The sequence below is a fragment of the Sparus aurata genome, chromosome 17 (assembly GCF_900880675.1).
Source record: "Sparus aurata chromosome 17, fSpaAur1.1, whole genome shotgun sequence".
Taxonomy (NCBI): Eukaryota; Metazoa; Chordata; class Actinopteri; order Spariformes; family Sparidae; genus Sparus; species Sparus aurata.
This window is the reverse complement of record NC_044203.1, coordinates 4848078-4905350: the sequence shown is the minus strand read 5'-3', so window position 1 is coordinate 4905350 and position 57273 is coordinate 4848078. Positions and strand designations below refer to the sequence as shown.

The 57273-nt window shown below is 42.8% G+C and overlaps 2 protein-coding genes and 1 long non-coding RNA gene across 8 annotated transcripts; 2 read left to right on the top strand and 1 right to left on the bottom strand.

Moving 5' to 3' along the window:
• Positions 1-19262: 19262 nt before the first annotated feature.
• Positions 19263-42173, top strand: LOC115567473 (uncharacterized). Of its 3 annotated transcripts, none has more exons than XM_030394121.1 (9): positions 19263-19318; positions 38342-38458; positions 38566-38706; positions 39309-39366; positions 39761-39889; positions 40152-40247; positions 40650-40735; positions 41343-41397; positions 41795-42173. In XM_030394121.1, the coding sequence occupies exons 2-9, from the start codon at positions 38445-38447 to the stop codon at positions 42074-42076; spliced, it is 861 nt and encodes a 286-aa protein (XP_030249981.1). In that variant the 5' UTR covers positions 19263-19318; positions 38342-38444; the 3' UTR covers positions 42077-42173. The 3 variants fall into 3 exon arrangements, with proteins under 3 accessions (XP_030249981.1, XP_030249980.1, XP_030249979.1); XM_030394120.1 differs by lacking the exon at positions 19263-19318 and adding an exon at positions 34718-34745; XM_030394119.1 differs by lacking the exon at positions 19263-19318 and having other exon boundaries at positions 38255-38458.
• Positions 22965-32755, bottom strand: LOC115567488 (uncharacterized). Its single transcript, XR_003981204.1, has 4 exons — positions 32674-32755; positions 32201-32243; positions 30751-30847; positions 22965-25601 (listed from the first exon to the last, which is right to left on the bottom strand). It is a non-coding gene; the product is annotated as an uncharacterized LOC115567488 (long non-coding RNA).
• Positions 42174-43068: 895 nt separating the features above from the next.
• LOC115567467 (formin-like protein 20) lies at positions 43069-50277 on the top strand. 4 transcript variants are annotated; one of them, XM_030394104.1, is made up of 6 exons: positions 43069-43361; positions 47872-47986; positions 48395-48487; positions 48551-48990; positions 49236-49395; positions 49765-50277. In XM_030394104.1, exons 1-6 carry the CDS (start codon positions 43319-43321, stop codon positions 49892-49894), a joined length of 981 nt encoding a protein of 326 aa, XP_030249964.1. In that variant the 5' UTR covers positions 43069-43318; the 3' UTR covers positions 49895-50277. The 4 variants fall into 4 exon arrangements, with proteins under 4 accessions (XP_030249964.1, XP_030249965.1, XP_030249962.1 ...); XM_030394105.1 differs by having other exon boundaries at positions 48395-48550; positions 48668-48990; XM_030394102.1 differs by having other exon boundaries at positions 48395-48990.
• Positions 50278-57273: the final 6996 nt, after the last annotated feature.

Here is a 57273-nt window from a genome sequence, read left to right as displayed (position 1 = left end):
CAGTTTACTATGTGCGATGACATGAATATTGATAAATCTATAATAAATTTTGTGAACATTTACATTTTGGTGTTATTTCGTTTATTTAAAAAATATCATGACGCGATGAATGCATTCATCACTCAATTTGGGTATGTACATGAGAGAATATAAAATTAGTATTATCTAGCGGTCCAAACGACCGCTTATGGCTGTTCTAGTAGTGTTTGGGTTCCGGCCCTTCTTAAGTCCAACTGACACTTTGGTCCAATCAGAAACATATAGCCTAATTTGACCGGATCCAACTCTAGGGTTGTGGAAAGTGCACTGTTAAGCTTTAACTATAGATCATTAAGATTAATTGGATCAGATCTGAACGAACCCACCACAGTGGCTGGTAAACTGATTCAGTTCACCCGCCAGCACACAAATTCACCCGTATTTGGCGGGTGGCGGGTGCTAATTTCCATCCCTCACACAGCACACAAGTAGAGGTACTGTGCTGGGTACTCTTTTCGTGGTTCTTGGTGCTTTAGAAATATTGTTGTTGTGGCATTCATGCCAATAAAGCAAATTTGAATTGAATTGAATTAATAAACCTTTCGATTCTTGCATATAGACTGATAGGTGTTGTGTTTACAAATGAGCAATAAATCCAGATTTCTTCAGATTGTTATTGCCAATGGTAATTTACATCTAAATGTCAGGCGATGTTTTCCTCACTGAAATTATTTTTTTCAAGGTGTCTCCCTCTGTCAACCACAACATGTCTCCTCTGTCAATAAACTCTATTCAGTCTGTCAATTAACAGGTGTTTGAGGGAAACGCCAACGTTACTAAACTAATTTCTAAACTACAGCTTATCATTTGAATGTTGACTTGGGTCTATATATTAAAGCTGAGATTTTATTAATTCTGAAACGCATAAAAACCCAAAACAGGCCAAAATTAATTTTCTTCGTGTAAGACCATGTCTAGGAACGGGCTGCTGCTGCTTCCGACTCATTTTGATGAGAACACATTAACGCAGTGATGCGCAGCACTGCGGACGGCGGTGAGCGAGAGAGATGATCCTCATTAACAAGAAGCATTTTGCTCATGCAAAGAACTAAATTTGTTTAAACTAGATATTTATATGCCACAAAACCACCACAACAACCATTAGTCATTGTATTATTATATTTGTGGGAAGTTATTACAAGAAAGATTTTCATGTCCCCAAACATAATAAATCCCTGCAAACAAAATAATTATTACATTTGTGGGAAATCGCCCGTTACGTTTGGCAGCGGCTATTACGTTTGTGGAAAATGTATTACATTTGTGGGTTTATTACATTAAATGCTGCAGATTTTTGTTACGATTGTGGTTTTATTACGTTTGCAGGCATTATTACATTGGCGGGCGTTACACGCGCGTGTCGTTCCTCTGAACAAGATGAAACTCTCTATGATTGATCCTCAGTATGGTTTTGAAGGCTAAAGTTAAACTTCCAAGTGCAACACACGAAGAAAGACAATAACTTCCGGTTCACACAAATCAGACAAATTAAATATCAAAATCAAAATCTTTCCGTGGCCCTATTTTTGATCCGAGCAATAAATCGAAAGTACAAAAATGAACCGTTATTTCTTTTTTGGTATCAGATTCATAAACGAATAAGGAAATAACAAACCATTTTTTCATTTTTCGATTTTGGAATCTCAATTGAATATTAAAAGAACGAATGATACACGGATTTTTATTCATATTCTGAGACTGGATGTTGTCATTTACAGGATGGTGCTGTGTAAGAAACAGCCGGTTAGTTGGCTACTGCAGGGTAATCCGCGACAAATGGACATGGAGTAGTATGTCGTTTCCCGAAACAATATGTGTCTCAGGGAAGAAGACATGACTGCAGAAAAACTTAGTCGCATATTTCAGGTAACAAAAAAAAAAAGTCCTGCTCCATGGCGTCAGTCTGTCATACTAGCCTGTCAGCCTGTTAGCCTAGCGTTAACCCTTAAGTGGAGCTGTGTTTGTAACGTTAAGTGAACACTTTGTTGACAGGTATTCCTCCAGATCAGTGTACCTTGCTGAGGTGGTTGGTGGGAGGTTGAGTCCCAGCAGAATGGTGGTGGTCCGGTTTTTAGAATGTGAGGCTACCCTTCAGGGGATCATTGGAAAAGTGCAAGATGCCATTGGAAGTCATGACCCCATGGTATTGACTGATGCACAGTGTAATGCAATTTTGGAGTCCGAAGGAACAACAGGTGGGTGACATTAATTTTGTTTTACTTTCAAGTCTTTACTTTGATTGAAAATTAGATGGCACATGATTACTCATGACTGAACCAACCACTTAAGTTGTAATGGTTTTTCCTGGTTTCCACCTCCACTCCAAAGTCCAAAGTCACACTACTGGAAACAAAATGCGTGAAAGATTCTTGCTGTACAAGAACGGGACTTCCTGGAGTTGCAGGGCAAAAGAAGGAGGAGACTGAGGTAATCTTCAGCAATCATATTACTGTTATTTGTCCGAACGTAGAAATGCATTGTGTTTTTTTTCACTTAGATGTATCCTTTCCTTTACTGTTCAGACTATTAAAAAAAAAGTTTTTTTTTCAAATCAACACCTGTTTGCCTACCCTTTGGACATTACTGCTTCTGTATATACAGTGGCTTCTATAATGTTTGGGACAAAGATTTATTTGGCTCTCAGATACCCTGAGAGCCTGTCAACTTTAAAAAAAAAGCATATTCCCATATTCAGGGATATAAATTGAGCTTGCCCCCATCCCTCTTGCTGTTTTGTTGTGTGTGAGACAAGTGTCTTGTTTTAAATGAATGAATTTCACAAGAAGCTTGTAGCACCCTATAATGTAATAATTTCCTGAAAATGTAATAACGCCTGAAAATGTAATAAAATTTGCACTGAACTCAATCGAAAATGTAATAAAACCCAATAATGTAATAACTTCACCAATAATGTAATAAAATATCCTGACTGATATTGTAATATTTTTACCGATAATGTAATACCTTATTACATTATTGGGAATTTATTACATTTTCAGGTGGGTCTTTTTTTTCAAAACTGATAATGTAATATATATGTTAATTTTCAGTCCAGAGTTCTACATTTTGTGTTATGAGAATCTAAGAATGTTATATACACTGGATTTGAAACATCAGAATGACTATTGAGTTAAATTGTAGACCTTGAGAACCATACAACCATATGCACATGTGCAAATAATCAGGGATATGCAACTACATCCTGGTCCTACTGAGTGGGTGATGGACTTACCTCCTTGGGAGACCAGAATTCCTGCTCAGATATAAGCACCCGAGCAGCACTGGAGACCCCAGGTAACTCTTCCCTAAACGTACCTCTTCACTTCACAGATTTCCAACAAATCACTACCTTATGAAAACAACCACAAACAACAAAACAACTTTCAGTAACACTTCATTCATAATACCACAAGAGTGATACATTTGCATCACAAAACCGTTGTCCACGAAAAAGTCAGACCTCATAATCGCTTGGCGCTATTTTCTCCCGATTCGTATCACCGCGTGCTGCCGCCAGCTGGCACGAATCCAACACTTTTTTCAGTTGTTTGGCAGTATTTTACGTGCTCGGACCAATGACCACAGCGACGCGAGAGAGCTAACGTGAGAGCTAGCTAGCGATAAGTTTATAAGGCTGGCAGCAGCGCGCAGTGATCGAATCGAGGGAAAATAGCACCAAGCGATTATGAGGTCTGACTTTTTCGTGGACAACGGTTTTGTGATGCAAATGAATCACTCCTTTGAACACATTTGTTTCAAGGCTTTATTTTCATGACCCAAGACAACTTGCCGGACTACTTTCGTCAGCACCAAACCCGGGCAAGCCGCACAGGACACTGTCGGGGGTAAGTCAGTGTTGATGCACGACACTGCTGACGGGGATACCATACAGATTCATATCAAAAAACCCGAACTATCCCTTTAATTAATCTTGGACGCCGGCATCCTGGCCACTAGAGGGCCTGCAAGGGAGAACATGATCAGGGTCTCTTTCAGTCAGTGCGTTTACATGACACTCAAGAAAACCGAAATACTGTGTTAGTCTGACTATGATCGGATTTTTAAGATGCATGTATACACCTTAGTCTGACTAAAATCGGACCGGATTGGATTTCTCATAGTCGAATTAAAGCACCCAGATTATTTGATTGATAGTTGCATTACTCCTGCATGTATACGTTTTATCAGATCGGATCGGCTTTTGCGTTCTGCGCATGCGCAAGATTTTTTCCCCGGGGCCGTGAGCCGGAAGTAGACGGACGGCGGCGGCGGCGTCTTTCCTCCGAAATCACCGCAAGAAAGAGCGCCATTGTGCATCTAGTTTGTGTAATTATCATGTACACCACTGAGAAATGTACAAAGATGTAGCTTCGTCTCGCTCTTCGTCCGCCATCTTTCTTTAATGCTGAGGCAGCTGGTGACGTAATGAGGTCAGCCGGAGGTGGCTCTGTTACCACTAGTTGAAATGGGTACAGCGCCACCTACCGTACCGGGGTATGACATGCTCCGGCCCAATAATCCGATTTTCTCACCGGCATCTATACCCGGATAATTGCAGTTGTCTGGTTGAGTAGCATAGTCGAACTATAGCTGTAATCTGACTAAGCTGTGCATGTAAACGCACTAAGTGGTGGCTAGCTGAAAATATGTCCAGCAGCATTGAAGCTTTGTCCCTTTATATGATCACTTAAGTAAGTAAGTAAGTGAGTATGCAATGTCTCTGCATCAATACCTTCAGATTTCTGTAGGATACCAGAAAAAGTTTGATAACGGTAGGCTTTAGACTAGTTTTTATTGACCATGTGGCTACATGCTAGTTTTTACTGATGCTAACTTTTTGAGACTTTAGCCAAGGCTTAGCTACTTCTTTAAATAGCTTAAGATGATATAATAGCCATTTATGAGTGGATAAGTAGGCCTATAATATTATGTCAGGTGTCATGTAATGTGTATGTAGGTGTTATGAATGCTTATGTATACTCTCTTCAAATGAGGATGTAGTCACATGTCCCTGAGCATCTGCACATGTGCATATGGTTGTATGCAGTAGGCGATATGAGGGGGGATGCCGTCCCCCTTGTTAGCAAAATTACCAAAAGCATCCCCCTTGTCAACCTGCCATCACTCTCCATCTGCAAGCAGCAGATAGTGTGTGACAAATCACAAGCGGTCGTGATCAGCTCCGGTGCACCGTGGAGTCAAGCTGGGCACGGCTGCTTTGCGATCCGGCTGCCTGGTCTATTTTTGACGAAAGCTGCAACAAGCTGCACAGTTATGGTTAGGCGTCCTGCAACAATGTCCCTTGGGAGGTGTACATAGATGTGTCGGGGCAGGGTGGTGCTCCCATTGGACCATCCCCCCTGTTAAAAATTAACAAATCACCTACTGGTTGTATGGTACTCAAGGTCTGCAATTTAACCCAATAGTCATTCTGATGTTTCAAATCCAGTGTATATAACGTTCTTAGATTCTCATAACACAAAATGTAGAACTCTGGACTGAAAATTAACATATATATTACATTATCTGTCAAGTATTACATCATCAGTTTTGAAAAAAAAAAAACACCTGAAAATGTAATAAATTCCCAATAATGTAATAAGGTATTACATTATCAGTAAAAATTTTATTACAATATCAGTCAGGATATTTTATTACATTTTCGATCGAGTTAAGTGCAAATTTTATTACATTTTCAGACGTTATTACATTTTCAGGAAAATATTACATTATAGGGTGCTACATAGCTTCCCTGACTTGGCCAAGCTACATTCATAAAGAAAAACCCTTGCTTTTGTTATTTTGTTATTTTTTCCCCACTCGAATTTTTCAAACAAAAGGTTAGGCTTTCTCCTCACCACCGCTACCAAAACTGCTAAAGAACAACCAGTACATATATATTATGTTTTTTCCTTGTAACAGCCGAAAAGATGAAGAAGCTGCAGGCATTGGAGAGGTCACTGAGAAAGTAGAAGAGCTTGTGCTGGCATCACAGAGCCTACCAGATGTCACTGCAGCAATCAGAGAGCTCACCAATGTGGCTGCTACTCAAAGAGTCATACTGATCTTTCCCAGCTACAGACCATCAAGCAAGGGTTCTGCTGTGTTGTTTGTATGAGTAAGTATGCAATAGATAGTAATTGTCCCACATGTAAAATAATGTTGGATCCATTTTATTTGGTATGTGCCAGAATTTGAGATTTCCAAATAAACATACATTTTTACATTCTGTAACCAAGGTCAGCTGAGTCTCATCCACAACAATTAATGACATATACTTATGCAAACCTTTGTGTAACAGCCAATGGTGTAATGATACAATAAAAAAGAAATGTTTAAAAGCATTGAAGTTGTAAACTTGTTTAGTAAAAAGAACACCATCACCCAATACATCAAGAACACTTTATGGACAGATGGGGATACACGTACACAGAATGACAAGTTTTTCTCATTTTGTTTTTTAGAATTCATCAAGGAGCCAGTCTTCACACAGTGTTGCCAAAGCATTATTGGCTGCAAAACATGTGTGGAACAGTGGCATCAGTGCACTGTGCAAAATGTAGAGAGAACACAGCAGGCAACGACATATTTGAAGTTAATGGTCTGTCAGAGGCATTTTCTGTTCTGAGATCCCTTTTTGAAGAGGAGTAAGAGTTTGCACTTTTATACTCACAAATAGGCATATTGTGTTTGCATTTGTTTATCAGAAATTTATCACAAAGTTAATCAAAAATGTGGGTTCTTGTTCTTGTTCTTGTACTATTGATGTGAATTTCTTAAAATGTTTGGGCTAGATGATGTCATATTGGTGTGAAGAAGGGAGTTGAAAATGTGACCACTGTTCTTATTGACATCTCTGTTTAGTTATATTAACATTCGTCTTTATAGTCGGGGAGCCAAAGTCTCAAAAGCTCAATAAAATGGGTTGAACCTGACATGGTCTGCCATACTTTTTATATGTGTTTTTTCTGTTAACTTTGACCCTAAGAACCAATAATTGGAGGGTCTGCTCTGCTGGAAATATCACAAAAAAAATGTGGCCATTTTAGTGTATATATACTATATTTTTTATCAGAAAAATGTGAAAAATGATTTCTGATTCATTTCTGACATTTTCAAATTCGAAATGGCAGTTTAAACCAAAAGTGGCCATATTTCAACTCCCAGTGGGCCGATTTTTATGAATTTTGAGTCAATTTAGAAGTTTTAGCTGAATCTATAAAAATAGATTGTAGAATATTTATGAACACAATTATCCAAATAATGCAGAATATGTACATTTTAATTCACATAACATTACACTCAGAGGTGACATTGGAGATAACAAAGGCAAGTACGATTTCAAAATTCAAAGTTGCAGCTTAAACCTAAAATGGCCATATTTTAACCTCCAATGGACCGATTTTGATGCATTTCAGAATCAAGAGAGCACAATGTCATTGGTGTTAAAGCGAAACTCTCACCAAAAAGCAACCAAGGCTTTATTTGGGATTGAATATGAGTCAAACCTTCGTGTGAAAGCATAATTACGACGAAAGAGGCACTTTTAAGATTTACCGTAGTTTCGGTTTTGGCACGTTAATTTTGAACGGGAGTGCATGGGGCAGGATATGCTAGCATCAGCATCAAAATCTCTATTTTTAGAACACTAAGAAGGCTCGACACAACATGAAACTTTGCTCGTAGCATCACTAGGGTCTCTACTCATGAACAAGAGCATTGAGAACATTGTTTGTGTACACAGAGTTTATGAAAAAGACGGTTTTTTAACTACTCACGTTGGTTGCTGAATCTCCTGCGCGTAGCCGTCAAGGCAGCCAAAAAGTGTCGATCCCTGAGTGCGACCTGACAGGCACGCTTGAGGAGCGGTTCACCATTACTCTCCTGCCTGTCAGGTCGCACTCGGGGATCGACACCCTAGTGATGCTACGAGCAAAGTGTCATGTTGTGTCGAGCCTTCTTAGTGTTCTAAAAATAGAGATTTTGATGCTAGCATATCCTGCCCCATGCACTCCCGTTCAAAATTAATGTGCCCAAAACCGAAACTACAGTAAATCTTAAAAGTGCCTCTTTCGTCGTAATTATGCTTTCACATGAAGGTTTGACTCATATTCAATCCCAAATAAGCCTTGGTTGCTTTTTGGCGAGAGTTTCCCTTTAATGTTGAGACGTAATACTTCTTCAAATTTCTTTAGTTCGGTTGTGTGTTTTGACTGCACAACTTTGTTTCATTTTCGCTGTGGTTACTGCGTTGGGCAGAATACTGGCTGGACGGAAAGACGGACAAAACAGAGCTTTTTATATTTGGATATGTTGGGACCAACAAATGCAGTCATTCATTGTGTCTTTCAAAGTGGAAAATTTTCTCTTTCATTCTTCACACCTAGATGAAAAATTGAGGTTTGAGCTACTGTTGGTCAGGGTGACAGACCCCCTGCTGATCAGGTAGTCAAAACCCCAGTGCCTTCTTTGTTCGCTCTCTCTCACTCAACGCCCTCTACTTCTTCAACTTTGGATCTTCAAGGGCTCCTCTCCACCTCCCCCCACGGGGCTGCCGAACAAGCTGTGGAGAACTGCAAGCTGCCTTGGGAGCGGCCCAAAGAACTTACGCGAAATATGAGTGAGTGACAGCGCGAACGTGATTCACGTCCTGGCGTCCCTCGTTCGCGAATGACCTGTTGAGGACGTGAATCATGTTCGCGCTGTCACTGAATCAGCGTGAATGTGAATCACGTTTGCGAACTGAGTGATGGCGCGAACGTGATTCACTTCTTCAGCACCTGCTGAGAATCACGTTCGCAAATGTGAGTGACTTTTACTGTGCAGTAAAATTACTTAATATAATGCTACACAGATGTTAGCAACACAGCGCTAATTTTAGCAGTACGGTTACTGAGCGTGAATCAACTCCTCTGCCCTGAGTGAGTGAGTGAGTGACACAGTGCCACTTTCAGCACAGTACGTGAACGAGAATCACGTCCTCAGTGACAGTTCTCTGTGTGCAGTAGGTTCGCGAATCATAAACGAATCACAGCGCGAACGTGAATCACGTCCTCACAGTTCTCTGTATGAGTCGCGGCAGTCCCACTCCCGGCCGGCATGCTTGCTGCTGAGCTCAACTGAACTGAGAAAGGAACAAATCAGTTCATGAAGTGATTCCGTTCACTTGATTCACTTTTAAAGATTTGTTCGTTCGAACGACATGAACACAACACTAATTGGAACCCCAACCTTCTCCTGCACCAGCACCTTTTCTTCAAAGACTGGTAACGCTGAACTGGGCTTAGATAGCATAGCATTGCACAGCTAAGCACAGGACTTTAAACCCTGGTTGATGTGATGCACATGTGTTCAATTTATGTGTTTGTTCACTGTTTTTGGTGTTATTGTGACCTCAAGTTATTGGTAGTTTGCTTTCCTAGACGGCTAATTGGACGTTAGTCATACAGACTCAGGGTCTCCGCATGCAACTAACCATCTTCTATAACCTGGCTTCATGTCACACACACACACACACACACACACACACACACACACACACACACATGTTCCTTGTGGCTAGAGCATATCACACCCACATGTGATATCAGTCAGTACGTTTACATGCACAGCTTAGTCGGATTACAGCCATATTTCGACTACGCTACTCAATCAGACAACTGCAATTGTCCGAGTATACATGCCGGTGAGAAAATAGAATTACTGGCTGAAGCATGTAATACCCCGGTCCGATAGGTGGCGCTGTACCCATTTCAACTAGTGGTAATAGAGCCACCTCCGGCTGACCTCTTTACGTCACCAGCAACAACAAACTGCCTCGGCATTCAAGAAAGATGGTGTACGAAGAGCGAGACGAAGCTACATCTTTGTACATTTCATATATGGTGTACATGATAATTACACAAACTAGATGCACAATGGTGCTCTTGCTTGCAGTTATTTCGGAGGTAAGACACTGCCGCTGTCCTTCTACTTCCGGCTCCCGACCCCTGGAAAAAAATCTCGAGCCTGCGCAGAACGCAAAAATCCGATCCGATCTGATAGAACATATATCTAATGCAAATTGGATCATATTATTTATCATAATTAATATTTATCCCAAATAATCATTAATTATTATTGATAGCCAAATTTAACCTAAATCTCCCTTTTATTGTTGCATAAACATTACTTAATTGTGCCTTGCATAATGCAAGGCTGAACAGATCATATCATCTTAAGGCAAGTAAGTTGATCAGATAGAAGCAGATAACCACGAGCACAGTGTATATATAGTCCATATCTCATTTTTAAAATGTTATATATAGACTAATATCTCTATAGCCTACTTCTAAACCATCTCTTGGGGTGGTTTAAATTGTTAAAATATGGTAGGAGTTCTTTTGCATAAAATCCAGAGACTTAATCCACAGTAATTAATACATCAACAGTTAATGTTACCAGTACCACAGAAAAAAGTTAGCCTACTACTGCGGCGAGCAGAAAGAGAGGGTGATTGGCTGTTGCAACAACAACAATGCCATGAAGAGATGCTGCCCTATTTCTTTGCCGCCGGTCATCAGAACTACTCAACATTGATCACATGGCATCTGCGTGACAGTACCTGGTGACTTGCTTCACTTCATCGGAGAGGAGGGAGTTACTGGTTCTGTACAACCACAGGAAGTCTGCGTCTCTGAACGTCACCAGATACGGCATATAATGAAAGTGCAAAACCCCCCCAGCACTGAAGACACTGCCTCCTACAGAGCGCAACTTGCACCTCTATGGATGCTCCTCCTGTCCTTTTGGACATTATCAGCTGTAGCTGCAAAGCTGCAGGCCTGTACCAGCTACTGCTTCTGCAAAGGCGATGATAGTAAATGTTGCAACCCGCTCACACACTCACAACAAGAAGAGCAAGACGACAAGAGTGTAGAGTCTGAAGAAGAAGATGAAGACACAGCAGATGATGATGTTGATGATGAAAATATAGTTATATAGTGCAGGGTAGCAGAAGTGCAAGGTGCTCTTGCTTGATAAAAGTTTTCTAGTTGTAACACGTTGTGTAACTAGTGCACATAGAGTTTTCTGCTTTGATATTTTTGGCTATACTTGTGTTTGAAAACCTGTTCCAGGACTCTTGTGTTCTACCTGTAACTTGTATTATACTCCTTTCTCTATATTATTTAGCCACAGTCATAGTATTCTAGTTTGATATGGTACTTGCCTTTGTTATATCAAATGTCACCTCAGAGTGTTAAAATGTACATATTCTGCATCATTTGGATAATTGTGTTCATAAATATCCTACAATGTATTTTTATAGATTCAGCTAAAACTTCTAAATTGACCCAAAATTCATAAAAATCGGCCCACTGGGAGTTGAAATATGGCCACTTTGGGTTTAAACTGCCATTTCGAATTTTGAAAATATCAGAAATGAATTCCGCATCCTCAATAACCCCCCAAAACAATGCCAATATTGTCCAAATCGGCCAAGCAGTTGCTGAAATATTGCCAATATAGGCGATTAATGCTAATTAATGCTAATTATGCAAATTGCCAAACATATGCAAGTTAGCATCCGGCAGTTTCTTAATGCTGGGGACCCATACTGTACATTTCTAACATAAAACTTTGGTGTACTCAACATTTCTAGGTTCACAATGGGGCTCTGTGGGCTGGCAAATAGACTAATATGTCTAAAATTCTATTGAGGTTCTGAGCCTGTCGATCAACTAGTAGTGAAATCTCCACAGATCCATTGATTTTGGTTGGATTTTAATATTTTTTTCTGTGGAATGAGTGGTGAAAAGAATGGCATATTGACTGATGTCATAACTTGGAGGAATAATTGATTGCCAATGAAGTAAAGATGAAAATATTGGAAAAAAGTGAGAAAACGCCTAATTTTTTTTGCATTATATTGATGCAAAATCATGTAGAAATGTGTTTTAAGAGTTATTTCTTCAGTGGATGTTGTCAGCACATGTGTTCTGTGTATCTGGAATCCATTTATTGACAGCCTTACCAACCCACTGAGGAGTTGAGGGAAAAAATCATTTTTCACATTTTTCTGATAAAAAATATAGTATATATACACTAAAATGGCCACATTTTTTTTCCGCGATATTTCCGGCAGAGCAGACCCTCCAATTATTGGTTCTTAGGGTCAAAGTTAACAGAGAAAACAGAAATAAAAAGTATGGCAGACCATGTCACGTTCAACCCATTTTTGAGACTTTGGCTCCCCGACTATTACCAAACACCCATTGCCACAAACTTATAGTTCTTGTTACTCATTTACATTCTTCAAGTTCAAACAGAGGAAATGGCCTTTCACACATTGCGCTGAGTTGTGGCTATGAGGTAGAGCAATGCCTCTTTGTATGGAACAAAGTCATTGTTCACTGCTCTAGAGAACAAGTCTGAAATGTCTGAATATTTATCTGCAAACTGATTCTCGACCGTAGGTTTGTCCTGTTCAGTTGAAAATGGATCAACTCCAAAAGCAGAATGTGTTGTCAGTGAGGATCCCAGCTGTTGTCTGTAAAGGTCTGCTGCTTCAACTGAATGAGGCAACATCTCCTGTGGGATTTTCTTTGGGACACCCACTGCCAGCCAAGTAATTTGGTATACCTTTACCCAGGCACGTGCACACAGAAGCCCCAAGGGGTGCTTGAGCCCAGCCCCTGCCCCTTTTGCCTTGTATTAAATAGTGCCCCTTTTGTGTGTTCTTTTTTTTTAAATTAATAAATAAATTCCTGTTGCTCCAAGGGATGTCAAAAACGGCGGTAAAAAAACACTACGGTTCAGAGTCCTGCACGGGTCTTATTTTGCAAACCCGCACCCGCCCGTACCCGTCGTACTTAAAACCGCATCCGATCCGTTTCCTGACAGTAGCACAAATTACATTCCGCACCCGGGCCGACCCGCTATAAATTGATACCGATGCCCGACCCGTACCCGAAGCAAAATTAGACTGACGCAATTTTTAAAAATGAAAGTAAGCCAGCGCGGGGAATGGGAGTTCTGGGAGGGCGCAAGCACGCATGAATGAGCTCATATGAAATATACTGGTACATGCTTATCATTTTGAAATGCAGGCATATTTTTGTAGATGTGTCGCTAATGATTTTTTTTTTTTGCACCTGACGCCATGAAAATGACAATCGCAAAACCCGACCCGCACTCTCTAGGCGTCCGACCCGATCCGCACCCGTGTCCGACACAGGACATTATTTTTCACCCGTTTCATCCAAATTGTGCGGGTCACCCGTTGGGTACCCGCGGGTACCCGAACCCGTGCAGGACTCTGCTACGGTTATCTACCGTATGCATTTCGTATGTAATATGGTGTCGTGTGAGTGTGTGTGTTGAGCCTAAAGCCGCTTCTCTGTCCGCTGCGGCTCCGCTCTGTCTCTCTCTACTACGGTGGCCCAGAGGTGTCAGGCCAAATACAGAAGCCACAACACGAATACAAAAGCCACAACACGAATACAAAAGCCACGACACGAACACAAAAGCAACAACACGAATACAAAAGCAACAACACAAATACAAAAGCCACAACACGAATACAAAAGCCACAACACAAATACAAAAGCCACAACACGAATAAAAAAGCCTCAACACGAATACAAATGCCACAACACAAACACAAAAGCAACAACACAAATACACAAGCCACAACACGAATACAAAAGCCACAACACAAATACAAAAGCAACAACACGAATACAAAAGAAACAACACGAATACAAAAGCCACAACACAAATACAAAAGCAACAACACAAATACAAAAGCCACAACGGAAGTGAACAACAACGGAAGTGGCCCACAACGGAAGTGAACAACAACGGAAGTGACCCACAACGGAAGTGACCCCGGAAGTGAACGGCAACGGATGTTGACAATGCGGCGGATTGATGCTGCCATTTAGGACCCGTGTGCCGTCTGTCTCTGGGCAACACAGAGTCCAACTTCGTCGCTGACTTTCCTCCAAGCTCTCTCCTGTTTTGTCCAAGTCTATGTGTATCTGTTTCTGTCCCGGAGCTCCCGAACTCCGGTCTCTGTATGCGTAGTGTGGTAGTATAGTACGGAGCTAACGAGCTTCGGGGCGCCGAGCACGGAGCATTAGCCCCAGTTAGCACAACAATAGAGCAGCTAGCTGTTCTCGCTTGTTGTGTCGCTCCGAGCCGGGGCTGCATCGCCGACAGCAGCGCTCCGGTCTGCTCCCCGAGCGCTGTACCACCATACCGCTGTACACACATACAGAGACCGGACAATAAAGGAGAGTGCTTGGAGAAAATCGGAGAGGAAGTTGGACCACTTGCTAAGTTATGAAAATATGTGTCTGTTACCGCTCATCATGTAACTACAATATGAAGTTTGAATAAACTCCAGTGTGTTTCTGCAGTTGTTTAATGTTGAGCTGTAACCAGATTAAAAAAGGAAAGCTGTTCTTGGCAAAGCTTAATGTTATGTTTATTGTCATATTTTAACATTAACCCTAACATTTAGAATACCTAGCAATAGTAAGAAAATGTATATAATGTATCCAAGAAAACAGTATGTTGCATGCTGCTGAAGCAAGCCTAATAAAAGTAATAATAATAAAAGCAGGCATACAACAAGTACTGTGTTACTGAAGCAACCAGACAAACTGTTGAACTGTACCCTTGTGGAAGAAGTCTCTAAATAAGGCCTTCTCTCCTGATTATGGCGATGAGATGACAGCTGCTCCTGCATGAAGAGTGTCAAATAAAACTCCTTGCCATGATCTACTCGCACCTGGTCCCACATACCATAGGCAAGTACTGCAGGCCTATTGAATGAAAGAGTCAGTTTTTCATTTGTGCAAGACTTTTCAAACTTAACTGTTCCAAATCAGTTATTCTCAGTATAATATGGTTCATAACAATGTAGATGTCCAGCAATTATCATTTAGTCACATTCTATTGGGAAGGCAGTAGCCATGTGTATGCAATATGTACAACTATTTAAAAGGCTTAAAGGATAGTCTGGTATTTATTTGGGAACAATATATGTCATTTGCAGCCTCTCTTTTTTTCTCCAATGTCTGAAAGGCATAATATGAATTGATGGGTGGTTTCAGGTCAGTGAATAGAGAATAATGTCTGCAAATGACAAATCCTTTTACTGTAAAGCAGCCTTTAAAACCAGAAAGAGACTACACTTATGTCATATCATGGTTATTACGATATCCAAAATCCCAGACCATATCTAGTCTCATATCATGATGTTGATATAATATTGATATATTGGCCAACAAACAATGTCTTAAAGAAATGACAGATTATCCCTTTAGTGTCCACAACAAAACATAGGCTATTACCTGAAAACTGTCACACCGCGGTGAGGGTCGTCTTGTCTTGGGTTTTCTGTCTTGTGAATTTCATGTTTTATTTTGAAAAATAACTCTCCTCTCGTTTCAGGTCACTTGCCTTTCCTTCTGTGTCACCGGTCTGACGTCTCCCCTAATCCCTGATTGTTCTCACCTGTGCTCCCTCCCCTGATGTGTATATAGTCTGTGTCTTCCCCTGTCTCATTGCCAGAGTATTTCGTCCTGCTTGTGTCTCAAGCCCTTGCCACAGCCATCGTTTCCTAGACCAAGAGTGTGTTTGTATTCTCGATTCCTTTGTTTTTTCCTCAGAAGAGTGATTCCTTATTTTGTAACTTTTTCCAGCTCAGAGTGAAGCTAGGTTTTGTTTGCTGTTGATTTTCCTCCCTTGGAGTGTTTTCTGTTATTTTGTATTTTGGTTGTTGTTTGATTCCCTCCTCTGGAGCGCTTCCTGTTCTTTGTTATTAGATATATCAGTGTAGAGTAATCTTTTGTAGCCCCTGTATCCTCCCTTTTGGAGCGTTCTTTGTTGCTTAAATTTCATAGTTAGTCCTCGTCAGAGTAGATCAGTTTTCGCCCTTTTATTTTTCCCTCCATTTGGAGCGCCTTCTGTTTTGTTTTTTTTGTGTTCTCCTCGCCTTGTCCCCCTTCCCCTTTCCCCTTTTCATGTTTCTGCTTTATGTAGAGTTTCATAGCCATTGGTTTGTCACTCATCTCTCAGGAGAAACTCAGGTGTTCAGTATAAAATCTTGGTTTAACTGTTCTCGCCCTGCTTCTGAGTCCTCCTTCCAGCCTAGGCCTGACAAAAACATCTTCATAGATGGCAAGGCTGTTTTTTATAGGCATTATAGAATGAGCAACAACCTTTTTGCTGAAGCCATCAATGGCTAAAACATGGGTGACCCCAAACATAGCCAGTTTTTCATTCTGGTCCATATGAACCTTGTGACCCATATAGTCAGCTTGATATGGTATGGGGTTGAGATTGCGGGCACCCTAAAAGAGAGAGGAAAACAATGTAAATATTTCATTGTATACAAATCCCATTAGTCCTATATATACTACATTGGTTGCAGGTTTTCTAAATGTGACAATGCCTATTAGTATTGTCCCTTTCAAATAAATGAATGAAATACAAATCATGACATTTTGTCTGGTTATACTATTACAGTTCTTAATTTTATATGGGCTAAATAACTGCAACAAAACAAACACCAAAAAAACACACATTAGTTCATAGTTACAAAGAAATTCCACAAGTTTGATGATGTAAAATATTACGGCTGAGACAGTAACATACCTGAAGTCTTGCTTCATGGTAAGTCTGATATATGTTTATCATGAAATTAATGCAGTGTGCGTGCATGTGGGTGTTTGTGTTATGGGATTTGGCAGTGCTGTGAGGTTTGTGTTATCTGTGATTACTTACAAATAGCCTATGGTAGGCTGAGGCTATTTATTTGTATTAATTTACTATTTGTTATTTATAATCATGATGAAGGGGCATAGTTGAACTTGCAAAGGGATCCCTTTAGAGATGCGGGATTTAGACGTCTATGCACGTGCTCTCTCTCCCTCACTCTCTCTCTCTCTCTCTCTCACACACACACACACATACACACACAAATCAAAGTAGCAAAGGGGAGATATAGCAGGTTCATACCTCGGTTATAGCTTTTGCCACCTCTAACTCCAAATGTGCGTCGGGGAGTCCCATCAAGCTTGAGCCATTTTCAGCGCAAAATCTCCTCACATTTCTTGCAGAAAATCCTCTTCTGTCCCCATTTTCCTGTGATATGCGCACAGAGATTTCTGTGGATGACAGGCCTTGTCTCGCCATGTCCAAAATTACATCAGAGCAGGATTCCAAAGCCATTTTAGCCTGGCAACACTGGCACACTGGCAATTTTACAGCTGGCGCTGGCGCTCTGCCTTGTAAATTACATCATCCGGTCTCAGAATATGAAAAAACAGGCCTTTTTTCCGTTTCTGTTTACTAGTGATTTTATTTTTTGTTATGTGAAATACAAAATCTAAATCGAATCATTTTTAAAAAATTTCGCTCATCCCTTTTGACCATGAAAAAGAAAAACGCCTTGTACATCATTTTTAATTTTTGTGTTTTAAAACGAAAATCAAATTACCACTCGTTTTTTGTTTTTTAATACCCATTTCTGAAAGGAAAATCGAATGACCAAAAGATACACAGACCCATCTCCCTCTTCTTCAGTCTCATCTTCGGGCCGTTTCCTTTTTTCTCTGCAAAGTAGCTCTCCGAAGACGTTTGTTTTCCACTAATCTCAGCTAGCTTGAATTTTAGGGTATACCGGTCCGTGACTGAAACAGGTACGTGTCAAGCGCGCCAAGAGGAACAGATGGATGTTTGTCCGGATAAGAATCCGTTTCTCAAAATAAAACAACTTTCCCGAGTATGATCGTCAATATTACCGAAATAAAATAACGTATTTATTCTTTCTCTGCGGCCCGGTACCAAACGACCTGGTGGTTGGGGACCACTGGCCTACGTGATGTCCTTAAGGTGAGTGTCTTTTCTTATTCTGTTCTACTCAATATCTTTTTATCCCGCATTTAGGCAGTTCTATTTCGTATAAGCTTCGCCCTTTAAGGCTATCGCTAGTGGATTTATCCCTCGTGCGCATGCGCAGCACTGAATGCATTTTAGTCCACGCCCACCTGTGTGGGCCTCACCTCCGGTCTCACCCTGTGTATAAATTGGGGTGAGACCGGGCAATCGGCTCCCATTTTTCTTCAGCGTTTACGTATGCAGCATCTGAATCTTCAAGATAGTTTTCAAGAAATGATGTCTTCAGACAGCGGCGTACGCATGTGTCCGGTCTGCCAGTCAGGCTACATTATGAGCTTTGACCTGCACGCGTGCTGCAAGTCATGTCTCGGGCCGGTGCACGCCGGCGTGGCGCTAACTCCTCAGGTGGTGTGCCCGTACTGTAAGCTCCTTCCTGTGGCGGAGAAGCAACGCAGAGCCGACACTTTCGCCGCTGCTGCCGCGGATGTTTTTCCCGCCCTTGACATCTACCCCCTGGACGATGCCGTCAACTTATTCCACGAGGGGTTTGAGTCGGACGACTCTGCCTGCCACGATTCTCCACGCAGATCAAGCGTGACTCCCACCCTCCCACCGGAGGGGCTGGAGCCTGATGCCGACCTGCCGGGTGCACACCCGGGTGTCCCTGGGGTCCCCGTCTCAAGAGCGACTTCCCTGCCGGCTGTAGGAGCTCTTCTCCGGGAGCTCCCAGCGATCATAGAGAAGGGAGCAGCCTACAGGAACCTGCATGTTCCGCTGGCACACGCTCCACTTCCCCCGGACGACATGACAGGCAGCTTCGCCTTGCCCCAGGTGGCCCGACGTGACCCTGTCTGGCCCCGCAGCTGAGGGCTCCGGTTTCCACCTACGTTCCCATCACCAAGGTGGAGGGCTACACAGATCAGGACTTCCCTCCTGTCCCTCCCCTGGACCCGAGCCTGACGTCGGTGTTCAGCGTCAGGACCAACATGCTCTGTGGACGGCGGCCGACCGAGCGAATGGATATGGTGACAAAATACGTTATCTTTCAGTAAGCAATACACATGTTCAGCGACATGTGGCATCCTCTAGCTTTTTTCTTTCTTTTTTGTTGTGATCTCAAGCTGGGCATCGGGCTGCTGTATGGCACTGCAGCTGCATTGACACGCGGCGTCCTCCTGACTGCCCAGCTTGAGATCACGAGGCCGCCGCATGTCAGGTTCCCCGTGAATGGCCGAAGCCTCTTCAGTCCCTAGCAACCGTCTTTTCCTAGCAACCGTTTTTGCCTAGCAACCCTGGTTTGCCGCCTTTGCTAACGGAGAGACCATTGTTCTCTTTGCTGCCTGTGCTAAGGTCAAGACCGTGTTTTTTGACTTTGGACAAAAGACAGGTAAGAATCTGCCTCTTTGTATAATACACAGGGAATGGGGGATTTCTTGTACCGCATGATATTTACCAAGGACTTTTTTTCGGAGAGTTGTAACTAGTTAAGAGAACAGGAACTAACTTAGGTAGCTTTTAGCGGATGTTAACCAGTGAGGTAAAGTTAGCTGTGTAGCTTTGGTAAGTTAACGTTAATTTAACCCGGTTAAACCAGTTGAACATACGAGTTTAATTTACTAAGTCGATATCAAGCATATTTTAAACTTATTTTGAGTGGTTGACTGAAGGATATTGCCTTCCCTCCAGTTTTCTCGAACATGTCGGTGAGTTCTGTTGAGTTGGTGTTTGGAAGGGAATTGTGATCGGTGAATTACTGATGGGCAATTTTGTCTTATAGTCCGTGTAAAGTGAAATTAGATTTGTTTTCTACGACAGAGTATTAGAGCCATAGTAAGAGGAACATTTTTTAAAGAAATTACGAGAATAAAGTCGTAATATTATGAGAATAAAGTCTTAATATCACGAGAATAAAGTCATAATATTACGAGAAAAAAAGTCATAATATTACGAGAATAAAGTCATAATATTACGAGAATAAAGTCATAATATTACGAGAAAAAAAGTCATAATACTACGAGAATAAAGTCATAATTACGAGAATAAAGTTGTAATTTTATGAGAACTCTTACAAGAAAGAGCAGTCTTCCCCCTGCGTTAAAATGAGGAATGTTGAGCATCTTGTGAAGTTATACTTTGGTATCGGTTTCACAAATAAGGAAATACTTAATCTTCTGGCACATCAGCATCAAATTATCATCAGTATCAGGACTTTGAATAGTGCGGCTGTAGCTCAGTGGGTAGAGCTGAGGACTAGTGACCGGAAGGTCGCTGGTTCGAATCCCTGGCTCCCCAGGGCGGGACTGAGTTACAAGCCGAAGCATCCTTGAGCAAGATGCTGAACCCCAACCCCAACACTGCTCCTGATGTGCAGTTGGCACCTTCGTGGCAGCCACTGCCATCAGTAAGGGCCCTGCGATGAGCTGGTGACTTATCCAGGGAGTACCCTGGCCTTCGCCCATAGAGTCACTGGATTTGGCCCCAGTACCCCGGTTCCACCTTGAAAAAAAGGTGGTATAAAAGCGGTAATGAGAACTCTTACAAGAAAGAGCAGTCTTCCCCCTGCGTTAAAATGAGGAATGTTGAGCATCTTGTGAAGTTATACTTTGGTATCGGTTTCACAAATAAGGAAATACTTAATCTTCTGGCACATCAGCATCAAATTATCATCAGTATCAGGACTTTGAATAGTGCGGCTGTAGCTCAGTGGGTAGAGCTGAGGACTAGTGACCGGAAGGTCGCTGGTTCGAATCCCTGGCTCCCCAGGGCGGGACTGAGCCGAAGCATCCTTGAGCAAGATGCTGAACCCCAACCCCAACACTGCTCCTGATGTGCAGTTGGCACCTTCGTGGCAGCCACTGCCATCAGTAAGGGCCCTGCGATGAGCTGGTGACTTATCCAGGGAGTACCCTGGCCTTCGCCCATAGAGTCACTGGATTTGGCCCCAGTACCCCGGTTCCACCTTGAAAAAAAGGTGGTATAAAAGCGGTAATGAGAACTCTTACAAGAAAGAGCAGTCTTCCCCCTGCGTTAAAATGAGGAATGTTGAGCATCTTGTGAAGTTATACTTTGGTATCGGTTTCACAAATAAGGAAATACTTAATCTTCTGGCACATCAGCATCAAATTATCATCAGTATCAGGACTTTGAAGCGATTGTGCAAACGACTGTGTCTATTTCGAAGAAAGAACCACACGGACTTGGAAGAAATTGCTTCTTTTGTGGAAGAGGAGCTGTCTGGTAGTGGTCAACTGCAAGGCTATCGGTGGTTACATCTGCGTGCCATTCAAAGAGGTTTCGTTGTTTCTCAGGAAACAATGAGGATGATCATCAAGATTTTGGATCCAGAGGGAGTGGAACTCCGGCGAGCACGGCGTCTACTACGTCGGCAGTACAACAGCAGGGGGCCCAACGCACTGTCGCATATGGATTCGTATGATAAACTAAAGCCGTATGGCATTGCAATTAATGGCTGCATTGACGGATTTAGTCGTCACATATTGTGGATGGAAGCATATTACACTAACAGTGACCCAAAAGTAATTGCGGACTACTTCTTAAACACAGTGACACGCATTGGAGGCTGTCCACAGCAGGTGCGAGCCGACCCAGGTACGGAAAATGGGCATGTCAGAGAAATGCAGCTGTTCCTGTGGAGGAATCACCAGGATCATTATGCGGGAGAAGGAAGCTTCATTTACGGATGCAGCACGGCCAATCAACGGATAAAGTCATGGTGGGGGGTCTTGCGTAAACAGAGTGTGCAATTTTGGATGGACATTTTCAAAACCCTATATGATGGATATTTCACAGGTGACTTCTTGGACAAAAACCTGATGCAGTTCTGCTTCCTCAACCTTATCCAGGTAATTGCTAAATAAAAGGCATGATTATTTACAGTACACTGTTTATGAATCAAAGTGACACACATTCATACAGTTATACAGAATCCACAGGCTAAGCTATCTGAAAATCAAAATTGTCTTGTGTTGTCATGGAAATGTGTACATAGTGAATGTCAGATCATCTCTGCCTGCACAGTTAGAGGCCCATCACACTATTTAGGTGTGCAAGCAGAGTTTACTTTCAACAGGTAGATATAATCCCATATCAATTCCCAGTAGCAATGTCTTCAAACATTTTACTGATGTAAAAGTCCAAAAACCCACTGTGACATAGGGCTGGCTTTTCCATTTCATATCAGTCGAGAGATTGTTATAATACACTATCCTTTTTAGTGTTTATAGCGGTCCTGTTGATGCCAAACATTTTAATTGAATATTTATTGTCACGCAGGATGAACTGGATGAGGCTGTAAGAACATGGAATCGGACCAAATAAGACCAAGGCCTGCCCATGGGACACGTGGAGGACGCCCTGTTCTCATGTTCAGCATACCACAGCACAGCTGTATGCAGCAGAGGACAAACTCCAGCCTGTTCTGGAGGAGGACATGGCTGTTTGCAAGGAGGAGTGCACCCCAAAAGGGCAGTACCCCTGTGATGAAACTGTTATTGAGCTTTGCATTCTCCTTATGGATGAAAACGGCTGGGATGCTCCTTTGGATGCATATACTGCAGCAGAACTGTATTCACTACTAAGAAATGAGATACCTGAAAATCTTTAAATCGCTGTAACATTAGCAATTACCTTGCCTCGGTGGATCTGCCTAAGTAAGAGGTGGAAGAAGCATTCACAACCTTTACTTTTGTAAAAGTAGTATAACCCGACTGTGAACATTTTCCAAGTGAAAGTAATTCTTTGAAAATATCACTGAAGTGAAAGTATGTATCATCAGAAACAAGTACTTTAAGTATAAAATGTAAAAGTGCTCATGCTCATGCATAAAAATACCCCTGTGAGTTGTGAAACAATATTTCCCTCTGGTTTTACATAGATTTGAAGAAAAAAGTAGCATGGAATGGAAATTTTCATTAAAGTGCAAGTACCTCAAATTTGTTTTTGAGTGAGTACTGTGTCTGAGTGAAAGTAATGTATGTAGTTAAAGCCCATTGCTACAGAATAAACATTTCAAATCTTTCTCAGATGACTTTAATCATTAAGAAATTAGTCAACTATAAAACAATCGCAAAAATATTCATTACAAACTTTTTCAGTGTACAAAAAATGCCATTGATTATAAAACTTCCCTACACAAGGAATTTGCAAATGACCCAAAGAAAACTCATTGTCTTTGAAAACCTTTTCTAATCCTTGACCATGAATGAAATGTATCTGCTTCAAACATTAGCACTGTAACAAGTTCATCATAACTGAAAGCTATAGTGTGTAACTTTTACAGATAAATGGATGTCTGTTACATTCAAGCCCTTGCCAAACGAGTTCACATAATGCCTATCACCACTAGGTAAATCTCTGTATTTCACAGTATACAGAATTTTCTCCCAGCAGTGGCAGGAATATCTATCCAGACACCAGGTTTAAAAACTCTGTTTACTGTGAAATACAGAGAGATTTACCTAGTGGTGATAGGCATTATGTGAACTCGTTTGGCAAGGGCTTGAATGTAACAGACATTCATGAAAATGTATGCACTATTGCTTGAACATTCACTCAGTTTCTCTATAATCGAGATAGTGAACAGTGAGGGTCATAGAACAGCCTTTTCTATTAAACAAGCATGTGTGTGGCTTAATGTGTGTGTGAAGAACATGGTTATCCCTTTAATGAATGCATGTATTTGTGAGAATAACTGTTTCACTCTATTTAGAAGTGAAAGCATTCAGACTGCAACACTTGATATCCTAACTCCTGACTACACAATGTCCATTACCCAGACGTTGCTCTCTAGAATGGAATTGAACTCACTGCGGAAGTCAGGGAAATGATCATAGCTGTCAGACAGTTCTAAGAGCATCCCACATGTATGTCCAATGGGCCTTCTTGTGGAACTGGTCTGAACTGTAAACTCAACCTTAATAACACCAGATACCAACAAATTAGAGCTAGTGCAGAACCTCAAAAATCTCCCAAGCTTTTCCTCATTAAGTTCCCTGACGTATCTTTTCAGGTACTGTGCCACCTCTGCCTGCTTGGATGTCATCCCTGTAGGAAAATGTAATACTCCTGCTACTTTCTTTGGGGTGGGTTTGAAGTCACTGTACATTTTGGTCAGTTCCCCAGAGTTGAGATGAATCTGTGGCTGTGTGATCTCCCTCCAGCAGTCGATGACAAACATTGGTTTCTGCACAAGTTCCTTGTGAGATATTTCATCCAAGATTTCTGGAAGAGTAGCAGCAGTGATCCTCTTCCTACATTCATATCTGTCAAGCACTTCAAGGAGGTCATCATCATCAACAGATCTAAAATCATCCAATGCATGCCTATGGACATCTCGTTCTTGTGAGCTCACAAACTGAAGAAAGCTTGTCTTCAGGTCACTGCACTGCCCTGTAAACCATTTCCTCAAGAAAAGGAGGGGCAAGTTTGATTGGCAAGTACTGGCAATCTTGAAAACCTTTCAGAATAATTCTCCCAATTGCTTTCCATGTAGCAGTACAGAAATCATGCCTGAGAAAGGGCACTTTCAAAGTTGTTCCAAGGGTACAACATTCATAAAACTCTGCCCAGAAGCTACTGTAGACATCTCTGATTACACCAGACCCGCTACCCTACTCTGCTGACTTTCAGTGTTTTGTTCAAGATCTCAGAGTCAGAAAATGCCTCTATCATTTCACTGAAGCTGTTTGAGTGGTGCAAGATCAAAACTGTTTCAGGCTAAATATTAAGAGGACTTTGAGGTAACTCATCAGGTTGATAGATCAGTGTGTCACTGAGGGCGTCATCATTCACTGTCTGCTGTGCACCAAAAATGATCTCAGGGTCAGAGTCATCCTCAAAGATAGAATAGTTCTTGCCCACAGAAAAAGCCATGGGATCACTGATGACAAGTGTTCTTGTTTCTCGACTTGAGCTTGCAGGGTTTTCTGTGGTTACTGAAGAATCTGCGAGGACTTCATAAACAATGAACACCTCTGGAAGGCAGTCATGGGGCTTATCTGTCGAATCCTGCCAATAATTTCTGTCCACTGATTGTTCATCATCAGGCTCTGAGACACGATCAGCACAGCCATGGTCATCATCATCATCAGACTCTTCACTTAGCACTGATTTTGGTTGAGTTGATATGTAAAAGCGGAGAAGTGGGAGTTTAACAGTGTTGTATATCATTTCGATGGAGACATCCTTGGGAAAAGGATTTTGCTTGAAATCCCAAACATCAAATTCAAAATCAGATTCATGACCTTTGCTGGATTCTCCATCTGGAAAGAATAGTGACTTTCCTTGTTTTAGTATTTCTTCAAATCCTGCCTGAATGTTAACTGAAATCTTTCTTGTTCCCCCACCTTGCTTTGCTCTGACCTGTTTTGTTATTTTGCCATCAGTGTGAACCCATCCTATTTCAATATTTCTTGTCAATGTTTTTGCTCTAGCTTTTTTGGTTTTGTTGGGGTTTCTGGCTCCTCCTCCCCTGTGTGGTTTTCCTTTCTAAGTTTGAACTTTTCCCTTAGCTTTTCAAAAAGTCCCTGCTTTCGCTTCGATGACTGTGTTTGACGCTTGCAAAAGTTGAACAAAGCAATCCTGTCTCCATATGATGGAAGATAATTTGCCAGTTGAGCATCTTCCATTAGCAGGATGACCTCTCCGTCAATCTGTAAATAGGGAAGACACATGTCTGTTAACTTAAGATGTAAAAGGACAATAAAGAGGAGTAGAGGAGTAGGAGAGGAGCGGGAGGAGGAACAATAGCCAAAAACAGTGCGTATTAAAAATGTCTCCTAAACATTCTGTTAAATCCAAATCATTTCCAGGCCTGGAAAATTATTTTTCTAATTTCATTACTTTTACAGGAATTTCATGACCATGGGAACTCTGCTTATCAATGTGAAAGTAAAACAAAATGACTGAAGAAAAGTCGACAAAGAAACACCATTGTATAAGCTAAGTAGGACAGTTATTATCACTATTACTTCTATGCTATATATGAAGTAGATGGTATTGCCAAAAGTATACAATAGATAAACAAGCAGAGATGTCCAGTCAGTAAAACAAACATATCAGCAGCAAAGCTGTTGGTTTAAAAAAAGTATTGCACAATTGCACTGAAAACTGTCTGCTTCTGGAGAATGACTTACAAATATAAACAATTCAAATAGCCTACATGATAAGAGCTATTAAAGAAGGTATACACTGAAAATGAAAAAAGGAGGATGAGAAGACATGCACAAGTTGTTCTAAAGAAGATTTAACCTGCATTCTATCAAATATCTTGGTTACTAATTATGGGCAAGAAAATTTAATTCTGAAGATCCCTTTCAGGGTTGTACAAGGAAACTAGTGTTGTGTACTGATGACGTCAGAGGCCAACGTTGGAGACAACATGGAGTAAAGTACAGTGAAACTTGGCTCTCAGTGTGTGCGTGATTTAATTCGTTTGACTCGCATAACATGCAGATAATAGTGTAACATTGGCGATGAGGATAGCCAAGCTCGGTATTAGTTAAATCTGAAGTGAGTTTAGTTCGTCTACGAGATGGAGAACGCCAATATCACTGTGCCGAAGTTTGATTGCTACAAGGAGCCTGCTACCCTAGGTCCTTGCTGGACCCGGTGGCTAACAGCATTTGAGCTGTTCGCAGATGGCAAAGGACTGATTATGGCAGAAAACGTCAGCGATCACAACAAAATTAGAAGAAGAGCACTACTCTTGCATCATGCCGGGACAGATGTACAAGATATCTTTTCCACTCTTGACGACAGAGGAGGCCCGGGGGACTACGGCAAAGCAGTGGATGCACTGAACAAATACTTTGTGCCCCAGGTGAATACAGTGTTCGCGCGCCAATCTTTCTATCAAATATCACAGAACAATGGGGAGACGGTGCAGCAGTTTGTAACGCGTTTGCGGCAGACAGCCAAAGACTGTGATTTTGGGGCGGACATTGCTAACCAGCTAAGGGATGCTGTGCTGAGCACATGTACGTCGGAATATGTGCGGAGAAAGTTGCTCGAGAAGGGCTCGGCGTAGATTCTGGCAAGAGCACTTAAGATCGCCGCGCAGTGTGAACGAGTTGAACAACAGATGGCGGCGATGCGTGTGAGTAGCAGTACGGACACAAAAGGCACAGAGACTGTGAACCAAATATCCAAGGGGAAATTGGACAAGAGGAGCCGAAAACGTGATGGGGAAAAAGGAAAAGAGAAAGTGTGCTTCAGATGTGGGCACAGAGACCACCTTGCAAAAGATGAGAAATGCCCAGCACGTGGACAAACATGCAGAAAGTGCAATGGAAAAGACCACTATGCCAAAATGTGCAAGTCTAAAGCTAGCAAGGGGTCAGTGAAATATGTAGTCTCAGGAAAGGAAGAAAGGCAAGATGATTTTGCATTTGTAGTACGGGACAATAGCTGCACTGACAGTTTAACATTTAATGTGGGGGGTATAGACCTAGTAATGTTAATTGACTCAGGGGCTACAACCAACATAGTGGATGAAAATACATGGGAAGGATTAAAGAAAGAAAAGATAAAGTGCAAGTCATCCAAGTCAAATAAGAAACTATATACTTACTCATCAAGGGAGCCACTGCCAGTGAAGGGAGTATTCACATGTGAAGTGAAGATAGGGAAAAAAGAAACTCAGGCAGAATTTACAGTAATAGCAGGTCAGGGGACACCACTACTGGGCAGGGAGACAGCTACAAAGGTAGGTGTGCTAAAGGTGGGTGTAGATGTAGCAGCGGTCACTGATGTAAAGGCAGAGGTGAGGGGAAAGTACCCAAAGCTATTCACAGGGGTGGGTAAACTCAACACCAAGCAAATCAGGCTGCACATCGACGACAACGTGGAACCTGTAGCACAACCACTGAGACGGATACCGTTTCACCTGAGAGAGGCGGTCGACAAGAAGATAGAGGAGCTGCTAAGAATGGACATTATCGAGAAGGTTGAGGGTCCTACACCGTGGGTAAACCCGGTCGTAGTAGTTCCAAAAGCAAAAGACATTGACATTCGTCTATGCCTAGTCATGAGAATGGCAAACAGGGCTATCATCAGAGGGAGATACACGATCCCGACAGTAGATGAACTGCTACATGACATGAATGTCTCAGTTGTGTTTGGTAAACTTGATCTAAAATGGGGCTACCGTCAGATGGAGCTCACAGAACAGTCAAGAGATATAACGACGTTCGCCATACACAGCGGAACATACCGTTACAAAAGACTCATATTCGGGGTCTCATCTGCGAGTGAGCAGTACCAACACGAAGTGGCGAAGGCGCTGGCTGGCATTGAAGGAGTGGCCAACATATCAGACGATATCATCGTCCACGCTCCTGACCGTGAGACACACGACAAGTGACTACACGCTGTACTGGAGAGACTAGAGAAATGCGGCCTAACCTTAAATGGTGAGAAATGCCAGTTTGAGATGGACAAATTAGTGTTCATAGGCATACTATTATCAGAGAAAGGAATAGGGCCCACAAGCGAGAGAGTGAGAGCATTGGTCGAGGCACGCGAGCCAGAGAACGCATCAGAGATCCGCAGTTTCCTGGGTTTGGCTGGGTACAGTAGCAGATTCATACCCCAGTTTGCGGCCATCTCAGAGGCACTGCGGAGACTGACCAAGAAGGGCCAGTGGGCATAGGGGCAGTTCTGATACAGGAGCAGCAAGGAGCTATGGTGCCTATATGTTACGTGAGCAGGAGCCTAACAGACTGTGAAAAGAGATATTCTCAAACAGAGCGTGAGGCCCTGGCACTAGTTTGGGCATGTGAACGCCTACACCCATACATATACGGCAAGAGGTTCGACCAGGTAACAGATCATAAGGCCCTGGAGGCGATCTATAGCCCCAGATCAAAGCCATCTGCCCGGATCGAGCGTTGGGTGCTCCGCCTCCAACCCTATGACTTTCGAGTGATACACATAGCCGGAAAGTACAACACTGCTGATCCTCTGTCTCGTCTCCTGGAGGACACGGCGAGGAAGACAGCAAAAGCACATGGAGCGGAGGAATACGTGCGCTTCGTGGCGGTGCAGGCGACGCCCAGGGCGCTGACTACGAGGGAGGTAGAGAGAGCCTCCGCAGAGGATGAGGAACTGTCTGAGGTGAGAAAAGCAATACAGACGGGCCGATTTGAAAAGTGCTCAGCTTATGCCAGTACTGCAAATGAACTGTGTACCATTGGGCAGTTAGTGCTGAGAGGAACACAGATTGTCCTACCACATGCCCTACAAAACAGAGCTTTAGCCTTAGCTCATGAAGGACACTTAGGCATGGTAGGGACAAAACAACATTTGAGGGGAAAGGTGTGGTGGCCGGGAATGTATGGGGCGACAGAAAAATATGTCAAATCATGCCATGGGTGCCAACTAGTGGCGCGGCCCGACGTACCAGAGCCATTGCGACCCACAGCTCTCCCTGATGGACCATGGCAGGACATTGCCACGGACTTGTTAGGTCCACTACCAACAGGACATTCTATCCTGGTAGTTGTAGACTATTACAGCCGATACTATGAGTACGAGATCATGCGATCCACCACGACAGACAAAGTGATAGACTGTTTAGAGAACATCTTCAGCCTTCACGGTCTGCCTGTCTCGATCAGGTCTGACTGTGGGCCACAGTTCATGTCATCACAGTTCCAGGACTTTTGTCAAGAGAACGGCATACAACACGTGAAGACAACGCCTAAATGGGCACAAGCGAATGGAGAAGAAGAGAGGCAAAATGCGTCGATCATGAAACGGATCCGCATTGCTTCAGGCGGAGGGACTGGACTGGCAGAAGGAACTATGGAGGTACGTCACCATCTACAGATCAATCGACCACTCCACCACAGGCAGGAGCCCCGCCGAACTCTTGTTCAATCGCAAGCTGAGAGGAAAACTGCCTGACATCAGTACACCGAGGAGTGACCTCGAAGCCCGTGACACTGATGCTGAGCGCAAGGGAAAGTCCAAAATGTATGCTGACGAGCGGCGTGGAGCCAAACCGTCCCCAGTGCAGCTGGGAGACGAGGTGCTTTTGAAACAGGACAAGACAGATAAGTTCACAACAACATATAGCCAGACACCACACACGGTAATCAGTGAGAACGGTAACAATGTGGTAGTTGAGTCACCCACAGGAGCTCAGTACTCCAGAAACACCACACATGTCAAAGTGTTCACACCAGCCGAGCAGACACCATCACCTGGTGTAAACGAAACAAAAACAGTGAGTGAGACCGAAAACACACGACCTGAACATGCTGTGAGATCCACACCAGAGACACTCGCTCAGGGATCAACCCCATGCTGACCTCTTACAGTACAGACAGAGCGACCTCGCAGAGAAGTGAAAATGCCCCAGAGATTTTCAAGCTTTGTTATGAAGTGAATGTATTATAGGAATGCATATGTTCATGTGTATGTTCAAGGAAGATTAATGCACAATGTTAGAGGGCATACATGTTTATTTGAAAAGAAGCAAAGGTTTATTCTGAAAGAGAATATGTTAATGATGATTATATTCATATATGGTTATTGTTTAAGTAACTGGTTTATGTCAAGAGGACATTAGAGTTCTAATCCAAGTAAAGGGGGGATGTCGTGTACTGATGACGTCAGAGGCCAACGTTGTGACGGGTATTCAGGACGGAGACAACATGGAGTAAAGTACAGTGAAACTTGGCTCTCAGTGTGTGCGTGATTAAATTTGTTTGACTCGTATAACATGCAGTTAATAGTGTAACAACTAGGAAACCAACTAGCCTATTTAACCAGTTCATCTTGTACTCATAGCAGTACCTTTTGTTCTTCAATCCAATTGATTGTTTCCTCTGAGGCACCACCTCGACCTCTCAGGAAAGTCACAATTTCCGACAGTTTCTCTGCCATCATGGATCTGTGGAGTAGAATAAACAGTTGGACAGCTTAATTTCAGTGAACTCAGGAGTCACAGGTTAGTAGAAATAGAAGGATAAGGAGGAAAGAACTATAAAAATTAATATGCAGATATGTCATGTATAAGAATTATGAAGACTCCCTGTAAATTAATTATAAAGGTTTAATTTAAATATGAAAAATCAGAGAATTTGGACATTATCTTCATATTATAGCTAGCACCCAAGAATATTTGGAAACAGTGTCAAACCTAGGTAAAGATCACAGCAATGTTGACTTATTAAAAGGTGAAACTAGGTACAAGCGGAAAATTGTGCTTGCATTTCTAGTAGGGCTGCTCAATCATGGCAAAAATGATGATCATAATTATTTTGGTCAATATTGAAATCATGTTTATTTAACTTTTTAAGAAAATTATGATTTTAATTGTGAGTTTCATTGAAATACAAAAAGGCAAGAGCAAAGCTGGTGAATGAAAGTAATAAAACATTATTTTTTGATTATTTCATGAAAAATGAAGACAAATGTCTTCCCCTTGTCCTTAAGTGGCCTTAAATCAACACCAGACCACCTCCTAGTTTTGTGAAAGAAGCGGTACACAAGACAGAACTAGAGCATCATTGTGAAATGGAATGAGGCGCATTAATTGTTTTATCTCAATTATCTTGTTTTCATAATTGTTGGAAACAAAAATTGAAATGAAAAATGAGATTCGATTAATTGTCCAGCCGTACATTGTGGTGCATTTATGTATTTTTAAAGATGCAGCAAAAAGGAAGTTATATAGGAAGGACAAGTTGTTTTTCATCGGTTGTTCATGATTAGCACAGGCTTTTGCAATTGTTGTGTTTCACTGAGTTAAACAATATGGAGCTGCTGTGTAAAGCAATATAATCTTTGCCTTCCCAAAAATGTACACAGCTCATTGGTAACATTGTTGACTTAAAGCTGTAATATTATCAGTGCAGTATTTTTGACCAAACTATAAGTATGTAGTATGCAGTATATAAACAAAATGGCACTTTCAGTAGGTTTATACTATACATACCTACTGCATACATACCTACTGAATACAGACCCGTTTTAAATGATCATGAAAATATTGCTAATAAAATATACATTATATCAAACCAGTATATTTCATTTGATGCATACCTATTCCTCCTATGTCCCTCTTCTTTTGTCACTTATGAGCAGTTGACATGCAGCTCAAGGTGCATAGTCATTAATTCAATTGTCCTGTGAACCTGCATCTTGCCTAGCTACCATTTACCAACAAACATACTCTGCTAAAAAGCAAGTCTGAACAACCTGGAACTGGAGCTAACGTTAGTTCCTGTCAGTCTTTGTTTACCTGGTCTGCTGTTTTCATCTGAATGGATCCGGTGTTCCCTTGCCTGGGTGAGAGACAGAGACAGACAGTGACTGCTAGCAGCCTAATTTGAGTGGGTCATGCTAAAAGACGGTACTGTTAACGTTAAAGCCTGATTTTGAGTAACGTTAAGTAACGTTACTGTAATGTAACGTGCAGTAATGGCAAGTCAAAATTCACATAGGCCTACTGTGGGTCATGGACCGGATCATTTGGACAAGCTATAACAATTTAGACCACAACCCCAGTTAATGTCGCACATCATCTGTTGTAACGTTAAGTATATTAGGCTAAACGCTACGTGACAGGATGTTTGACTTTGCTAGCGTTAAGAAAGTTTGAAATAATCTCTCATGTAGTAACACATAACGTAACCAAACTGTCAGCCTGTTGGCTCAGCCAGCAATACTGTATTTACAAAATGTTAAACGACGAAATGATCAATACGTTATTACCTGTTAACTGTAAGGTACGACGGAGACACACAGCGCAGCAGCGACTGCTGGGCTCCGCCTGCTGTTTGGTTGAGCTGGTCACGTCAGATCTTCATAACGTTAACTCTATCGAAGCTTTTTTCTCATTAAAACTACTTTTTTTCTTGTACTATTATTACATTATTCTGGTATTATTATGACTTTATTCTCGTAACATTACGACATTTTTCTCGTAATATTATGAATTTATTCTCGTAATATTATGACTTTATTCTCGTGATATTATGACTTTATTCTCGTAATGTTACGGCTTTATTCTCGTAATATTACGACTTTATTCTCGTAATGTTATGAATTTATTCTCGTAATATTATGACTTTATTCTAGTTATATTATAACTTTATTATCATAATATTCTGACTTTATCCTCGTAATGTTACGACCAGTGTTGTGCCTGAACGCGTTCAATGAACGATCGTTCATGAACTCGTTCATATTTTGGGCGAACGTGAACTGAACGTACATATTTCTGCCTGATAAACGTAAGTAATCTTTCGCGTCAGCATTTTCACTTCATTATGTAATAACGCCACATTTCGTAATAATCTTCAACAGCTTGCTCACTATCTATGTCTCTGGACCAAAGCTCACACGCTCTCTCTCTCTCTCTCTCTCTCTCCCTCTCTCTCGATAGACATCAATGTTGCATGGAGTAATTGCAGTGGAGCTGGAATAAAGTTTTTTCTGTTAGATATTTGTTTTCGTGTTTTGTCTGCTTTCTATCACGTATAACATTTGCACATCATAATCCAGATTGCATGTGTGTTTGTCATTTCAGTGAACCGATATGTTCTTGCCAGTAACACTCATCAGCGCCGTCGTATAGGGGGGAAAGGTGATAACAATTCTAAGGGCCCACAGCCCGCTATAGGGCCCACACACAGCCCCCAGTAGCCTCTATGACAAAATGGCTATGCATACACTGAACTAATATATATTCATACGAATGAATCCGAATTAAAACAAAGCCACAAGTCATACAATATTCTAATTTTAATCATTTCAATAACCCCCCTAGCCCCTTCTTAAAAAATGGTTTGGTCCACACCGCGGTTCGTTCTTCCCATAGTTCTTCCTCATCGGAATTAAGTGAGCGCGAGCGAACTCCAGCAGGGTTAGGATGCCCCCCAAAAAGCACAAGTCCGGACACCAGAAGAGAGTTGAGAAGGAGGCCAGGAGTAGAAGCAGCAGAGCAGGGGCCCAGGACATCAACAACTTATTTTCTAAGAATGGTGAGAGTAAAACTACCGAGGGCGGCTGAAACAATTAGCCTACTTGTTCATTAATTTAATGTCTGTAACATTACCTTTGACGGGGCGCAGGCTGGAGCCTACGTTAGCTGTCATCTGGCCGCGCTACACTCTGGACAAGTCGCCAGTTCATTGTAGAGCAACGGTTCCTAGAGTAGCTATAACTGAGCGTGACTAATTTAGGGGCTACTACAGTGACTGTGTGTTTCACACATATCACTGTCGGACAGTGCTCCAGTATGCGCCCATTCAGAGGCTGCATTGAATTGTATCATGACGCATTCAAGTTCTACTCAGTAATTATGACCATTTGACGAAGGTCAGTTACGTTATCATGATGTCATCAATGTGGTCTTGTAAAATGTGTTATTAGTGGGACATTTGAATAGCCTAAATACAAAAAAGTTAAATGTTCAAAGATTTGTTTGTTTTCATAGCAGTATAAAATAAAAGACAATAGCTGACAACAACAAAGTAAAAGAGACTATTTAGAATTCTGGACAGTTTACACCGACTTTTGAATGGTCTAAAAATATTTTTTGCCTGGTAAAGTGAAGCTGTCCACCTAGAGCTATGGTACTAAGAAGCCCATTTAGATTTTGTCCAAGAATAGGTTAGTTCTGCATCATTTTTTCCATTAAACATAACATATAATGTTTACAATATATATAATGGAACAATAAACCTTTATGCCCTGCTGCTCCAGAATCAGCAGTAGCTGCTTCATCTGAGTTTGACCCCACAGCAGATGCTCAGCCCAGCAGTCCAGTGATGCCTTTGATGGTGAGTGAGGGATGTACACACTGGTTGGCTGTTTTGGTTTATTAGTGACCCACTACCTATTTGTTGAGTGTTTAATTGAAAATGTATTTGCAATCAGAGGTGTAATAACGTGTTGCAAATCAGTGAAATGAGAATAAGACAACTAATAATACATCATTTACATAATCATACTCTGACTTGTTAAGTCGTTAATCGTAAGAAAGGAAACAAATTGGGTGTATTACACCAGGCACCGTCAAGAATACTGAAAAACAAGAAAATTGAAGGTGGCAATGAATGGGGTAGAGGGGCCCACACCGATATTCTTTCAGGGGGCCCAGAATTCCTAGCAACTGCCCTGACACTCATTTAGTGCAGTTTTTGTCTCTATGAGCTTTCAAACACATTCTCTGTGAATTCAGTTATATTAGATTTAGATTTGACAAATGAACCATCCTACTAGTTTTAAAATTAATTCATATTTATGATTCATGCTGGTATGCTTAAAGTCAATGTCCTTGTGATGGTATAATGTTTTTTGTAATTAAGACACCCAATTTGGTGTTTTATTACATAATGCACCAACTTATTACATTTTCTTGGTAAAAAAAAGTGCAACACCTGCATTTTGTAATAACTGACCCAATATGTAACAACTTATTACATAATGCGGCAAAGTTTATTACATGTTGCGTTCAAGAATTTCATTACAAAATGTGGCAGATTATTACGAAATGCGGCGTTATTACATAATGAAGTGAAAATGTATTACATTATTAAATAATGCGGCGTTATTACATAATGTGGCGCTACAGGTGTGTAAACTTCAGTCATATCAAAGGCAGCTGCACTCAGCTGGCAGACACAGCATAGAGGAAGGTCACTAACTGTGAAGGAAATATTCACAATAACAACCTCAGAATGTAGCGTACAGTACAGTACAGTACAGTACAGTACAGTATAGTACAGTACAGTTCAGTACAGTACAGTAGAGTACAGTATAGTACAGTACACAGTGTTGTGCCTGAACGCGTTCAATGAACGATCGTTCATGAACTCGTTCATATTTTGGGCGAACGTGAACTGAACGTACATATTTCTGCCTGATGAACGTTATTGTGAACGCGTTCATTCTGGCGTTTGTGAACGGCGCGCTCTGACAGTTTAACTTCGTTCAAGACAGTGATTTTCAGATTTCCACCGAGCCTTCCAGGCGAAAACCGGCTAAAACACACCGTGAACAGGTAGCGAAAAAAACACCCAATCTGGCTGTTGTGCATTAAAAGGACGCTGGACGAGAGTTCTCGAGTATTGTGCACGCAACTCGCTTTACTTTCGGTCAAAACGAAACTTAACTAGTTCAGACAGAAACCGCAATACCAGCCACCTCTCTCCAGACCCCCACACACCCTCACTGCCCCAAATGCTTCCTCCTCTCCCCCCTCACTCCCCTGCTGTGAGCTCTCCTGTGCAGCACCTCTCCTCCTCCTCCACCTCTTCTTCCTCCTCCACCTCTTCCTCCTCCACCTCCTCCTCCTCTACCTCCTCCTCCACCTCCTCGTCCTCCACTGATGACACCAGCAGCCTCCCCCGCATGACTGTGACTGCAGGCCAGGTTAGGAGACAGCTGGAGAGACTCCACCAGCAGAAGGCTGCAGGTCCTGACGGTATCAGCCCCAGGATCCTGAAGACATGTGCCAGCCAGCTGTCTCCTATCCTACAACACCTCTACAACCTGAGCCTGGGTCAGGAGAGAATACCGGTGCTTTGGAAGACTTCCTGCCTGGTTCCTGTTCCAAAGAAGTCGACACCATCAGACCTCAATGACTATAGACCAGTGGCCCTCACATCTTACGTCATGAAGGTGCTGGAGAGACTGGTTTTGGCCAACCTGAGGCCGCAGGTGAGAGCCCTGCTAGACCCTCTGCAATTTGCTTACCAGCCCCACTTGGGAGTTGATGACGCTGTCATCTTCCTGCTGCAACGAGCCCATTCGCACCTGGATGGTGGAGGAGGCACTGTGAGAATCACATTCTTTGATTTCTCTAGTGCTTTTAACACCATTCAGCCACTGCTACTGGGGGAGAAGCTGCGGGTGATGGGTGTAGACGACACAATGATCTCCTGGATTACTGACTACCTGACAGGCAGGCCACAGTTTGTCCGTATGGGCAGTGTTCTGTCTGATGCGGTGGTTAGTGATACAGGAGCTCCACAGGGGACTGTACTGTCTCCTTTCCTGTTCACCTTATACACCACTGACTTTCAGTACAACACCGGGTCGTGTCACCTGCAAAAGTATTCTGACGACTCGGCTGTTGTTGGGTGTATAAGTGAGGGACAGGAGGAGGAGTACAGAGCACTGGTAGACAACTTTGTGGAGTGGACTGGACAGAATCACCTGCGGCTGAACATCAGCAAGACCAGAGAGATGGTGATAGATTTCAGGAAGAAGAGGAAGACGGCTTTCCAACCTCTGTGCATTCTGGGAAAGGATGTGGAGGCGGTGGAGGATTACAAGTACCTGGGTGTTACCATCAACCACAGACTGGACTGGAGATCTAACACTGAAGCTGTTTACAAGAAGGGGATGAGCAGACTTTACTTCCTGAGGAAGCTGAGATCCTTCAACGTGTGCAGCAAGATGTTGGAGATCTTTTATCAGTCTGTGGTGGCCAGTGTACTTTTCTTTGCTGTGGTTTGTTGGGGAAGCAGCATTGGAGCCAGCGACACCAACAGACTCAACAAACTGATCAGGAAGGCTGGCTCTGTGATTGGCTGCAAACAGGACACTCTGGAGGCTGTGGTGGAGAGGAGGACACTGAAAAAACTGTTATCCATCATGGATAATCCTCTCCACCCTCTCCAACTCACACTGGTCAGACAGCGGAGCACCTTCTCCGGAAGACTGCTTCAGCTTCGCTGTCGAAGCAACAGATACAGGAAATCTTTCCTGCCACAATCCATCACTTTATATAATAACTCTCTCACCTCTGCCTGACAGAGAACTCTGGTCTCTCTACTGTTTTGTTGTATATATTATTATTGTTATAGTATATTTTGCATATTTTGTTTTGTTGTATATATTATTATTGTTTATAGCACACTGTGAACTGTATATATACACTATGTATATATTGGATTCTATTTATGTGTTTTAAGTGTTTTATTTGCTGACCCACTACTGCTGTAACAAAATAATTTCCCAGTCTGGGATCATTAAAGTAATTCTATTCTATTCTATTCTATTTCTCCAAAAAAGAAATTCATGTCTATGACTCGTTGAAGACCATGACGAGTATTGATGAGGATGATATGGATCTTCTAAGGTTATTTTACATTAACAAATTCATAACTTTAGCTCTGAAACGTATTTTCATGTGTTTGACATTGCATGTTTTACATTATTGGTACCACCAGAAATGTCTTCCGGAAGAGGGGAGGGCTGAAGGACTGGAGGGAGACGTACCCTGTCCAGTAGCGTCAGAAAGACTCTGTCAATTGTGGGATTTTTGTCTGCTCATTGAGTAAAGTAGTGTATTATGTGTACATAGAAAATATTTTTTGTGCCTTGAATATAAACTTCAGTTCAGACTCTCTTATGATTTGACATGTAGGCTGCTGAGAATGAAGTCAACAAGTTAGATGTCCAAGAGGAGGGACTGACAATGACCCACTGCCGGATTCTACGTAGATTCCATGGAGCAGAAATGATAAAGAATGTTGACGAGGCTGTAAGAAATGTTGATGGAAATACAGCTATTTTTTAGCGCTATTTGTTACACGTATTTGTGATGTGTTGAATAGACTTGCCAGTAACCCTTTCTATTTCTTGAAAAAGGCCTTCCCTCCCACCAATGAAGAGTTGGATAAACTGTAAAAACTGCAACAGATGGATTCATTTCCATTGCGCTGGAGTAATAGGAGTGTGGACTGAAAGAGACTTCGATTGTGGCTGCAATAAAGCACCCCAAACAAATGTGTAAGTGCTCCTGCCTTTGAATGATTTCTGTATTACTTGGGCATTCCATGATAATGCAATCCTTTTAAGATTTGGGGAATACATTGTGATGTGGGACATTGACTTAAAAGGACACCCCCCTACATATTTGTGTATTTATTATTTACAACTAATTATTGTGGCTTGAAAGAAAAGACTGAGGCAGTTTCACCACAAGGGGGAGATTGCGGTTAAGGGTCGCTCTTGATCAGCACAGGCCAATCCATGCATTGTGTTGTTCTGATGAATCTCAGAGAGGAGTGCATGATTTACAGTGCCGCTATACAGTATGTTTATGTTTGCAGGCAAGCAAGCCACAAAACTCACATCTGTAACTATGAATCAGTGTCTCTTACGGTCTGAGTAAGAAAGTAAAACAACATACAACTCCAAGCGCACTGTTGTCCATTCAAGTGTGCTACAGTAAGACTGGCACAGTTGTACCAAAATAACCAAATACATTAATATTTTAAACCTAATATTCCTACATGCTAATATATAGCATGGATAAAACCATTAAAGGAAATTGTGTAATCACTGTTTTGCTGACAGGTGGTTTAAATGTTTTGTCTGATTCTCAACAGTAAGTCAAGACTGGACTCAACAGAGGTGGACAGCATGTTGACCGACCAAGAAATACGGGTATGAAAAATATGTGAAGCCAAGTTGTATAAAGAATGTATGAGTAAAAGAACCGTTATTAATGACTTTAACCTAACCAGTAACACAAGTCAATCCTAAGCATGTTATATTGGAAAAGAGTTGGCAAAGGATTTAAAAACTAAGTCTTTAAGCCATATATTGGTTTTCACAATTCTCACAAGTACTTAGTTAATTACAAAATAATGATTTTTGGCTAATCACAAAATTATGGTTTTCAATTGTAGTGTAAGATATAATGGAACTTACTAAGCTGTAAAGAGCAGCTGTTCATATTTGCATCACTACCCTTCAATGGGGAATATGAAGACTTGTACATGTTCACCTGTGATGGTAAAGGAAAACATTATAGTATCATAATTATTGTTATTCTCAGGATGTGGATCAAAATCTAAGAGATGGCAAGCTTCTGTCCAACAGACTATTTCTTCATGAAAACAAGGGGTTTGATCCAGTGCTCCAGATGATGTATGCCAACAGCAACACATTGTTGGATGAAAGAAAGGTACACAGTGCACCGTGTAACATTGCCATGTTACCTCATAACAAACAAAAACATGTGTTTGTCAGTGAAAAAAAGCAATGATGTGATTACAATGTCACTTACTGATGACATCCATTCATGTTGTACATTCCATAACATTAAATTGTGAACTGCACTGTGAAATAATGTGTGGCAAAAAGAACGACGATGTCTCAAAAGCTTCACATGATGGTATGTATCTAAGAGATTATGTGTAATTGCTAACGTTTGTCAAATATTTTAGACTGCACAGATGATGAAAAGGCTACAGACCATCCTGTCTGTACCAGGAACAGAAATCGAGCAGCACATGTACCTGGAAGAAGTAATGCTGCCAGAGGTAGGATTCTTAGTATTTAACAAACAAGTTATCAGAAATACACATCACTTGTGACTTACTAAACCTTGATCATACCATCCATAACAAGAAATGTTGTTATATAGTTTGAAATTTACTGTTGATTTGTTCTCAATAACATAAATCCATGCTGTACTGGCATCCAATGAAAAATAAAATAATTATTAAATAAGAATGTATCCATATCCTTGCTCTTGGTGACAGTGTACAAAATTAACATTAAAACATGGAACGATTGGCCATACTTTAGCTAATAACTTAATTGTATATTTATTTGTCCAAGCAATCTGTGTGCAGCTTATATATGTTAAGGTTAATGGTCTTTCTGTCTGTTTTTAAGAAATGCAACACGGTCATTCACTGTGCATTTTGGTTGTGTTTAAGGTAACAATTCAGTGGCTGAGGCAAACTTTCAGCCTTTGGCGACATGAGGCAGAAGCTCTCCTGATCAAACAGGAAGATGCCCAAAGGTAAGACTGGACATGTATATCATTTTTATTGTGACACATAGTACATGTCATTCCTTCCAGTTTAGGGAAGGTAGATATGATATTGGAGTGTGCTCTGTGGTAAGGAACAGTTGGAGAGCTGTTAGGTGGCAGCAGTAAAAATTTTACTCCGTCATTTTTCCCTGTTTCTTGCCTTACTGAGCTTCTGTTTCAATGTAGTACAAATGTAATGGCAAGAAAGAAGGCGTCGCATTAGCTATAACTACCACATGCTTTTTAAATCTTCATTCCTCATACCTGTTGAAGGATGGGCCTACTTGTATGATAATTTTGAATATTAATTTCCATGTTTGCTTCTGTGTATATTTAACAACCCTCCTCCCATAGCCTGGTCATATTCAGTCAGAGAGACACAGGCTGTGGAAGTTGAGAGTAATGAATTTTATTTAACAGTTAGTCCCAGAATGGGTAACAGAATGAGTTAAGATGTAATGAAATTGATAACTTTGAAATTGATAACCTCTACTAATGAACGAATGCTTAGTTTCCATGAAGAATCCATCACTGTCTATAAAGTGTTATTTGTTACAGGAAAGTAAATCTTCGCACTTTTTCTTTTGATTTCAAGTGGACAACAACAACAGGCAAGCAGCAGCCCCACAGGCCAACCTGACATTGAAAAGGTAGTTATTTTACTAATTTCATCTACAATTTCTGAGCATATCGTTACCCAGTTAAACAGAGGGTTAAAACTCAAGGCCCCTCCTGTAATATAACACCACAGGAACATGTTACATCCAACTTGTTTGGCTTGAAATTGAGGTACCACTCATGCTACAGTGAACAGAGCCTTTTCATCAGGAACACATTTATCAAAAAGATTTGGTTTACTCTAACACTGACAACCTATTACTGTTTGGATTTTGCATATTGATTTTCTGTTTCATTTTTGATTAATACAATAAAGTTATGTTATTTAGTTCATGTTTAATAAGTTGTAATTCACAGTGTTAACTTCACAATTACGTGTACTTAAAATGAATGCAGTTTTGTGCTAATGCTGCTTTTCTTCTAATACAGAAAGACAAAGTCGACATACGACTCGCACACATTTTGTTGGCAGCCCAGTGGTGCCGACGAAACGTCTTCAGGGGAAAAGTCACTGAGCCTGAGATATTGCAAATGGACAGTGAAGAGCAGCGCAGAGCCATGGAAGACCTAAAAAACGATGAAGAAAATGTCAGCTCAACGCATCAACTTTTCATATTCAATTTTGAGTACCAGAGCGACTTTGAGATGTTTTGTGGGGAGTTTGTCGACAAGGGCTACAGGGTGGATGCATCTTTTGAGGAGGGTGATTAGATTTGTTTGGACTGTTTTCATATGTGTAAATAAAGTTTCTTGTGTTTGTTTCGTTTTCATGTTCTTATGTAAATAATAAAATTTTCTTCTAACCGTACTTTATCAATATCAATATCATTGACCTGATGACCATCACATATAAATAATGTCGAAGAAGTCTCAACAGCTGCTTTTGATTGACAACATTTATAAACAAATATCAGTGAACAGAACCTAACTTTAGTTAAAATAATATCTTATTTCCAATACATTTCTCGGGGGGACAAAAGTAGAGCCTGGCATGTCGTGGCATTCCGTGGCAGGCTCTGGCATTCTGTGGCATGTTGTGGCAGGCTCTGGCATTCTGTGGCATGTTGTGGCATTCTGTGGCGGGCTCTGGCATTCTGTGGCATTCTGTGGCAGGCTCTGGCATTCTGTGGCATGTTGTGGCATTCTGTGGCATGTTGTGGCAGGCTCTGGCATTCTGTGGCATGTTGTGGCAGGCTCTGGCATTCTGTGGCATGTTGTGGCATTCTGTGGCATGTTGTGGCAGGCTCTGACAGGCTCTGGCATTCTGTGGCATTCCATGGCATGTTGTGGAACTGCATAGCAACTGTTAATTAATATATTTTTGAAATTGTATTTCATATTAGTAATATTTCCAACACTGGCAGTGTCTATTGTCACTGTGTCGCTGCTTAAGATAAGAAAGGATAAGAATAATATAAACACAGGGAAATATTAAATATAAGATTAAGAATAGTACAATATGTACACTATTTTACATTCACATTTAGACTATGAAACAGATATTAATATATATTTAGATAATATTAAGAAGTACAAAACAGAGAGAAATTGTGCAAAACGTTGTACACTAAAATAAGTAAACAAGCAGCGGATTTTTCCTTATGCTTTTATTTTGTAATCATCATGACTCCATGGCGGAAGTGATTGTCGTAACAACAAACACAGGTTATACCAGGAAATGTGGCCCCGCCCTTATTGGCAGCGAGTCAAGGGAGGCGTTTCTGGACACCGAGCGGGTGCCAGGAAATGCCACGGACAGGTCACAGGTTTCCGCTGACTGCCACAGACTGCCACTGCGGTGCCACTACCTGCCAGTGCCACTGGGAGGATCTCGCTGTCTCCAACATGTGGTAGAGGGCTGCATTGGGAACCCAAATCTCGCGGGAGCGGGCGGTTTGAACTTTGCTGCGGGCGGGAACGGGCGGCTAAAACAAACACTGCGGGAGCGACAGGATGACGGAGTCAACAAATGAAGTAGAAGAAAAGCTAAAACAAGGTCTCTACCGTTGTCTATCTGCTGATTGTGTTCTCATTATTGTTTCTTATTCAGGTCTGTCTTAGAAAAGAGACCTTAACCTCAATCACTGCGTGATTATATAAAGGTAGAAAAATAAATAAAATACAGAGGAGGAGAATAGAATATGAAACAGCCTTCATTTCATTAAAAACTAAATTAAAACAACGAAATAGGAGCGCTATTCCTGACCAGTGCGTCAAAAGACACGCAGACCAGGGAAACGAAACAAATAACCCTACGAGTCTCTTTATTAATAGCCTACAAAATGACGTGTTTTCTCCTGCGAGACAGGAGAAGACACAAAATCAATGCATCTCTATTATTGTGCGGGCATAAATTCTCAGAGTTTTGCAGGTGCGGGCGGAAGTGGACACATTGAGGGAGCGGGCGGGAGTGTAACACACACGTCGCGGGTGCGGGCGGTAATGGTCAGAAATTCAGCGGGAGCGGGCAGGAGCGGGATGAAGAAAACAGTCCCGCGCAGGGCTCTAATGTGAAGCATGGAGGCAAAAACAAATGAAGGCAGCAGGCTAGCAGCACTACCTCAGACTGTGCCTCCACCATTAAGACGCCATCTAAGATTGATGATGATATGTATGAGTACTTAAAACTATTTTATGAAAAGGTCAGTGATGATCCAGTTGGGAAAAATCTGACCTTTTTGGGTAAACTTTGCCTGCCGGGTTTCAAGAAGCAACTCCGTACATCAACAACGTCAGCAGCGAACCTGAAACGGCACATTGAACTAAAGCACCCAGCAAGGTCTGTGCGAGTGAATGAAAAATCAAAAGACACGGCAACAGCGAGCCAAAACAGATCCTCTACAACCCAAATCACATTAACGGTGTACAGTATAGCTCCGCTGTCTTCATCTCCCAGCCGCAGCTGGACCACCTGGTTTTGCAGTACATTGTGGGAGAGCTGCAGTTTCAGTGTTAAAACTGATAGAACAATTGCTGTCTGTGGTTCTATATGGGCTGTGGCAATAATTTAGAAAAATAATATCTTGCAGCAACATATTGAAAAAAAAAAAAAGAACTATGAACTGTTCCTTTTTGGAACTATGAACTTAGTTAAAAATTTTGAATTATGAACTATGAACTGAACTAGTGAATTTTAAAGGAGAACTTCGGTCGATTTAAACATGCAGCTTCATTGCTCAAGCTACCCTTGACTTGCCAGGACCGAAGACGCGAACAAATTTGGTCCAACCATTACAGAGCTCCGTGAACGAAAACTTAGCATTGAACGCTAACAGCATGGGGTCAGAACTTTGCACTGTGTTTTAAGCGTCTTAACATGCTCCACATCTCACAACAAAAGTTATGCAACATCAGCAGACACCTTACAACACAGCACTGTAGCGTGTATGACTCAAAATGAATAAAAAAGTAGTTAAAATAGTGTGTTTGTGCAAGGAGCTACTTACCTGTTTGTTGACAAAAGTGTGTTCCGGTAGCCAAACTAGCATATCCATCGAGTGTGCACTTAACAGGCTTAACAGGCTATTGTAAGGCTCATGGCTCATGACAGGCTGTAACATGGACATGTACATTATGAACATAAACACGAAAATGCTGGATTACGTTTCCGTCTCCGCCAGTGAGGGAGTAAGTGCACGCTCGACGGATCGACTAGTTTGGTCTAGCTACCAGAAGACATGGATGTCAACAAACAGGTAAGTAGCTCCTTGCACAAACACACTGTTTTAACTACTTTTTTTATTCAGTTTGAGTCATACACGCTACAGTGCTGTGTGCTAAGGTGTCTGCTGATGTTGCATAACTTTTGGTGTGAGATGTGGAGCATGTTAAGACGCTTAAAACACAGTGCAAAGTTCTGACCCAATGCTGTTAGCGTTCAATGCTAAGTCTCCGTTCACGGAGCTCTGTAATGGTTGGACCAAATTTGTTCGCGTCTTCGGTACTGGCAAGTCAAGGGTTGCTTTAGCAATGAAGCTGCATGTTTAAATCGACCGAAGTTCTCCTTTAACATTTGCGAACTGAACTTTGAACTAGTTCATGTAGAAAGTGAACTTTCCTAACACTAGTTACGACTTTATTGTCGTAATATTATGACTTTATTTTCGTAATATTATGACTTTATACTTGTAGCCCTAATATTATGACTTTATTCTCGTAATTTCCAAAAAAAATAAATATTTGCTTTTCTCTTAGTATGGTAATACTCCGTCGTAGTTTTCTGAGTTAGTCACAGTACAGATCCTGCCAAATTTGACTGCTAAAAAAAATGTGTTTAGTGGGTGAAATATGGGGCTGGGGTTGTGTCTTCTGAATGTTTCGGATAACATAACGTTAGCAGTGAGGGAAAGTAAATACAGTCCGGGTGAGGCGCCGTCAGCACACGAGTCGGCGGCTAACGTGGCCAGCGCAGAGCCGCGATTCCTGTGCTGACGGTGGCGGTCAGCTGTGGGTTCGACTCTCCAGAGCCTCACCTGGACTGTGGCTATTTTCGAAACCGCAATGTGTGTGTAACTTATTGGACAGAAGAGCGGCTGCCTCGGGGCTCTGTAGTATTCGGTTTCGAAAATAGCCACAGTCCAGGTGAGGCTCTGGAGCTTGGGCCCACAGCTGACCGCCACCGCAACTGGAGCATTGAGGTGCCGCCGTCAGCACGGGGGGCTAGCGCTAGGTGAGGCTGTCGGCCGCCGCTGTCAGCACGGGAGTCGCGGCTCGGCGGCTAACGGGGCTACGCTAGCCCCGTTAGCCGCCGAGCCGCGACTCCCGTGCTGACGGCCACGGCCCTTAGTTGTCACGGTGTAGCCCTCAATGCTAACACGGCTAGCGCTAGCCCCATTACGCTGGGGAGACACCGGACCGCAGCCCTCCTGTTCATTTCAGACGTGCATTTCTCCGTGCCGGTCGACAAGGGCTTCTGCCCCTGTGTGTGTGTGTGTGTGTGTGTGTGTGTGTATAGGTATAGGTATAGGTTTAGTTACCAGTTTTGTGTTAGATTATATGCACCTTGTGTGTTTGGGGGCAATGCATGGGTTAATATTTCTTTGGTTAAAGGGGCCGCTGAAATGCAGGCAATCTGTGAATTTTTTTGTTGTAATGTCAGCATATATGGTTTCTCTCAGGCAATATTTGCCTAGCAATTTTGCAAGGAAACCACAATCTTTGTTGGAATTCAGCACATGGAAAGCTACAGAGCTTCAGCAATTTTTACTTTACACGGGCCCTGTTGTCTTCCTTAATAACATACCCAGTAGAATGTACAGAAACTTTTTACTTATGTCTGTATCTATGAGAATTTTTCTTAGTCCTGCTTTATGTTCTCCTGACAATTGTGACATTTTAAAACTCTTTGTAACAGATTTTGCTTCAATTTATGGCACTGAATTTGTCAGCTATAACATCTTCATTGATCCACCTAGCTCAAGATGCACGAAAATATGGTCCATTGGATAGTGTTTCAGCTTTTCCCTTTGATACATTTTTAGGTAAACTTAAAAAACTTGTCCGTCGGCCTCAAAATCCTGTCCAGCAACTTGTCAGGCGGATCCACGAGAAGCAGAAAGTGTCAAGCCAGAAGACCACAAAAGTTTTCACCCAACTGAAACAGCTTCACTTTTCTGGACCGCGGATGATGTGGTCTTGTTGGCTCCTTCGTCCTGGGGCGGTTTGCAGCTGAGTGTGAAGCGGCTGGGATGAGAATCAGCACCTCCAAATCTGAGGCCATGGTTCTCGACCGGAAAAAGGTGGCTTGCTCCCTCCAGGTGGGAGGAGAGTTCCTGCTCAAGTGGAGGAGTTTTAGTATCTTGGGGTCTTGTTCACGAGTGAGGGAAGGATGGAGCGTGAGATTGACAGGCGGATCGGTGCAGCGGCCGCAGTAATGCGGTCGTTGTATCGGTCTGTCGTGGTGAAGAGAGAGCTGAGCCGAAAGGCGAAGCTCTCGATTTACCAGTCAGTCTACGTTCCGACCCTCACCTATGGCCATGAACTTTGGGTCATGACCGAAAGAATAAGATCCTGGATACAAGCGGCCGAAATGAGTTTCCTCCGCAGGGTGGCAGGGCGCTCCCTTAGAGATAGGGTGAAGAGCTCTGTCACCCGGGAGGAGCTTGGAGTAGAGCCGCTGCTCCTCCACATCGAGAGGAGCCAGCTGAGGTGGCTCGGGCATCTGTTTCGGATGCCCCCGGGACGCCTCCCTCAGGAGGTGTTCCTGGCATGTCCTGCCGGAGGAGACCCCGAAGAAGACCCAGGACACGCAGGTGTGACTATGTCACCCAGCTGGCCTGGGAACGCCTTGGGGTCCTCCCGGAAGAGCTGGAGGCAGTGTCCGGGGAGAGGGAAGTCTGGGTGTCCCTGCTCAGGCAGCTGCCCCCGCGACCCGGCCCCGGATAAGCGGACGAAAATGGATGGATGGATGGATGGATGTATTGATAGTGATGAGCTCACTGTTGATTTGGTTTAAATTTGCTCTTCGGAATGAAACTAATTGCAACTCTTTTGTCTGTCTCCCACAGCAACGTATGAGATTGCCCGAACAAAATTAGTTGAGTATGAACAGAACACAGACGTACCGACTGTCGACGAGTCCGATTGTGCAGAGAACATGGGAAGGGGGAAGCGCAAAAAGAGGTGAGGCTGTTTGAATTATGAAATGGTAGATACTAAATGGATGCTTGGAAGGACAGGTTTTATGTATGTAGCTCAAAGCTATGAGGGACCGTACAAGACATAATTCATTCTGGCATTGTCACACATATATTCTCCTCTCACACATATATTCTCTTCTCACACATACATTCTCCTCTCACACACACACATTCTCCTCTCAAACACACATATTCTCCTCATATTCTCCTCTCACACACATACATTCTCCTCTCAAACACACAGTGAACAAGTGATGTTACAGTCCAGCAAATGTGGAGTATTAGGCCTTTTTCCCTGTTTAAAACAAGCTATGTGCATGTGTGTAGGTGTGTGTGTGTTCATCTCTCTGAATGAGTAATGTCATTGTGCTTGTATATTATGAATTTCTAGGCGAGTGATTTTATCCAGTGAGGATGAGGATGATGACGATTGGTCCAGCAGTCCTATCAGGCCTACACCTCCACCATCTCCTTCCACCCTCAGGTCATCATCTCCACCGCCTCCATCCACCTTCATGTCTGTGCTGACACCTCCATCCACACTCAGGTCTGTGCTGACACCTCCACCGCCTCCATCCACCCTCAGGTCTGTGCTGACACCTCCACCGCCTCCATCCACACTCAGGTCTGTGCTGACACCTCCACTGCCTCCATCCACACTCAGGTCTGTGCTGACACCTCCACTGCCTCCTCCCACCCTCAAGTCATCACCTCCACCGCCTCCATGTACCAGGCATACACCTCCACCACCTCTGGGTAACCTTAGATGGCCCAATGGCTCAACCCATCACCAACTCACCACCTCACCACCAGAAACCCCTCGAACACAAATCAGGGACAGCATGTTTGTTCGCATCTCAACACTCCTTGAGGAGATGAAAGAGACCCAAAGAATCCAAGGGAGAATGCTACAAACACTTCTACAACAGCGCGGCAACATTGGCACCACCGCCTCTTCCACACCAGAGGGTTTCCCCCTAACAGACAGTAAGGGATGTAGAAATCATGGAAGAAAAGCTGGCAAACCCAAGCTTCATGTCTGAACTGGTATGCATGTTAAGTCTCGCTAATGCAACTCAATTCAGTTTTATTGGGGGTCTAGCAGTGAATTTGATCCAAAACTTCCCAGGTGTCCTCACAACCATGCCTGTGACAGTTCTATCATGTTGTGTGGTTTACTCCAATGAGCAATAAAAATAAATTTGCTTTGTATTGACTTTGTTCTCCCTTAGGTTGCAGCGGTGGCGGACATAGGAGGGAGTACTGTGGACGAGGCCACAAGAAGGATGATGACCTTCCTCCTAGACCATGGCTTATCCAAGCAGTACAACTTTGTGGGCCGAAATGGGAAGAGAGAGTTCAAGGCCTTAAAACTGTTCGAAGTAATATATGGTAAGTGTGCATGTGGATAATGCTTTTTTTTTTTTTTTAAGTATATTTTTTGGCGCTTTTTCGCCTTTAATGGACAGGAGAGCTGAGACAGAGACAGGAAATGGGAGGCAGAGAGGGGGGGAACGACACGCAGGACAGGGATTTTTTTTCTCATCGTCTTTCAGATTGTAGACCATAGCTTTAATATATATAGCACTTTACTTAAAGGGATACTTCACCCAAAAAATATAATTTTTAGTCGTGAGTAATTGATGTAAAAATTATAATTTTTGGGTGAAGTATCCCTTTAACATAGTTGACTTTACAATCCTGGCTGAGAGTTGTGTTGGCAATATGAAGTAAGTGACCGTTATATTCTGTTTCTTGCAGGAGGCTTGAAGAAAAACCCAATGACAAGCCAGATCACGCGCAAAGATGGAGAGAGGGCGATGTCGAAGTGGCTCATTGGTGCGAGGGACCGGGGGGCAAAAGACCAGACAGACAGATAACCCCAGAGTGACGAACAAGGATGTTTATTCTCATTTTATGAAATTAAAATATAATTAATTGTATTGCTTGTCTCTTCATTATTGTAGCTTGATTTAAGTACTGTGTGGGCTTACTGTGAAATAAGAACCCCCCAAAATAAATTTGTTAGCCATAATAATAATGGTTACTACCCTTATGGGTACAGTGTAAGACCTAGTAGGAACCCATAATCAGCCCACATGGGGCCCATGTGAGAGAAACCTGGGTTACCCAAGTGGGCTTTAGATAGGGCCCATGTGAAACCCACCTTCAGCCCATCTGGGCTTGCCCACATGGGGCCACCATGGAACCCCTGGACAAAACTGACTGGGACCCTGCTTGGCAGCCCAGATGGGACCAGATCACCAGCCCATATCCAACCCATATGGGCCCCACATGGGTGTGTTGACAGGGGAGGAGCTCGGTAAAGCCGCCAGCGCCACTCTGAACCTGTGTGCGTCTATCGCTGTGTCCACCGCCCGCACTGCAGCGTGGCAGCAGCTGATCCACAGGAACATCTGGCTGCATCTGTCCTCCTCCATCCCAGACTCCATGAAGAAGGAGCTCCTGGTGGGCCCCATCGGCCTGGAGGGTCTGTTCGGTCCCCACCGCCAATCTGTGGTGGACCACATGCAGAATAACTCAGAGGAGGCCGAAAGAATTAAGAGGCACGTGGCCCGCGCTCAGCATGATGCGCGCCCTCAGCTCCTCCGGTCACTGGCGGGACCGCCGGTGTTATGCCGAGAAGTGCCTGCATGCCGGGATCTGCATGACGCTCGCAGCATGATTGGGATGCAGTATTTGGCAGAGCTGGTTTTGAACTTGCCAAGATATGCATCCCTGGCTGCTTAAGACAGACACACTGCTGCATGTAGGAGTCCATGTTCATATAAATAAACACTCTTATGAGGTTAGAGAAATTGTAATTAAGAGTGTTTATTCATATGAACATGGACTCCATACATAAAGCAGTGTGTCTGTCATAAGCAGCCAGGGATGCCTATCTTGGCAAGTTCAAAACCAGCTCTGCCGAATACTGCATCCCCCTCATGCTGCGAGCGGCATGCAGATCCCGGCATGCAGGCACTTCTCGGCATAACACCTGGCAGGTAACGTAACCTCTCTCTGTTGTTTCACTGTTTTGTTGCAACTTGCAAATGTACAGGTAACTTACCCAAACACACCTGAAATCAGTCTATTAACAGTGTTACGTTTTAGAGCCGCAATTTTATTTCTTTTCATGCATAAATATGTTAAATTTAGTGTGGTAATGTCTGTTCACGAGGTTAGCACTTAACTTTAGCAGGAGGGGAGGAAGCTTAACATGGCACAAACTTTCTCATTTTACAGCTATACCGTACACTACAAGTTTCTGAAAACATTTTAGTAACAGAATGCTGTTTTTATATCTGATTAGTGGTGTTTAGTTATCAAACTAAACACCGCTATTTGAGTTTCGTGAGCCAGCCGCCGAACTCCATTGGAAAAAATGGCCATTTAACATAAAGATGACTGGTGATAAAAGGCTTGTTAACTAGTCATTTAAGTTAAAATTTTTCCGAATTAAGTCCACATTTACCCACAAAATAGTTGCCGAATCAAAGAGTGACCCCTACCATTACTTTATTATTTAAAATATCATCATGTTGCTCATCCTGAAGGCTTATTTCAATTTGAGTATTTTTATTGGGGAGTTCTGCATGACTTTAGGCTTAGAGGCTGTACTTCTGTGCTTTCAGCGCCTTCAGTGGACACACCCCCAGTGTCTCAGAGCACTCTGCCACTTGTATTTTCCTTTAAAAAAATAAAATAAAAAAAGAGACTACTGAGAATGATAATTTGTCTAATATAAGTTAAATTATATCATTAAAATCCTTAAAATGACATCAACTCCTTTTCCCTCATTAAACAAATCCAGGATCTATAAATATGTAAATATTTTGCATGAATTAATTTCATTTTTCACACAGGGATGATTTTCATCTGTAGAAATGTGAAACTGAAAGGCACTTTTTCATATCTAAAACTTTGTGTCTTCCTCAGGTGCCGCTAAATGAGATGGCAGTGTGAAGTCTGTGGATTCAGAGCAACAACAAGGGATGATCTTCTGCAGCATTACAGACTACAACACAGGACGTTTGAGATTGGAAATTCGGTACCTTGTCTTGATTATGATTGTCCATGCTCCTTTAAAACATTAAGTGCCCTCCGCACACATTTGTCAAGATATCATGCAGAGGATGAAGCTAAGGGGCCAGGAGAAGTCCTCTCTTTTACATGTGTTATTTGCTCAGCTAAATATCCCACTGAAAAAGAATATTTCCAACACCTTGGCAATCACCTAAGGAGTCATGAAACCGTAGAGTGTGGAGCTTCTGCAAGCAACAGCCCAAAGAACATTGGAATCGTCATAGAGGGCGTGGAAGTCATCACAGGACTTGGAGATATTGCAAGGGCTTGCTCTGTCCACTTTGGCTTGACCTACGCGCTGAATCTCGATTATCCCAGACAGCTGAAGTACACCTTTGAGGTATTCCAAAAACTTTTCTTGGAACTGGATGATTCAAAGCTGTCAAACAAAGTCCAGTCCCTCAAGAGCAAACTTCTGGCTTGAAATGAGACTGTAGTTGCAGTGTACATGTTGTGCTACACAATGTCCAGCTTCTACAGAGCTTGAGAATTGCACATTTGAAAGTGCTATGTTTGTAAGTTAGCACTGATTTGTCCAACGAATGTTATGACATTTCAATTGTTGTAAGTTCAAAGTACAAATGTATTTTACTCTGTACAAATTGCACTTTTATGATTTATGTTTTGGCACATGCAGTTATGGAGGATTTTTCTTTAAGATCTTTATTGATCTAATTTAGTGGCTAAGTGAGGTGAGAAAGCATGGGAATGTATGTTTATGGACATATCATCATTCTGTAATGTGACATTTATTCTTTTTTTTTCTTTTTTTTAAAGTTGAAGTCAGCATTCTGTCCTTTTCTAAGTTCTGGTTTGAAATGCATGAGCAAACTTCTGGCTTGAAAATGAGACTAGTTGCAGTGTACATGTTGTGCTACACAATGTCCAGCTTCTACAGAGCTAGGGAACATGTTTATGGACACATCACCATTCTGTAATACGACATTTATTTTTGTTTTTACAAAATAGTTTGAAGTCAGCATTCTGTCCTTTTCAAATGTCTGGTTTGAAATGCAAGATCCAACTTCTGGCTTGAAATGAGACTGTGGTTGCAGTGTACACTGATGTGCTACAACGTGTCAAAAGCACAAAAGTGAATTGTTAATAAAAGTCTTGTTTGAATATTAAGTCCTGTACTTTCTGGACCATAGACTAGTTATTCCTAAGAAAGAAGAATATTTGAATTTAATTCATTGCATTGATTAAATTCAAATCAATGTGCAGATTAATGTAGATGATTATTACTCAATTATATATCATTGATATGTAGAATTAAATTAATTTTCATTAGTACTATTTATACATTAGGGAAGTTATCTTTTTCAAATAAACTCAATATTTTTCTTTAGGTTCTAAATAAGTCTGTACTGTTTTCTATTCAAATCTACTCATATTAAATGGATAACTGTTAAGGGTCTAATTTAATCAATATTTAGTCAATACCAAACATTGTTAAATGTAATTAATGATATTGCTTGTAATCTGTTGCCTCATTTTTATTGAGTAGATATGGTGTATCTTTTCTTACAGTGCAGAGTGGCGGAGCGTCTGTTTGATGGACAGCTGGATGGACAAGCTGATCAGCAGAGGTTACACACTGCAGTTCGCCTCTCCTCCTCCGCAGTTCAACGGGATTCTGGAAACAGTACTGTCATCCCAAGAACTCCGTCTCGCTCTCCAGTCAGAGCTGCAGGAACTCCTGATGAAAAATGCAATTTCCAGGGTTCTTCAGGGAGAGGAAAATCAGGGTTTTTACTCCCGTTATTTCCTGGTCCCGTAAAAGAAGGGCGGCATGAGACCCATCCTCGATCTGTCTCTGTTCAACAAATCGATAATGGAAAGACGGTTTCACATGCTGACGATCAGACAGGTGCTGGAATGTGTTCACCAGGGCGACTGGTTCACTTCCATAGACCTGAAAGACGCGTATTTTCACGTCTCCATCATCCCGAAACACAGGAAATTCCTGCGTTTCTCATTCCAAGGGATGCACTTGGGATGCACTTGGGATGCACTTGGGATGCACTTGGAATGAGTGAGAGAATGAGACAGAATAACCGTCTGCCATTCGGTTATTCCCTGGCTCCACGCACCTTCTCCAAGTGTGTGGAGACGGCCCTGCAGCCTTTACGCATGATGGGGATGGGAGTGCTGTTTTATCCTCTTCCCTCCCAGTGTGTGATCTATCTGGGAGTGGAACTGAACTCAGCCAGCATGAGAGCGCGGCTCTCTCGGCAGAGAGTGGAGGCCCTGACAGCTCTCCTCCACCGTGTTACGCCTCACAATGTGGTTACAGCTCTCGCTGTCATGCAGCTGCTGGGCCTGATGTCAGCAGGTCATGTGGTGGTTCCTCTGGGCCTGCTCCACATGAGACGGCTGCAGAGATGGTTCATTCACCTGCGCATCGACCCTGTGCGTCAGCGGAGACGCATTGTTTCCATTCCCCCCTCAGTGGGCACCGATTTAGCCCACTGGAGAAACCCTCACACCCTGTCAGCGGGGGTGCCTCTGGGCAGAGCTGCGTCATACATCTCAGTGTTCACAGACGCATATCTCTCTCAGGGTGGTAAGGAGCGTGTCTGTTACAGGTGGTGGGGGGACAGTGGCCAGAGACTCACATGTCTCTCCACATAAACGTGCGGGAACTTCTCACTGTGCGGAAAGTGCGGAACAGGTGCGGCAAAGCAGAGGTGGATCTGTTTGCCGCACGCGAAAACGCGCGGTGCGCTCTCTGGTTCTCACTGAGCACACGAGACAATCCTCCGCTGGGAGTGGACGCGTTCGCGCATCGGCCATGCTCCTTTACGCATTTCCTCCTGTTCCGTTAATCCCTCGGTTCCTGGACTGAGTGCAGGAAGAGCAGCTGTCAGCGATTCTGATAGCTTCGGAGCGCACGGGCGCGTCATGGTTTTCATGCCTGCAGCGGCTGATATCAGGCCGCCAGTGGGAACTCCCGTGGCGCAGGGATGCTCTCTCTCAGGCAGAGGGAGCGATCAGGAGTTACCCGGTGATAGGTCAGCGTCTGTGGGCCTGGCCGCTGAACGGGAACGCTTAGAGAGGCTGGGTCTCTCTCAGGATGTTGTGCGCACTATCCAGAGCTCGAGAGCCGCTTCTACCAGAGCGTCTTACACAGCCAAATGGACAGCTTTTCAGCGTTGGTGTGTAGAAAAGAGCCTGGATCCCACTGCGTGTCCCCTGCCTCACGTGCTTTCATTCCTCCAACTGTTGGTGGACAGGAATTTGGCTTTCAGCACAGACTTATGCTGCTGCTATTTCGTCCTGTGATGAAGGTTTCGGTGACAGATCAGTGTTCAGCCACCCTCTGATGAAACGTTTTCTGAGAGGCGTACGGAGACACAGACCGGTGTCACGCTCCTTAGCCCCTCAGTGGGATTTGGCGCTGGTTTTACGCGCGCTGGTTAAAGTTGGCGCGCACTGCTGCCTCGCGACGCACCCAGCGTCTGTTTGTGCACTACAGGGAACAGTCTCTGGGACTCCCCCTGTCTGCTCAGCGCCTGTCACACTGGCTGTGTGAGGCTGTTGCACAGGCTTATCTCTGCTCTGGGGTGGATCCCCCGGAGAGCATCAGAGCGCATTCCACCAGAGGAATCTTGACCTCCACGGCTTTGCATGGAGGAATGACGGTGGAAGACATTTGCACTGCAGCTTCCTGGTCTTCCCCCTGTTCTTTCATCCGTTTTTATCTACGAGATGTCTCCAGTTTCTCTATGACTCACTCTGTACTGAGTGTTTTGTCAGAGTGATTGATGTCGGATGATTTTGTTGTGCGCTCTCCCTCCTGCCTGTCGGCGCATGGAGAGCTGCCTGTTTCTCCCACTCTGTTCCTCGTTCGACTGTTACTGTGCGTAACCTTCGTCTCCACTTCCTCACAGCAGTAGGCTTTATTGTCCCCATCCTTGATCCCATCATAGAGAATGTTACTTATTCTACTATGCTGTGCCACTCGGGCACATATGGGGTTTTTGTGATGCGTCTTTACGCATGACGCATAGCTGGGCGTGGAGCGTTATGGATTCGTTATTGGAGTAGGTGTGTTCTTGCTTGTGGTACAGGTGTTGTGCCAGAAAACGACTGCTTGCCAAAAAACGACTGACCCCAACGGGAACGCCCATCGGGGGTGTTACTGCAGTCCACAGCATAACTGCGAGGATATGTTGTATTGAGAAGTAGGCTGTCATTCTGTCGTACGCTACAACTTGTCTTTAAATTAACAATCATGAGATGAGTTTTGGTGGTATACTTTTATTGTCGTGGTTGTTTATGCTGCTGCTGCTGTTGTTGTAAGATAAGGAGGCTGCCTGACAAGGTTACAGGGGGCAGTCACTTTTTGACAAAGCCTTGCCAAAAAGTGACTGCCCCTGTAACTCAGGAGTGCAAAGGGCAATATTCACAGAATTTTCTGGAGTTATAGTAGAGGGTAACAGGTGTATGTACAGTGAATTTGGTCAGTGTCACCCTTTGCACTCCTGAGTTACAGGGGCAGTCATTTTTCGGCAAGGCCTTGCCAAAAAGAGACTGCCCCCTGTAACTCAGAAGTGCAAAGGGCAATATTCACAGAATTGTCTGGAGTGATAATAGAGGGTAACAGGTGTATGTACACTGAATTTGGTCAGTGTCACCCTTTGCACTCCTGAGTTACAGGGGGCAGTCACTTTTTGGCGAGGCCTTGCCGAAAAATGACTGCCCCTGTAACTCAGGAGTGGGCGTTCCCGTCGGGAGCAGTCATTTGCTGTGAAGAGACCAGTTACACCCCCGATGGGCGTTCCCGTTGGGGTCAGTCGTTTTTTGGCAAGCAGTCGTTTTCTGGCACAACACTTGACGGACCCAGTGAGGCATGGACTATATCCTGCTTCGCCTTTAACCTACTAGCGATAGCATTAAAGGGCGAAGCCAATACGAAATAGAACGATAGTTACGTATTGTAACTCCAGATTCTATGAGTATAGGCGCAGCCCTTTAAGCTCTGGGCCTCACTGGCTCCTTGAATGGCTGAAGAAAAAAGCTGTTTATGGGAGCCGATTGCCCGGTCTCACCCCAATTTATACACAGGGTGAGACCGGAGGTGAGGCCCACACAGTGGGTGGGCGTGGACTAAAATGCTTTCAGTGCTGCGCATGCGCGCGAGGGATAAACCCACTAGCGATAGCCTTAAAGGGCTGC

What these genes read in the sequence shown, in the direction of transcription:
- LOC115567473 (XM_030394121.1), top strand. An exon ending in AAGAAGTAATGCTGCCAGAG is followed by an intron (nt 40,248 to 40,649) that starts GTAGGATTCTTA and finishes GTTGTGTTTAAG; the next exon opens with GTAACAATTCAGTGGCTGAG. An exon ending in AAACAGGAAGATGCCCAAAG is followed by an intron (nt 40,736 to 41,342) that starts GTAAGACTGGAC and finishes TTTGATTTCAAG; the next exon opens with TGGACAACAACAACAGGCAA.
- LOC115567467 (XM_030394102.1), top strand. Translation starts at nt 43,319, where the DNA reads ATGACGGAGTCAACAAATGAAGTAGAAGAAAAGCTAAAACAAG. An exon ending in AGAAGAAAAGCTAAAACAAG is followed by an intron (nt 43,362 to 47,871) that starts GTCTCTACCGTT and finishes TGTCTCCCACAG; the next exon opens with CAACGTATGAGATTGCCCGA. An exon ending in GGGTTTCCCCCTAACAGACA is followed by an intron (nt 48,991 to 49,235) that starts GTAAGGGATGTA and finishes GTTCTCCCTTAG; the next exon opens with GTTGCAGCGGTGGCGGACAT.